At 44.9% G+C, this 72,089-nt stretch overlaps 3 protein-coding genes across 3 annotated transcripts; all 3 read left to right on the top strand.

Annotated features, from left to right (window-relative positions):
• The first annotated feature begins 4,826 nt into the window (after positions 1-4,826).
• Positions 4,827-5,756, top strand: LOC136660079 (olfactory receptor 5G9-like). Its single transcript, XM_066637088.1, has one exon. The coding sequence runs from the start codon at positions 4,827-4,829 to the stop codon at positions 5,754-5,756; it is 930 nt and encodes a 309-aa protein (XP_066493185.1).
• A 4,280-nt stretch (positions 5,757-10,036) lies between these two features.
• On the top strand, positions 10,037-10,981 carry LOC136644346 (olfactory receptor 5G9-like). The gene has a single exon (XM_066620146.1). It carries the CDS (start codon positions 10,037-10,039, stop codon positions 10,979-10,981), a length of 945 nt encoding a protein of 314 aa, XP_066476243.1.
• Positions 10,982-46,313: 35,332 nt separating this feature from the next.
• LRRC55 (leucine rich repeat containing 55) lies at positions 46,314-50,578 on the top strand. The gene is made up of 2 exons (XM_066611312.1): positions 46,314-46,983; positions 50,343-50,578. The coding sequence occupies exons 1-2, from the start codon at positions 46,314-46,316 to the stop codon at positions 50,576-50,578; spliced, it is 906 nt and encodes a 301-aa protein (XP_066467409.1).
• Positions 50,579-72,089: the final 21,511 nt, after the last annotated feature.

The raw sequence follows: 72,089 nt of genomic DNA, 5'->3' as shown, positions 1-72,089 counted from the left end.
CTAGTACCTGTTTTGGGATACTTCATTCCCTTCTATTTTCTGTTTGTGTTACATCCCAGGGTTGAAAACGAGTCAGTGATTTGGACTCTAGTCATGAAAATGTGTGATTTTTGCTGACTTGGAGACTCATGAGTTGTATGCAAGGAAGACTCTGAAAAAGACTAGAGTCAGGGACCCCCTGACTCAACTCTTGTCCCCATACATGCTGACTCGAGTCTGCCTGTGTCTGGGTGTGCTTGCTTACTGTTTTCGCGGCATGAAAAACCTCGTGGGCCAGCATTCCAACCAGGCAAGCAGCAGGGAGTGCCAGCCACAAGGCAAGGAAGGGTTAATGTCTCTTTCCCAGCCGTGTGGGAGGGGGGAGACAGGAGCGGACTTTTTGCTGTCTCTGATAGGAAGGAAGAAGCTGATTTACATTGGACAAAGGATGGGCATTCTCATATTGTCTTTGGTTGAGGGAGAGCAGGAGGAGCAGTCAAGGGTGTTCTTACCTGATTTGCTGCAGAAGCCCAGGGAGGAGGAGAAAAGGGGAAAGGGGGGAGGTTTGTAGCATCAATCACATTTTCCACCGCATGTCAGGCTGCTGTAAACTGAGCTCCATTTTTACTTGGGAGGGGGAAGCCTCATTGAATGACCAGCTACAGTGGGACTACTTCCAAGCAGAGTTGCCAAGGATTGGGTCATCTTGGAAAGCCTTGCAGCTGCTGCTTGTGACCCTCCTCCTTCTTGCCGCTTCCGTCCCTGCTCTCTAGCAGTCTGTCCCACCCCCTCCTGCCTTGTTTACAGATAGGCAGGGACATCAGGGGAGTGTTTACCATGAACTCCTGCACACACACACACACACACACATCCAGCAGCAGTCCCATTTTTTCAGCAAGACATGGCAGGCTTTTTAAAGGGGAAGCAACTCAACTCAAGTCTTTTAGAGTAACTAAAGAGTGACATGATGACTTGGAAAGTGCCCCCATTATGACTCATTTTCAAGTTGGGTTGGGGGGGTGACTTGGCAACTCAACTCGAATCAAGTTTCACTGGGTTTTCCCATCCCTGTTACATCCTCACCAGATTGCTGAAGACACAGCTTCAGAATAAGATAATATGATAGAATGCCATTAGCACCATGAAGAAAAAACTATTTTGGCATAAGTTAAAATAAAGTCTGCTCCATCAGATGCATATCTACAGTCCATTTTGTCAGACGTATGAAGTGAAATCTTCAGTGGGCAGATATAAACAGTGGACCCTTGGTATCCATGGGGGATCCATTCCAGTATCCCCCGCGGATACCAATTTCTGCAGATAGTGGTATCCATGGAAAGCCTTAAAGTATCTCCTGGACATGACCAGAAGCGCCTTCTGGTCACATCCTGGAGGGTAAGTTAGGCCCTCCAGCGTGGGTTAGCACCCATGCTGAGTCAAATCCATGGGTGCTGAACCCATGGATAAGGAGGGTGTGCTGTATACACATATGGGGAGCCAAAAATGAACTGCGGCAGGATATGATCTCCAAACTGACCAGAGGAGAGTAAGGGAAGGGGGAGAGGATCCCGGCACAAGTTACTGCCACCAGGAACCACTTCCCACCCCCAATTCCTCCTCCCACCCTTCCGCACCCCACCACCAGTTCCTCTTTTAGCTCCCTATTAGAGCTCCTGGAGCCAGACCTTCCTTCCCATCTGGTTGCTCACACTATATATTATGTTCTATATATTATGTTCTATGGCCTACTCTGTCCCCAAGAGCAGCCTCAGTGATCACTCAGGCCCAAAGTACACTTCAAAAAACTCTAATGAGGTCATAGAAGCTCCATAGCGTGCAATGGAAAACCAGCACGTGGCGGTTTAGAACCCATTCACCTCTGGTGCATTTCCTGCCAAAAATTACTTCCCATCATCTTCCCATCCCCTCCCCGGGGAAAGAAAAATATCTTTTCATCTGCAGGGAGAAAAGGAGCTTCAGGGGGGTGGAAGTAGCATCTTTGGGAACGGGCAGATATTCTAGCATCAAGAAAGCTTTTTTTTCCATTTGGCATAGTGAATCTATAACCTGGAGCTGAGACTCCACAGGCCCCAACCACTCAAGCCTGTTCAATACAATGGGTCGCAGTGCTCTTCACATCTTACTGAATTGTGGCCCAGGCCTGCTCTTTGCATCCGTTGCACGATCCCCATTTGCCTACATTCAAAGCAACGTTAGTTTCAAAAGACCATCTTCCAGTGACATTTCAGTGGAATTTATCCCCCCCCCCCCGCCAGGCACAGAACTCCTTGTCATTGCCACCTGAGGCTTGATTTATTTCCAAGGACTAAATCCCCAGTGCCAAACTCTCACGACAAAGTCTCTTGTAAATAGCGCAGCCTCCGAGAAAATCAGACACTCGCATCAGACAGTAGTACTGATGTGAGTACAGTGCAGCAGTACTCGGCAATCTAAAGTGTCCTTCAGCCATCTCCTTCAGCCATCCTTGGACTTCTCACTTAAAACTACACCTATGGCAGAGAATTGGGCAAATAATAGAGACTCCGCTTCATGCGCAGCCCCACCGACACACCAGAACTAATCAGAGACAAGAGTTTCAAAACTATTAGAAGAGGAAAAACTTCTTGCTAACGAGGCAAGAAAATGGGTAAGTGAGAGAGCACGTCTTTTTTTTTTTCCTCTTTCTTTAAAGTGCATTTCATCACAGATGGCTAGATTCCTCTTCCCAAGCCACCTGCTTCCAGTGTGCTCATCTCCAGGCATTCCCAGCTCCCAGGTCCATCCCATCCACAGGGCCAATTGAATAGGTCATTCAGACAGCAGATGGGTGGGGGCAGTGCCGTAGCCAGTGATCATGTAGCCCAGTGCTGAGCTCAAAATGATGCCCCAAAAGTGAAGTCACATCCAGGGTTTTTTAAAAAAGTGAAATTGAGAGAAAAATCTGCCCCCCAGCAGCTCGCTGCCCACTTGCTCTGCCACCTCACCCCAGGCTCCCCCCATCTTAACACCTTGTTGGTTCTCTGCTGTATCATAATAACACCTCATTTGCTTTCAGAACAATCAGTCGCATTGGTCAGTTTTGAGTTAAGAAAATCCAGTTTTTGTTACAGTTGTGCTTTTATTTTCTGTTTATTTGGCTATAACTTATGAAAGAATAGAGATATTTTGACATGGTTTGTTTCATTGCACTCTGCTTTAAATTCCACATTGAATAGTATATATCATAATAGTATTATTCAAAAATACCAGGGTTTTCACAATTTAGGCCACTAGTGTCAAGCTCAGGTTGTTGCCCCCGTAAAGCTTGTTGCCTGGCACAATTGCTACTCCCTGCACCCCCGGAGCTATGCCACTGGGTGGAGGCACCCACCTCTGTCCTCCTGCTTGCCTCCACTGCTCCTCCCTCTCCTTCTACTCCCTGGACTGGAAAAGGAAGAAGGGAACAGAGAGGAAGACAAAAAGTAGAGCGGAGGAGAGCGCTGGGCTAGAATATTGGAACATGGGAGAGGCAGTGAGGTCAACATTTGGCATGTGATCTCAGGTGTCAAGAGGCCAGCCCTGCCTGCTCCTTTCATCCCTCCCTTCCCAAATTGGTTTAACAGGAAGAGAAAGATAAAATATCTTTGCTCTTGTCTGCCCGCCCCTACATTTCTGCCCTGCCTTTCAGCTCTTGATACTGCTGGAGGAAGACGTAGCAAAAAGAAAAATAATGCTTATGAAGCACCAAGAAGGCAAGGGAAGATGATTTGGAGCCTGCCCCTTCTCTGCACTTATGGAGATTACTGCAAGCAGGCTCCCAACTCTTCCCCTCTACTGTTTGGAATGAGCATCAGCTAGGGATCCTGGCTTCCCAGCATCCCCTGCACATGTTCATTTCAAACAGAAGAGACCTGGACTAAGGAGGCTGTATGGCAGCATAAAAGGAAGAGGCAATGGAAGTGCACCTGCTCTTTCCCCCCACACCTAACATAGGAGGGGTGCAAGCAGGTACATATGAGCAGAGGTGGAAAAGGGCAGTGGATTCAGTTGGTGCACAGTCAGATGCCACCCCTGTAAGGTATCAACAGAACAGAATTTCTTCTTCTTGTTTGTGACTTAGTACTACAGAGAAGTCACCAGTGTTATAGTTTAAATTTGAGGAAAATCGCCACCTGACATGGGAAGAGTTCTTGTACTTTCATATGTAAATACATGTAGCCTGCCCAGCATGGAGAGCAGAATGGCTGTTAGGTAAATACTGGAAAAGGCTCTGAGGGAAAACCCCTCAAATTCATGCTAGCAGTACCAGAATGACTTGCCCCAAAGAGACATTTCAGTCCAAATTTATCCACTTTCCAGACTGACATAGCTGTGCAATGGGATGTGTGCTGCACCCTGCAGTTGGGGGGCACTCACAGAGGCCTCCTCAAAATAAGGGAATGTTTGTTTCCTTAAACAGGAACGGCATTGCCCTTATGTCGGTACTGGAAAGTGGATTGGATTGCACCCTTCAACTGTCAACATGTCATGATGACTACTTTGTATGATCCCACTGTCTTTTTCCCCCCCCACACATACACACTTTTCAGTGACATGATGGCAGAAAATTACTCTCCAAATTCAGCTCTAAAATGTTCTCCCTACATTGCTCACAAAATCTTGCAATGCAGGTTCATCGCTGCACTTTCTCTGAGCACTCTTCTGGAATTTCAAGCCAATGGCTATGAAAGCTCTTCTGTGAGAAGCTCCACTTTCCTAATAGAGGGGAGCTGGAACATTCCCTTTCCCCAGATCCTAATGGGCCATAAAGAGTAAAGAGAGAATATATCTTTTTTTTTTCCTGTTGCACAGTACAAGAAGTTGTGGTCATGAAGAATCATACCACAGTGTATGAATTCATTTTTGCTGGATTCACGGACTCGTCAAACCTGCAGATCCCCCTCTTCACATTCTTCCTGGTAGTATACACTCTCACACTCACTGGAAATCTGGGGATGATCCTTTTAATCAGAATTAGCTCACAGCTCCACACCCCTATGTACTTCTTCCTGACCAACCTGTCCTTTGTGGATGCCTGCTATTCTACTGTTGTCACACCCAAGATGCTGAAGGACTTGGTGGGGAGGAGAAAGGTAATTTCTTGGACTGCGTGTGCTGTACAGATGTGGTTTTTTTGTCTTTTTTTAGCCACAGAGTCTTTTCTATTGGCTGCAATGGCCTATGATCGCTATGTGGCCATTTCCAATCCTCTACTCTATCCAGTAATTATGTCCCATAGAGTCTGTGTCCAGCTGATAATCGCCCCATACCTTCTAGGAGTGCTGAATGCCATGACACACACAACCTTGTCTTTCCAACTAACCTTCTGTAACTCCAACGTGATCAACCATTTCTTCTGTGACATCCCTGCAGTCATTGAACTCTCCTGTTCAAATACGCAGCTGAACAAAAGAATTCTGTTTGGTCTGTCTTGCACCTTTGGCATAGTGACCACCTCTATCATCATCATCTCCTACATCTACATTGTCATAGCCATCCTGAGAATTAGCTCCACAGCAGGCAGGCGCAAAGCATTCTCTACCTGCTCAACCCATCTCACAGTTGTGTCTCTCTTCTACGGGACTCTCTTCTTCATCTATGTGCGGCCCAGCTCCAGCTCCTCAATAGACGAGGACAAGATGGTCTCCATGTTCTACACCGTGATCATCCCCTTGTTGAACCCCTTAATCTACAGCCTGAGAAATAAAGAGGTGAAAGATGCAGTACGGAGACTGATCAGAGGGAAAAACTTTATATAGGACAAAAATTTATTTATGAATGTTCCCTTATGGAAAGTAAGTTATTAACCAATCTCTGGTAAAAGAAAGAATAAATCCTAAAATGAAGAAAGGTGTGGCTCAGGCTTATTAAACATTTGAATGGACTTTATTTAACCAAATTAAGATAGCCAAGATAACTCAATTGCTACCAGAACTCTTCTTTATGACCAAGCATTCTGGTAACCTGTGTTGTGCACACAATAGTTTATTGATGGCCCAATCCTATGGGCCAGTTACGACAGCGGAAGTCACCTTCTACTATCATAAATGCAGTGGGGCCACAGCACATGGCCTGCCACACTGCAAGGTGATTTGGAGCCACCACTGAAGCCGGTCAGCAGCTTCACCCAACATTGCACCATGCACCCAACATTGGTAGGGGTGGCCCCCAGTTCCAGATAAATTGGTGGAGGGGGCAATTCATGAGTGGAAAGGGGAGGTTTGGGGCAGGGAGGAAGAGGACAGGGGAAGGGACTGGGCTGGAGGGGTAGATCTCAGAGGCAAAAGCACACATTCAATCCTATCTGCCATTTTCCCTCCCACTGCACCCCTTCCTCTCTTCAGACATAAGCCAGCTACATAGCTGGCATAGCTGGCATGGGTCCAAAGAGACCGACAGGTGGCCAGAAAGTCTATCCAGAGGTAAGTAAGAAAGGTTTTACATTTCACTTAAATTGGTGGGAGACATGTTTGGGCAGTAAGGCTGCAATCTAATACACACTTTCCTGGGAGTAAGCCCCATTGAACACAGTAGGACTTACTTTAGAGTAGATGTGCATAGGCTTTATATTGTAACTTTGTTCCAAGGACTCCTTTCAGCTGGCCAGTATTTCCATATGAACTTGGTAGGCAACTTGGTAGAAAGTCTTACACAAATCTGTAAGTGCACAGCCAGGGTTCATCAATATGTACGTTTTGCATGTAAAAATTAAATACATTCTTCCTCCACAATCTGTACATTTACTATACAGATTTTCACTTATACGCACCACGTCCATTAAGACCATATTTCTTTATCCATGCCAAAATTTTTGGTTATACACTCTGGGAAGTGGCTGTGTGGGATGCACTGCCTAATGGGAGCACATCCCCACACTCAGTTTCGTACTCACTTTCAAGGCTAGGGCTTGAACCCAAGTCTCTCCTGATTACATTCTGTCCATTTTTGTATTGGCAACCTTCAGTCTCGAAAGACTATGGTATCGCGCTCTGAAAGGTGGTTCTGGCACAGCTCATGAAATAGAATCTAACAGCTTGTTGATGAATATGCCTAGGCAACAAGGAAAGGTTTTGTTGTACTTTATCAGCAGTCTGGCAAGGTGAGGTTCATGTACCACTAACTCAGATAAGACAGCCCACCTATCAATTTCATACCATTCAAATGAACAATTCAAAAGAGTGATACACATCACATAAATCTGATTGTAGCAAACAAAAAAGCTACACAATAATGAAAAACCCTCATTCTAGGACTGCCATCTAGTGGGCTTTAGACTGTCCAGAAATAGATCTTGTTTCTACATGCACTTTTAAAATGTAATGTTAGAACACAGGCCCACCTGAAACATAATCTAACCTGAATGTTTAGCATTTAATCCCAGAGGTTAGAGGTAGGCTGTGGTTACATTCTTAAACATGCTTACTAAGAGGTGTGCCTCACTGAATACAATGATACTTCTGGGGGGACACGGACAGATTTTGGATTGTGCTTTAAAAAGATTTAGGATTGTGCTTTAAATATACATTGCACATACATTCTGTACACACACACACACACAGAGAGAGAGAGAGAGAGAGAGAGAGAGAGAGAGAGAGAGAGAGAGAGAGAAGCCCAAAATTGAGAGGGTGTGGGCAGGTCTTTAGCTCTTAGACCCCACCGCAGTTTCTAGCTCAATGGCACACACTCACCTATGCACCATTAATTTGCATGCGTGTTCTGTTTGACCCTGTATCACAATAATTTAATAAAGAGAACTCCTATCATCGGGGCAGGCAAAAGGAGAGGGCTGTTCCATTCATCTCTGCTTGTCATCTTCCCAGAAACATTTGTCCGAATGCCATTGGAGACAGAATGCTGGACTAGATGGGCTGTTGGTATCATTCAGCAGAGATCTTCTTATATTCTTATTCTATCACATGTTCCAATGCTACAGACTGGCATTGAAAATGGTCCCACACCTTCCCTCTATGAACATTTTGGTTTCCTAGAATTTCAAAACTCACCAGAAAGAATCACTCATAAAATGGGAAAGAGAGGGCGGGAGGAAGTATGCGTGCGTGCGTGTGTGTGTGTGTGTGTCGCAAATGCTAACTAACGTTCCCACACTGACATAGCTGTGCCAATGAGGCATGTGCTGCATCCTGCAGTTGGATTGCAATCATGGAGGACTCCTCAAGGTAAGGGAATATTTGTTCCCTTACCTCAGATCTGGAAAGTTTGTTTAGGATTGCACTCTGTGTGCGTTTCTTGTCTACCTTCCCCTAAAAACCTGGAACCCAGGCAGGACCATCATAATAATGATCTCAACATTAAAATTAAATATGACACATTTAAACTGAAATTCCCCCCAAAAGAGTGAGTGACAAAGAGAGAGCTGCTTCCTGTTCTTTGGAAGGGATTAAAGACTGGGCAGCTGAAGGCCTCAAAGGGGATCAGTGTCAAAGGAAAATGAAACTTCCCAGACTTCCCAAGTCCAGATTTGTCCAATCTAGATAAGGAATGCTAATGGTGTTCCAAGGCAGATTCTTGTTTTGCAAGGACAGCAAATGAAACAGATACACTGTCCCATGGCTGAAACACCTCCAGTGAAAACACTTTTCAGTGCAATTAATTTCCATACCCAGGGGAACAAAAGATAAGTGCAACAGTCTCCAAACCCCAAGCTCAACAGCTCTTTGTCTGTGGTGCAACATTGGAGGTATTAAAGAACTGTCATCTTGGAGACTGAGGCATCCCAAGAACAAGGAGGTCCAGCAGGTAAATTCACTCATCCTTCCCATCAATATACTGTAGGTTGCAGTAGAAGAAAGAAGTGAAAGATGAAGCAACAGGGATTCAGTGGCAGGATGCGGGCTTGGCCCATCCATGAATCACTTCAGGGGGCAGATTAGTGAGAAATGCCTTTCTCCACTGCTTTTTCTCCTTCTGCTCTCTGGATCCAGAAAGGACTAGGAGAAAAGAATGTAGAGGGGAGGAGAGTTACACTCTAGACCCCTTCTCTCCTCTTCTCCACACTTCCACTCCATCTATGGAGCAGGATGAAGAGGACCAGTGGAAGTTGTCCTGGGTGCACCACCATGTAGGGGGGCAATATTTGGCACACCTCCTCAAGCACCAGGAGGCTGTGGGCCAGCCCTGGTCAAAATGCTAAAGAGATCAAGACATGTATGGGACAAGCATGTCAGAATATGTCAAAGAGAGGTGGCTACTGAATCATATGAAGATGGAGGAATATTTCCTTTTTGCTTCAAATTGCACTATGTGGATTGTCTGAGAAGACATGTTTTCTTTTTTTCTCAAACCGGAATGTATTCATTTCCGCCTCATTCCATCCACTCTTGATCTTTCTTTCTTTTCACTGCTCCTAACGTAGTTTTGAGCCTGCATTTCTGAAAAGGGCAGAAACAAATGAATTGGGCTGCAATCCTCAAAACACATACCAGAGAGTAAGTCTGAGCAAGCACATATAGGATTGCGCTGTTAAGCAACCAACAGGGGGGTGCAAAGAGAAACCATGCTTAAAGGGAAGCTGAAAGCATTTTGATTTTAAGTATCTTAGGTTTAAGAACATAAGAAGGGTCCCACTGGATCAGGCCAAAGGCCCCTCTAGCCTCCTGTATCTCACAGTGACCCTCTAAATCCTTCAGCTGCACATAAGACAACAGACACAACATGTATCCTGGTACCCTCCTCTGCATCTGGCATTCTGAGGTAACCCACTTCTAAAATCAGGAGGTTGCATATACCTATCATGACTTGTAACCCATGATGGACTTTTCCTCCAGAAAAGAGGCAAGGAGTTCCACAGACTAATTACACACTGGGTAAAGAAATATTTTCTTCCGTCTGTCCTCTTGCAACTCTCGCAACCTGGATGCTTTAAGAAGCTCTTTAGAAAGGAAAAATACTGAAAAGATTCCACAGCTGGAAAACAAAGCCAGAAACATTCATAGGATCAGTATTTTGTGAGTGACATTCTCCACACCACCAGCACAATAATGGAACTTTTCTACTTCTTTTCTACCCAGAAAGAGAAGAAATGACAAAAGAAAATCACACGGTCACCTATGAATTCATTCTTCTAGGATTCACGGGCTCTCCAGAGCTACAGCTCACTCTCTTCATATTTTTCCTAATAGTCTATCTTATTACCATAATGGGAAATCTTGGGATGATCCTGTTAATCAGGTTTGACTCCCGACTCCACACCCCTATGTACTTTTTTCTCAGCAACCTGTCCTTTGTGGACCTCTGCTATTCTTCTGTGGTCACCCCCAAGATGTTGATGGATTTTGTCGTGGAAAGCAAGACTATTTCCTTGGCGGGGTGTGCAGCACAAATGTGGTTTTTTGGTCTCTTTTTGGGTGTTGAATGTTACCTCTTGGCCTCAATGGCATATGATCGCTATGTGGCCATTTCAAACCCACTGCTGTATACAGTCATTATGTCAAGGAACGTACGTGCTCAGCTGTTGGCTGGCCCCTATTTTGTAGGGCTCTTAAATGCTATTACACATACAAGTTTAACTTTCCAGTTAACCTTCTGCACGTCCGAGATCAATCACTTCTTCTGTGACATTCCTGCCGTGATCGCACTCTCCTGCTCCGACACACGAATCAACAAGGTTGTGCTTTTTGTGATGTCCTGCACACTTGGAACTGTCAGCAGCTCTGTGGTTATTGTTTCCTACATCTACATCCTTGCAGCCATCCTGAGGATCCGCTCGGCTGAGGGTCGTCGCAAGACTTTCTCCACCTGCTCCTCCCATCTCACTGCTGTTTCCACCTTCTTTGGCACCCTCTTCTTTATATATGTGCGACCCAACTCCAGCTTCTCCGTAGATGAGGGTAAGACAGTCTCCATGTTCTACACAGTGGTGATCCCCATGCTGAACCCCTTGATCTACAGTGTCAGGAACAAGGAAGTGAAAGATGCTGTGTGGAGAGTAATCCAGAGAAAGGGGCTTCTTTCTATGAGACAGTAAGACAAGTGTAATCCTGTGCCTGCCTACTTGGGATTAAACTCCATGTAATTCAATGGGACTTACTTCTGAGCAGACATACATATGCATGCACTGCATGTATTTCATGGGATTACCTTATAACCCAGCTCCTCAGGTTAACCCTGCCTAGGCTGCTATCTCACCTCGTCTGATCTCAGAAGCTAAGCAGAGTCAGGCCTGGTTAGTACTTGGATGGGAGACCATCTGGGAATACCAGGTGCTGTAGGCTTATACCATAGTCTTTCGAGACTGAAGGTTGCCAACCAACCACTTCAATTTTTGTGCAAAAAATGAGTACTTTCAACATCCTGTGTTTGAGGCATGACCCCTATCAAGATTTCCACAAAGGAGGCATATCGAAAGTCTGTAATATGATGCAGTGTGACAGTTCCTGGGTTAAAGAGGTTTTGTGCAGTTTTACCTAATTCCTTTTCCTAGGTCTTTTTTTTTCAGTTTTAAAAATGTATTGTATGCATCCTTCTGTGCTGTGTTCAGCATTAAGTGGATTAGTACAAGCAACACTTAAAGATGTGGTCTCATAAATCCTTTTAAGTTTTTGCACATTAAATGGGAAGGCTGTTCCACATTTATGAAACCTATCACAGCTGAAAGAAACCCACCATGGCTTTATGAAGCGAACCCTCAAAAATGGAAAAGACTTGGCTAAAATGGATGGTGACGATGTTCTATGATCATCAGAGAAACAAAGGAGGCTATTCAGAGACAGTGTGATCATTTGGATGCAGAGGGAGAACTATCGATATAAGAATAATAGATATCATTGCTAACCGCTAATCTGCTAACTGGGCAAAGAGGTACTTTTTCAAGCAGGGGGAAAGTAGGGTGTCTCTTCACCCCAGCAGGGTGTCTTTTCCAGTGGTTGTTGCTGGTGGTACTTCTGTATTTCTGTTTTAGATTGCGAGCCCTTTGGGGACAAGGAACCATTTGATTTATTTTACTTTGTAAACTGCTTTGTGAACTGCTCATATTGAAAAGTGGTATATACATATTCTTGATAGTATTAACAATAATACTCAGTGCATCCCTACTGGATTGTCTGAATAAGAAGAATCATGGAGGGGGGAATTAGAAACTGATTCTTTTGGTTACATTTTTAGCTCTGCACATGATGCAGTGATGTGGACATCTTTACGGTGGATTCAATAGGATCACAGCACATACTACACGCAACCACATCCCTCTTTTCTCTCCTTTTTGTATTTTAAATCAAATGCCACCTCAGTGGAGAAAAAGTGAGAAAGGTGCTTCTTAACACTTTGCCTTTGCACCTTCTTTCCATTCAAAATCATGCCCATGCCCCAAGCTGCTTTTTTATCCTGAAGAGAAAATGATATATGTACATGTGGCTGTGGGGTGTAAATGAGCTTGGGGTATGGAAAGCAGCTTGGGAACACAAGTACAATTGTGAGCAAACAAAGGGCAGGAAGGGAAAGGGTTAAGCAGTCACTTCTCCATGTTGTCTCTCTGCTCCTGACAGCAGCTCCCAAGAAGCAAGGGAAGAGGGTAAGGAAGAGGATTGCCACTGTGCCTGCTTCCCTGAAGAATTTGTGCAGAAGGCAGCAATCTGCTTCCCTACCTCCTCACCTTGCTCCTTCCTCACTCAGTCCCTTAAATCCAGAAGTGTGGAACATGCTAGCGATAGGTGACTGGACTGCTGCCTTCCATGCAGCTACTTGGGGGGAGGGGGCGGTTGCATGGCAGAACATTTGCACCTGCTTCAAGTGGTGCCTGTGTTCAGGCCAGGCCTTTCTTTGGTCTGTGCTGCCTGCAGCCTCTAATGTAGTGGAGAGGAGAATCTGTGACCAAGGAAAGAAAGGGGCGGCAAAGTTAGCAGACGTGGGACGGCAAAGGTCTCCAGGACCAAGTCTGAAGGGAAAGAGATGAATGAGATGGACAGCCAGTCCTACCTAACTCCCCATGTGCCAATGCAGCCACATCAATAGGGTGTTTCAGCACAGTGAAGGCCTCATCAAGAAATGGGAACATTTGTTGTAGCCTTGCCACCCTACACCAGCTATATAACTGAAGCTAGTCTGAGCAGATCCAGGAAGGTGGATTGAGGCCGGGAAGGAGGAAAAGATATCGGCAATGCTGCCACTGATACCACCCTTCCTCCCTGTCTTGGTCTCCTCCTCATTCCTCCCCCTCCCCACCCTATAGCAGCTGCAAGAGATGCAGTGTTGGTCATTTCATCAGCTCTCCCATTTTCAACTGGAAGCAGTTGGAAAGAAGTTGCAGCCATGTTGGCTTCTCATCTCCCACCAAAATGGCAGCCTTACACCCAGGGTCAGGTAGGAGAGGCTGGAGGAGTGCAGCATCACGGTAACTTATCGTTGATTCCAGTTGGTTAGGCGTGTGGCAGCAGCAGGGGCATGTGTTCCCTGAGGTTTAGAGGACTGAACAGCTGCCTGTGGCAAAATTGCAGAAGATGCACGTAACTATTTTTCATTCAGTTCCTTGTGTAGTTGCCAAATAAACAAGTGAAAGCAAAAACAAGGTGAGACATGAGAACGTGTTTTTAAAACACATGCTGGCAAAGAGCTATGCTGACAGTTTTCCAAATCACCTCATTTGGCATAAAACAAAACCAAAAAGATGTGAATGATACAGACATTTCAGTGGGAAATAGATCAGCCACACAGTCTCTAGCCCCACTGCCACCCTGAAGGATGTGCCTGCCCCGTTTGTTCTTCACCTGGTTCCTACCCAAACGTACCTGGAGGAGCTCATCAAGTCCACACTCCAACCCTCTTTTAGCATGTCCCAATTAGTGTTTCAGCTGAGATGTTGGCAGAGGGACATTGCACAGATTTGTGCTTTGTGTTCGAAACTCCAACACAGTCCCCTACCCAGGCTTCCCTGAGCTGAGTTCAGGGTTCCCTTGGGGCTAAACTCAGTGGTAGAGCTTGTTCTTTGCATGAAGAAGGTCCCGGGTTCACTCTCCAGCACCTCCAGGTTGGGCTGGAAAAGATCCCTGCCTAAAATCCTGGGGAACAGCTGCCAATTAGTGGAGGCAACACTTAACCACAGGGCCACCCCTAGTCTTCGTGTGTATTAGAAAACGGCATCCCTTCCTCCCCCCCCCCGGAAGTGACATTCCACCAGCAGTCCTTCTCCTTCCAATGTGAATGGCACCCCCTTACAGGTGAGGATCTTGTGCCATGCACCACTTGCACAACCATTTTGGGTGGACCTGCTTAACTAAATGCCCCAGTAGAAGGCACCTTCCTTTGTTCTTATTGCCATAGTTATGGGGTGTCCCAAAGTTTATTTGGGATGTAAAATTGAGTTCCTTATTCAGGCTGCTCACATACTTCTGTTCAAATAAGGAATTAGGAACTACCCTCAGCCTTCTTATGGTGTAAGAGGTAAGGAGGCTGAGAGCCAGCATGTGGGAGGTTGCCAAGCAAAAGGCTGTAAGAGGACTCAGAATAGGAAGAGCATGGCAAGGAAGGGGTAAGAGAGGAGGTAGTACTTTAGCAGGTCAGAAGCCTAGAGAAAATGAATGAAGTGACATCAGGGTGACTTTGAACACTTGGTGGATAGCAAAGTTCCTGGGGTTGGTGTCAGAGGGAATCCAGAGCAGGGGCTTCAGAGTCAAGTGTGGCTGACAGAAAAATGATGAAGGGTCTAGGCTTAGTAGGGGAGAGCTATACAAGGGTGGGAATGATGAGGGACTGCAGTTGGCTGATGACAAACCTAAATAAAATATGTGCAACTCTTGGCAACTTTTCAGGCAAGAGTAAATAAAATAGAGTGGATTAAAAGGCCTGTCACTGATAGGATAGAAGGATGCAGCCCAGTAAAAGACAAGACTCTACAGACCCAATATATTGGGAAGTGGATAACTACAGGTCAGCAAGGCAAGAAAAGCACTAGTTAAAATCAAAGAGTCATTTATTATTGAGATAAAAATTAAACAGAGTACCACAATTCATTCCAATTCATTCCTCTCTGGTGACTTTCCAATACATGTTAATACAATCAAATTCCTTGACAGCTGATGGCTATCAATAGCAGCAACTTTAAAAGAGCAGCAAGACTCTTTTTAAGTGTCTGACGTCGCAAATGTGACTGAAAGACACAACCCTTCAGCTCGTCCTCCGTACAATATGGGAAGACACTCTTCTGCCTTTAAACTGGCACATTCTACATGTGCTTGCTGTTCACAGACACATACAGCAGGTGGCAGTAGTGCACTACAACAGATGAAGCTCACAGACATGCCATCCCTTGATGCCTCAGTCCTGGCAACATTGTTACTCACATGAGTGCCTGACTGCTGTCAGCCTGTCAAGTCCTGTATCAGAGGACAACTGATGCGAATCGCTCTAGGCCTGGGCACTGACAAACAAGTCTGTATTGTGAGCATCTCTTGGTGAACTCAGAATTAAAATAAACAGCCAACTACCCCAAGTGCACACAAATGTTCTAGGGAGGCCTTTGAAGAAGCTGCCTTTTTAAACCAAATATGCTGTCATTCATTTCTTTCCTCCTGTTTTGCTGGTTAGTTGGTTTGATTTTGCATACAGATCTCTCCCCCCGGAACTGACATCTGCTCTTTAATAAGGCCAAGCGATGCCACCCACCAGCTTCCATGGAAACATCCCACTGAGCATCATACAGAAGTAGGCTACAGTGGGCAAATGGCAGCCTGGCAACCCGAGGCCAAGCTGGTGATGCTCTCTGTCAGTATGACAAGAGCCAGCTCTTCCTCCAGCTACTGTGCTATCTATCTCCAAATGTCACCACGAAGTAGAGCTCACTGCAGTCAGCTTTGGGATTTTAGAACATATTGTCAGGTATGTCATTGAACAGAATAGTACAAAACTACTTCCTGGAAGCTTCCCTTGGTCTTATCCATGGGCAGCCCATGATGGGCCTTTGATGAAGCTGAGCCGTTCTGATACAGGAACCCTTTGGTTGCAGTAATAGTAGAAGTATGGGACAAAATGAATATTAGCTGATATCCACTTATAACATCTTTTAAGTTTAACAAGAAGTTTTTTGGTGGCAAATAGTAGAACTGAGCAAAGTAACGAGTAACAAGAGATATTGCAGAGGGGTGTCAAACTTGTTTCATATAGCAGGCCAAATAGCATTCAGGATGCCTGATGAGGGCTGGAAGTAATGTCTTTAAGCAGGAAGTGGTGTCATTAAGTGGGTCATGACCAGAATAAAGCACATTTTTCCTCACTTAGGAACTCATTAGTTGCACATAACAGAAGAGAAAATACACAAATCTGATTCTTATTTTCAAGATATATGAGAGCCCATATTATCATGGGGGCTGCCCTTTCAGCAGTGACACTTCAAGCTCAGCAGCTGAGAGCAGCTGACTGTTGTGCTGGGAGATCCCATGGGCCAGATAAAGCCCTTCCACAGCCCACACCTGGCCTGCAGGCCTTATGTTTGACACCCCAGTTGTAGAGGATGATCACTGTTGAACCTGGGAATGTGGAAATGAAGCTGAAGAGTTAGAATTGCCCCTGGTTTCAACACCTGCAGTTCATGAACTGTATCACACAAGCAAAAGCAAACTCAGAATCCAATTTACTGATACCAAAATTTTATACACACACATACACACACAGGTATCTCAAAAAATGTACAGGTTGTGCCTCGTTATCCAGTGGGGTTCTGTTCTGAAACCCCCAGTGGATACTAAATCAGTGGAAAAAATAGCTTTAAAGAGCCACTTCTGGGTTTATTGCTCCTCTGTTGCTCCTAATGGAATAATTTCATTCCATTAGATTCCATTATTCACCCTGTCTAGTGGCTGAATGCAGTATAGCATCTATACCTATACATTCTGGGGTGAGATTGGAGGAGCAAGAAACCTGGAAGTGGGTCTGTAAAGCTATCTTTAACCCCATGAAATTTGCAACTGGTGTGATTTAACAGGGCAAAGGTAGGAAATTGGATTTTGGTGCTTTTTTCCCCTTGTTACAAGGCATTTAAATGTGGACCCTGGTATCAATGGTGAATCAAATAAGTGGATACCAAATCAGTAGATACTGAGGCACCACCTGTACAAACATTTCAGTGAGCTCTAACTCATACAGACATACTTGTAGAAAACTTCAACACTCAAACATTTAAGGGGAGCAACTGAAAAGATGTGTGGAACCATCCCAGTACACACATGTATGCATAAGAACATAAGAACAGCCCCACTGGATCAGGCCATAGGCCCATCTAAGTCCAGCTTCCTGTATCTCACAGCAGCCCACCAAATGCCCCAGGGAGCACACCAGATAACAAGAGACCTCATCCTGGTGCCCTCCCTTGCATCTGGCATTCTGACATAACCCATTTCTAAAATCAGGAGGTTGCGCATACACATCATGGCTTGTACCCCGTAATGGATTTTTCCTATAGAAACTTGTCCAATCCCCTTTTTAAGGCGTCTAGGCTAGACGCCAGCACCACATCCTGTGGCAAGGAGTTCCACAGACCGACCACATGCTGAGTAAAGAAATATTTTCTTTTGTCTGTCCTAACCCGCCCAACACTCAATTTTAGTGAATGTCCCCTGGTTCTGGTATTATGTGAGAGTGTAAAGAGCATCTCCCTATCCACTCTGTCCATCCCCTGCATAATTTTGTATGTCTCAATCATGTCCCCCCTCAGGCGTCTCTTTTCTAGGCTGAAGAGGCCCAAACGCCGTAGCCTTTCCTCATAAGGAAAGTGCCCCAGCCCCGTAATCATCTTAGTCGCTCTCTTTCGCACCTTTTCCATTTCCACTATGTCTTTTTTGAGATGCGGCGACCAGAACTGGACACAATACTCCAGGTGCGGCCTCACCATAGATTTGTACAACGGCATTATAATATTAGCTGTTTTGTTCTCCATACCCTTCCTAATGATCCCAAGCATAGAATTGGCCTTCTTCACTGCCGCCGCACATTGGGTCAACACTTTCATCGACCTGTCCACCACCACCCCAAGATCTCTCTCCTGATCTGTCACAGACAGCTCAGAACCCATCAGCCTATATCTAAAGTTTTGTTTTTTTGCCCCAATGTTCATGACTTTACACTTACTGACATTGAAGCGCATCTGCCATTTTGCTGCCCATTCTGCCAGTCTGGAGAGATCTTTCTGGATCTCCTCACAATGCAGATCCCTTAGTCAATGATGTCATCAGTGTATCGATATCAATGGGGAACATTTCGAGCACTTGGTCTAATTCATTAACTAAGTAATAAGTTAACTGAGTTGAGCAACTGTTTCTGTGTACACCATATGCAGTATAAGTGTGAATTATGATATATGTGTCAATTAAAGCATAATACAGTGATTAAGAACATAACAACCCAACTGGATCAGGCCGCATAGGCCCATCTAGTCCAGCTTCCTTCTCACAGTGACTGACCATATGCCCCAGGGAGCACACAAAACAACAGGTGACCCACATCCTGGTGCCATCCCTTGCATCTGGCATTCTGCGGTAATCCACTTCTAAAATCAGGAGGTTGCACATATAGCTTGTAACCTGTGATTGACTTTTCCTCCAGAAATTTGTCCAATCCCCTTTTAAAGGTATCTAGGCCAGATGCCATCACCACATCCTGTGGCAAGGAGTTCCACAGACTAACTACACGCTGAGTAAAGGAATATTTTATTTTGTCTGTCCTAACTCTCCCAACACTCAATTTTAGTTGATGTCCTCTGGTTCTGGTGTTATGTGAGAGGGAAAAAGCATCTCTCTATCCACTCTATCAATTCCCTGCATAATTTTGTATGTCTCAATCATGTCCCCCCATAGGCACCTTTTTTCTAGACCAGGAGTGTCCAAAGTTTTTGGCAGGAGGGCCACATCAGCTCTTTGACACTGTCAGGGGCCGGGGGGGGGGGAAGAGTTAATTTACATTTAAAATTTGAATAAATGTCCATAAGTTTACATAAATGAATATATTAAAGATGAACTTATATGAATGCATGAAGGTCTTGTGATAGCTCAAGGCCTATAAAAGGCCTTTCGCAAAGCAAGCCTGGCCTTTCCTTTGCTGCCACTGCAGTGGAGGGAGCCCTCATCCCACAGCTCACACGAGAGGTCAAACAGTCGCTCTCAAGCTGAGATCAGTTGCGTCGGGCCAGAATGGGCTCCAACAAACCTCCGGCGGGCCAGAGGCTCATTGGAGACTGGGGGTTCCCTGAGGGCCGCATTGAGAGGCCTCGAGGGCCGCAAGTGGCTCCAGGGCCGGGGTTTGGGCACCCCTGTTCTAGAATGAAGAGCCCCAAATGCTGTAGCATTTCCTCATAAGGCAGGTGCCCCAGTTCAGTAAACCAGTCACTCTTTTTTGCACCTTTTCTATTTCCATGCTATCCCTTCTGAGATGTGGTGACCAGAACTGGACGCAGTACTCCATGTATGGCCGTACCATTGATTTGCACAACAGCATTATATTAGCCGTTTTATTCTCAATACCTTTTCTAATGAACCCAAGCATAGAATTAGACTTCTTCACCACCGCTGCACATTGGGTCGACACTTTCATCGAGTTGTCCACCAGCACCCCAAGATCCCTCTCCTGATTTGTCACAGACAGCTCATAACCCATTAGCCTAAATGTGAAGTTTTTATTTTTTTGCCCCAATGTGCATTACATTACATTTATTTACATTGAAACAAATCTGCTATTTTGCTGCCCATTCTCACAGTTTGGAGAGATCTGAATCTCTTCAAATCTCTTCAAATCTCAAATCTCTTTACAATCTCTTCTCAGAAAAGTTTGGTATTGTCTGCAAACTTGGCCACCTCACTGCTTAATCCTGTCTCCAGCTCATTTATGAATATGTTGAAAAGCACTGGTCCCAGGACAGATCCTTGGGGCACACCAATTTTCACCTCCCTCCACTGTGAGAATTACCCATTGACACCCACTCTCTGCTTCCTGATTCTCAAGCAGTTCCTAATCCATGAGAGAACCTGCCTTCTAATTCCCTGGGTGTGGAGTTTCCTCAGCAGACTTTGGTGAGGGACCGTGTTGAATGCCTTCTGAAAGTCCAGATAAATAATGTCCACGGGTTCTCCCGCATCCACATGCCTGTTGACCTTTTCAAAGAATTCTAAAAGTTTTGTGAGGCAAGACTTACCTTTAATGCCAATAAAGGTTTATGAAATGAATGACTTACCCTTAGAGAAGCTATGTTGATTCTCTCTCAGCAAGGCTTGTTCATCTTGTTTGTTTGTTTGTTTGTTTGTTCCCAAACTGTGGGTAGGGATCCACTGGTGGATCACAACCTGATTTTTGGTGGGTTGCCAAAGGGTGATGAAAAGATCAGATCATTAATTTGCTGAAGTTCTGAGGCTGTTCAAAAATCAGATACTATGGCTGCTAATTACCCCACAAAGAGCTCAGCTCCTGCAGTTTGCAAGCATATGTAAATATAGCGAGATAAATGTCTGTGGGTCTTTTTTCTGGTTATTATTACTTATAAATAAATAAAATATTTCTTTCTCGATCTCCTTTTTAAAAGTCTGGTAAACCTAGATGAATCCCAATAGAGTATCATTGTAAAATGTGGGTCCCGGTGCTAAAAAGTTTGGGAACCACTGGTATAATATATAAAGCATGTGTACATTTTCTTGAGATACCCTGTTTTACACACACACACACACACACACACAGAGAGAGAGAGAGAGAGAGAGAGAGAGAGAGAGAGAGAGAGAGATTGTGAAGAAGTATTATCTAAATGTTGTTCTATATTATAAATAAGGATTTGTACAAAGATGACAGTGTGAAATCATAATGGGAGTGGTTCTAAAATAACTGAAACAGAATGGAATACAATATTTCAGAGCAAGACTGTATACTCCAGTGTTTCTCAAACTGTGGGTTGGGACACACTAGGTGGGTCACAAGTCAATTTCAGGTGGGTTCACATTCATTTCAATATTTTATTTTTAATATATTAGACTTGATGTCAGCATGGTCTATGACTGCATTTGGGGAATATTACAGAGCTGTACTTTTAACAGGCTACCAGGTACATGCTTTCAACAATGATAGTAAATGGGACTTACTCCTGGGTAAGTGTGGGTAGGATTGCAGCCTAGGATTGTTAAAAATTGTCCTGCTTGATGATGTCACTTCCAGTCATGACATCACTTCCGGTGGGCCTTGACAGATTCTCATTTTTAAAAGTGGGTCCCAGTACTAAATGTGAGAGAGTCACTGGTATACTCTATTTATATTAATTTAAAGGATAATTCTTATTCTGGCAACATATTTTGTTACCTTTAATGACAGAACATTACCTTTGATGAAAGAATCTTATGCTGGAAATGTGGTTTGAATGTAGCCAATTCTAGGCAAATGTGATGGATATGTCCAGTAATGCAATCATTTTGGAGCCAAGCAAAAAGAGAATGACAAATTATGAGCTGCCAATGGACCCAAAGGTGATGTTTGGGTGCATGGATTAGTAGATGCAAATGTGCTAAAGATCCATTGGGCTTTAAATGCAATTTACTGACAGCAGCTAAGAAGTTTAGGGAAACTATGGTTGTGAAAGTCTGGAAGGTAGCTCAAAGGATGAAACTGACAGCCCAATCCTATTCAGCTCTGGTGAAGTGGGGCCACATGGCCCACGCCATACCCAGTGCTGAAATTGGGCAGGCCAGAGGTCTCCTATGGGTGGATGGTAAGGGAACAACCCACGTGTTGAGGGCCAGCCTGCTTAATAGGCTAGTCCAGTGGTATTCAAACTGGGGTGTCACAACGCCCCAGCCTGAGAGTCCTGGTCCCCTTCCCCTTAAGGGGTGGGGGCAGCCAGGAGGCAGGGAGGAGTCAGTGATCCCCAGGATTGCACAGCTCAAGGGTGCTGCAGGGGCTTGGTGCACTTGCCCAAGCCCCCTGCAGCCCCCTGGGGGTGCGGGGAGCCCTGTGTGACCTTCGGCAGGGCTCCCTGGGCCAGAGAAGATGACAGCGGAGCAAACCCAATCTGCTTCCCGTTTTGCAAAGGCGGAGCGCGATCGCTCCACTCTCACTTTCCCTGACCTGCAGGCACTCGGGCCCAGCTCCCCGCAGCCAGGGGCAGCTGCTGCAGGGACTGGAGGGTGCACCCCAGTCCCTGCAGCCCGGTCAAAAGGGGAAGTGGGGCAATCGCGCACCGCTTCCGGTTTAGCGGTGCGGGGCGCGATAGATCCGCTGTCACCTTCCCTGACCCGTGGAGCCCTGCCAAAGGTCACACAGGGCTTCCCGCACCCCTAGGGGGCTGCAGGGGGCTTGGGCAAGTGCACCAAGCCCCTGCAGCCCCCCCTGAGCAGCACGATCCTGGGGATCGCGCCGCCGCCTCCCTCCCGCCCCTGCAAAGACTTACTGCAGGATTCAAACTCCCTGTGAGTTTGAAAACCGCAGGGCTAGTCAGACCTGTACCGTCTAAATCACTGGCGCAAGTCCAAGAAGCCCCATGGAGGGCTTTCAGGCTCAGGAAGGGAATTAGGATACACCAGAGACCTTCTCCATCATTCCCACACCCCTACTGGGCCTGAACCGCCACCATCTCCGCCCTCCCCCACCCTCCCTGCTTCTATTTCACCCTCCCCCTGCCCCTTCATCACCCAATGGAGAACTCACCTGCCCCAGTGACCATTCCACTGGCTTCAGTGCCAGTGGGCCAGCGCTTCTTACTCCTAAGTCATCACAAATGTGCTTTACCGCATGTTTGCAATGGCTAGCAACAGGGCAGCAATCAGATTAGGATTGGGTTGTCAGTCTGTAAAGCTAAGAGATAGTTGACACATGAGGGTGAAATTTATGATACAATGGCATCCACATGTAGATTATTGGAAAAGCAAATATAATATAGTTTTGAATGGACATAGATGTTTCTTGGCTTAATTTTATTTTTTGCATAGCTCTAATTTTTTCTAAAAATTGTTGAATATTTCCTATATTCTCATTTTGTGTTTTGCATAATAAAAAACTGTCAGGAATATAAGTAATACTTCAGTAATCAGGAATACTTTCAGTCCAATGTCAGTGATCAGTATCTGTAATATTTTCATATACATGTTCACTGGAACGTGTATATGGTTTGCTGTCAGCAGTTTTATGGGTTCACATTTGCATTCTTAAAAATCTGCAAAGAGGGTTTTTGATTCTCACACAGAACAGGTTTTGTTTTTTTTTAAGTACCAGTTAGCAAGCGAAAATGGAAATGGAAGCACAAAGAGTGTGTTTTTCTAGCTGATGAATTATAATCACATTGTTTAGAAATGCTTTGAAACACCTCTGAGTTTATTCTTTGACTTGTTATCTCAGGAGTGATTCACACCACCATTTCATTTTGGTGTCCATGGGTTACATTATTCATTTGCATGTGCCAGCCCAATCCAGAGCACCAGTGCCAGGATCACTCATGCTGCCAATATTGGCGTCAGTTGGGCTTCGTCTTTTGATGCTTCCTGTTTTGATGCTGCATGTTGATGATAGCTGATAGCCTCAGATTCCTTAAAAGCTCATATGAGGCAATGACTGGAGTGCAATTGCTCTCAATATGCACATTTTGTCCACACAGATTATCTAGGGAAGGCGCTATCATTAGGCTAACTAGGAAGCCATCTTGGGCTCAGACCTCAGAGGGGTGCAACCCTGATGTTTGAGGGGCACAGTTTTATACAGATTCATTTTTTTTAAACCCTGTAAAAATGTAACTGACAATTTAATTTTAAATATAAAATTAAGATAGAGTCAAATTAATCAAGGCAAAGGAAACGCATGAATGCGTCTCTGGCCCTATACATTTTGCAAAAAAGAGTGGGGGGAAAAACTGAAGAAACACAGAGGTTGGGTTAACATGTGCAAGTGTGTCTGGTCCCTGGAATGTCATTCCAAGCCCCTGAGATGTGAACCTTCCCCTATGGGGGGGAAAGCAGAAAGGGGCAGGGCAATACACACTCTAATTTGAAACAGGAAATGAAAATGGACTATAGAAGACTATGGTATCTGGCGCTGTCCTTGCATATACTCTTATTACCTGGCAGTTGTGCAGTAAGAAATCGAATAGAAGAGCTGTTGCCACCTTCCTGGGCTCTAAGTTCAGCAACTAGAGTTGGAACTTCTTCCTAAGCAAAGACATTCCCCCCCCCCCAAGGAATGTCCTCCTTTTTATCTCTTAGAGCAGGGGTCTCCAAACCCTGGCCCGGGGGCCAGATGCAGCCCGCAGCGAGCCTCTATTCGGCCCACAGCCAGCTTCTAATCCTGAGAGCCTCTGGCCCAGCTTACCAAACACAACCAGAGTTGTGCTTGTGGGGTGGGGGAATGGGGGTCCATTGAAGAGTGTGCTTTATTTCTTGGGCTGTGTTCATGCTTGGAGAAGTCCTGGACATTTGAGCCTGTTCATTTATTCATTCAAGTTCCTTCTCTAATGTATTTATTTAAATTTTATATTTAATTTTTTTTTCTGGCCCTCGACACTGTGCCAGATATTTGATGCAGCCCTTTGGCCCAAAAGTTTAGAGACCCCTGTCTTAGAGTCCAATCGTATCCAACTTTCTAGTACTGATGCAGCCATGCTAACAGGATGTGTTATGCAGCCTGAGTTGGAGGGTGGGGGACAATCACAGAGGCCTCCTCTAGGTAAGGAAATATTTGTTCCCTTACCTCAGGGCTGCACTGTGGCTGCATTGGCACCGGAAAGTTGGATAGGAATAGGCACTTAGGGCGCACTCCTATCTTGCTCTGGAATAGGCAAGTCCAGAGGCTTATGCTGTATCCAGTGCGAGATAGTGCACCACAGTGGCTCAAACGTAGGTAAGGGGAAACTCTTCCTCTTACCCCCAGGTAAACCACTGCAGCCCCTATGGGTCTCCTCAGAATTGCACCACCTCCTGAGATGGCACAAGTCCGGGGAGAGCGGAGTGGCTCGGGGAACAGGGCTGGGATCCGGCAGAACTGCTGGGTCCCAGCCCCACCTTGCGCAGGCCCAGGAGGGTCACAAACATGACAAAAGGCACATTTGTACCTCCTTGTGAGTCAGTTAGGCCAGTGCGCAGAGGCTGAATTCAGGAGGAGGCGGGAAGCAGGAGTTCCAGGGCAGGGGGAGGGTTGGTGGTGGGAGGCCTCAGGGCGGACGGGCAAGCAGGTGGGGAGCAGTAGGCAGGGTGGAACCCAGAGTTATGCCAGATCCCAACCCGTTCCCTGAGCAGCACAGAGTGGCTTCAAGTTGCTCCGCTCTCCTCAGACTTGCGCCACCTCAGGATTGTGTCCTTAGTTAGCTCCCCCCTCCTAAATTTTCTCCACATGATGTTTCTGCAGGTCAGTTGACCAGGGGACGTTCCTACAAGTCAGGAACCACTTGGCTGAGGGGCAGACCAATCCTTCCTATGTGCCAATGCAGCTGTGTCACAGGGTGCGCACTGCTTCCTGCAGGGGAGTTTCAAGCTGTGAAGTCCTCCTCAAGGTAAGGGAAAATTTTACAGTCTACTTGGTCTACTGTGTCTACTTGGACCTGTCTGTGTGGACCCAGAAACACAGATCAAGGCTGGGAAGGGGGATAGAATATTGGCAATGCAATTGCTGCCATTACTACCCCCTTCCTGGCCTTGATCAACCCTCCTGGTTCCTCCTGGCCTATCCCCTTACCTTCTGCACTGATATACCTGTACCTGGCTCATTGGAAGGCCACTAGCACATGAACCCAGCCATTTGCTGATTGTGGCCACCATCAGCCAAACTATACTGTATGTCGTGTCATGTTTTGTGACAGCCATAAAGAACCTTACTCTGCCAGAACATTAGTTCCCTCCTACCAGCTATCTCCCTCCCACCCACCACCCACACTGACATATCAGCACCAGGGCTTGTAGACAGACCACTGGCCTACTACTGCAGCCACTTGCCACTTGCAGTGGTGGCCCAGTTGCATAAAATGGCATGTCACATCTTACAACAGTCATAAAGAACTGTACGCTGCCAGAATGCTTGTTCTGGCAGAGCAAGGCCCTCATAGGATTGAGCCATCCAATGATGTGCCTGCAGGTCAGCTGCTCACATAGTAGTGTCACAATGCCTTTCTTTTTGGGTCTCTTCCAACCCTACAGTCTTGCCAGATGGTTATCTCTCATATTTGGCAAGTACATATAGTTAAAGACTCCCCCATATTGGGATAAACTCAGAGGCGCTTCATGTGAGACATTTTGTTCTCAGGAACAGATTTGTGCATATCACATGAGTTACAGGGAAAGCCCACATAGAGAAACAGTGGTTTTTCCTATCAACATTCCTGCAGACTTTCCTTGATCAGTGCTCATGTTTATTTTTAAGGTAAGAACAGACCACCTTTAGTAACTGCATGTTATTTTGTTCTTAGTAATCCATTTTCAAGTACAAAATGTCTGATCGGAAGCAGCCTCGACATGCAATCTGCCAACATATATTTCTGCCCAGTTACAGCACAGTGATGGAAATCCTCCCAGAGGCATATCGTCAACATCCAAACTGATAGGCTCAACAAACTAACATAAATCCACATATATACAAGACAGCTTTTCTGCTAGGAATACAGAAATAACTTTCCAGCAGTGATCCATCTGTCAAACTAACTCAGAACTGACAACCCAACACAATTATGTACATGGACACAACAAATGACTACACACTACAGATTCAGAGATGACAGCACAACAACACACATGCATGGATGTCTGCGTAACACATTAGCATAAACCCAGTGCTCTAGCACAGGGCTGCCCAAACCCTGGCCCTGGGGCCACTTCGGCCCTTGAGGCCTCTCAATGCAGCCCTCAGGGAGCCCCCAGTCTCCAATGAGCCTCTGGCCCTCCGGAGATTTGTTGGAGCCCACACTGGCCCGACGCAACTGCTCTCCGCGACTTTTTCACCTCTCGCTTGAGCTGTGGGATTAGGGCTCCCTCCACTGCTTGTTGTTTCACGTCTGTGATGCAGTAACTGTAGCAAAAGAAAGGCCAGCCTTACTTTGTGCAAGGGCTTTTATAGGCCTTGAGCTATTGCAAGACCTTCATTCATTCATATAAGTTCATCTTTAATATATTAATTTATGTAAATGTATTCAAATTTTAAATATAAATTAATTCTTTTTTTCCCCAGCCCCCGACACAGTGTCAGAGAGATGATGTGGCCCTCCTGCCAAAAACTTTGGACACCCCTGCTCTAGCACAATCCACGACTCCTTAAAATTACAATACATCCACCCTTTTCATTCTAAAGGGATTCTAAAACTAGAATCAACACATGGATGGGGATCAGGATTGCCCAGGGAACCCAAGCCTATGCCCAACAAGCTATACACACATAGGTCTAGGCTATGCACTAAGGAATGATGAGTACGCAGAGGTTGGAGGTGAGGCCTGGCCTGCCATGCATTGACTCTGAACCAGGGCTGTAGCTAGAGGGGGGCCAGGGTGGGCCTGCTCTGAGCATGCATTGACTCTGAAGATCTGAACAGGGTGAATATAACCCAGTATCCAGCCAGGTCACCCTAATACAGCAACATGAATGAAGCAGAGTATATCATAAATCTGAAAGATTAATCTGAAAAATTATGTTAGCAACAATTCTTTTGTTAAGTCATCGGTTTTCTGTTGATTTCTGTAAGGGGATACCTATTCTACAACCTTAAATCAGTCTAACCTGGTCTACTCAGAAGTAAGCCTAACCTGGTCTACTCAGAAGTAAGTCCTATTTTGTTCAATGGGCTTACTCTCAGGAAAGTGTGGTTAGGATTGCAGCCTTAATGTTTGCTGTGGAATTGTCACTCATCATGCACTTACTTTCTATGGAACACCTGCATGGCGTCATCAGCAACATGGTTCTCCTGTATTTTTCCTGAACTACTTCATTCCTTTTGGGAGCTCAGGACAGCCACCTTTTTTTGAAACACAGTTTCTCAGAGGCTGCTCTTTCATCTTTTTAAGACTTGTGATCTTGATATGTGCAGTGACATATCTAGAGGTGGAGTCCTGTTGCCACCCCACTTTACCTTCATAGCTGGGTGCATAGTCACCGATATTTTTCTAGTGCCATTTTAACAGCATGTTTATTTTAATGTCTTAAAACTAGCACTATAATTCATTTTCAGTACTGTTATTTGAAACACGAAAGTACTCATATAATACAGTCAGGTTTCATCATATGCACAGTTAACACGTGCAATTTCAAGTACAGGTGAGCGTCACTTAGCGATATTCCAACCAGCAACAGCCCACATATACAGTGGCCACTGCTGGTCCCTGTTCACTCCCCCAGACTCCAAAGCCAAGGGGAACTATGCTTCCCTTGCCTCCGGAGGCTTTTCTAAGCCTCACAGAGGCAGTTTCCAGGAAACCAGAAGTCGCATGTTTTCGCCAAAGTGAGCATTCCAAGCCTCATAGAGGCAGTATGCAGATGCGCACTGCCTCTGTGAGGCTCGGAAAGGCCTCTGAAGGCGAGGGGAGCATGGCTCCCCTCGCCTTCGGAGGCTTTACATAATGTCAAACCTCGTTTGACAACAGGGGTGCCGATCCACATCCGTGTCGTTAAGCATGACTGTATAAGCGCTTGACAAAAAAAAACCCCAACAGTTTAAACCAGTCTTGGGACCCACTTGGTGGGTTGTGAGCCAATCTTAGGTGGGTTCCCATTCATTTCAAAATTTTATTTTTAATGTATTAGACTTGATGCTACCATGGTATGTGACTGCATTTGGGAAAATGTTACAGACCTGTTATTTTTAACAAGCTACTATGTATGTTCTTTTAACAATGATAGTTAATGGGACTTACTCCTGGGTGAGTGTGGATAGGATTGCAGTCTAGGATTGTTAAAAATTTTTCCCGCTTGATGATGTCACTTCCGGTCATGACATCACTTCTGGTGGGTCCTGACAGATTCTCATTCTAAAAAGTGGGTCCCGGTGCTGAAAGTGTGAGAAACACTGGTTTAAACTGTTCAGGCAATTCCACTGGCCCTCCCACTCACTGATTATATGCCCTGATTGAGCATAAGATAGAACAAGGAATCTGCTATCCCCTCTGTCTCAGTTTCCACATGCCTCTCATAGTTTGATTTCAATTATTAAAGAGACAGTATGTATTTTTTCACATTTAAAGTAGTTTCAACTATATTTACACATTAACTTCCAGGGATGAGAACTCAAGTCAGGTGACTCAAGTCCAAGTTGCAAACTTGTGCAGACTCAAGTGCATGCAGGCTTGAGTCTGTATGTGTCTGGTGTGCTTGCTTACTTTTTTTGTGACATGAAAGACCTCCTGGGGCCATCATTTAGACCAAGTGAGCAACAGAGAAGTTCCAGCTTGGTGGCAGGAAAGGGTTAATGTTTTGCTTTTGCATTGCACAGGAAGGGGGGAGGTGGGAGTGGGCTCTCGTCTCTGAAGGAACCAGTGATCATTGGATGAAGGATGGGCAGTCTCATTTTTTTATTTGGATAAGGTAGGTCAGAAGGAGGAGCCCAAGCAGGTTCTTGCCTTAGAACTGACTAGAGAAGCTCAAGGAGGGGGAGGGGGAGGGAAGCTGGGGGGAGGCGGTTTGTAGTGATCACGCTTTCCAAATACTTGGCTCCTTTTGGCTCTGTTGTTACCTGGGAGGAGAAAGCCTCATTGAACAACTGTTGCAAATGCTACTACTTCAGAGTAGAACTGCAAAGGATTGGGTCATACTGGAAAGTTTCCCAGCTACTGCACGTGACCCTCCTCCCTCTTGCCACTTCTGTCCCCACTCTCTCACAGTACATTCACCCCTCCCATCTTGTTTACAGGGGAGGGAGTCAGCAGGGGCGTGGTTAAAGAGAACTCCAATCCACACATACACCCCAGCAGCAGCTCTGTTTTTTCTGCAGAGCTCCATCTGCCTTTTTAAAAAGAAAGACTTGTGACTCAAGTCTTTTCAAATTGCCAAAATGCTCTGGGTGACTCGGAAAGTCTGCCAGAAGACTCATTTTTGAGTCAAGTTGCAGGGGGCAGAGACCCGCGACTCGACTCAAGTCAAGCTGTGCTGGAATTGCCCATCCTTGCTGATTTCAGAACCTAACCTTCATGTATTATTATTAACAGTATTTATATACCGCTTTTCAACTGAAAGTTCACAAAGTGGTTTACAGAGAAAAATCAAATAACTAAATGGCTCCCTGTCCCCAAAAGGGCTCACAATCTAAAAAGATGCAAATGAATACCAGCAGACAGCCACTAGAACAGACAGTGCTGGGGTGAGGTGGGCCAGTTACTCTCCCCCTGCTAAAAAAAAGGAGCACCCACTTGAAAAAGTGCCTCTTACCCAATTAGCAGGGGATGACATGAATGCAATGCTAAAGTGAAATTGTGTGAATATTTTTTTTAAGGACATGCAATTACTGGGATTAAGGAAATTAGTAGGTAGATATAGGACAGGAGGAAACCATTTCAGAACACAGTTATCAGTGGAAGAGCAAGAGGGAGTACAAAAAGCACTAAGTCTTGCAAGGAGCCTCACTTCAGTGTGCAAGGGGTCCCTCCCTTTTGGAGCCATTCTGGGTGGGGGGAGCAAAATGGAGGTGTATGCCTGGAATGGCTCTGAAGAGGAGGAGAATGGGCCCTTGCACAATGTGATGAGGCTCCCTACAAGACTTAGTACTTTGCACCCCCTCTAGCTATGCCACTGACATTATATATGCCCAGCAATGTTGGCAGTCTTAAGACAAGGGGAACAGACACCATTATAAGCACTGAACATTCTATTTGTTTTAACTTCCAAACCCTCCATCCAATAGTTCTGAAATTTGGTATGAAGTAATTAGATCACACTCTCTACTACCTCTCCAAAAGTTGTGCAGATCTGTCAAGAAGTGTAAAAGACACTGCAGTTTAAAATATTGCATGAATCCTGAGGACTTCAAAAAATGTGTGGCATTTTTCATCATGGGAAACCCATTCCCTTTGGATTTATGTCCCTCAAATTGTTTTCAAAAATTTGGATTTGATTAGTGATACGTTCTTTTGCTATGTTGAAGAATATCCATCAAAGAACTTTTTGAGTTGTCATTGTTATCGACCGGGGACTGTATTAGCAACATACTGTACATCATGCATGTCTGCTTGATGGGCTGATTATGTTTAGAACTTTTCTTTGCCCTCAACAAACATGATTGCCACCTGAGAAATAAGAGCAGACTGAGTTTAAAGTTCCTTTTGTTCATAAAATCAACACTGTTTGTTCCATCATTCTGAAATATGATGTGGATCAACCATAGAGGTAATGATCCACCACCTCCCAATTCACAGAGAAATTAACAAGATAGAGCACCTTCAAACCTGGCTACACTTTTGTTTCCCCAAAATGAAACTCCTGCTCCAATTTTCCTGAAATTTGACCTTGAGTATGTGTGATTCAAGCTCCCCCAGCTCCCAATGTTTGGTGCAGAGCCATTACTAAACGGCTGTGTTCCAGTGCTTTGAATACTTCAATACTGTTTCTCTGCTTCATTGGGAATAATGGGGCATGTTCTCAATCCCCAGAGCAGAGCAGGAAGATTGCCAGAACCAAGGAAGAGGCAGCACATGCTATTATGGGCAGCAGTAGAGGCATGTTTACTCAGAACTAAGTCCCAGAGTATTGCTAATGGACCTTATTCCAGATAAGAGTGCATGGGGTTGCAGCATACTTTCTTGAGAGTAAGCTCCTAGGTTGACTTCTCTGTAAGCCCATGTGTTTGCAGTTAGCTTTCATTGCACTTCTGCCTTCTACAGCATTGTTGAAAGACACAGGAGCTCTGCCAGAAAGAGAATTGGCAACAAGTGAAACTTTCCCCCAGCTCAGCCATGCCATGGTAGGGGAAAGCACTGCTGGTTGAATGTCTGCCTTCCATACAGTGGCTAAAAGGCACAGGAGCACTTTCAGAAGAAGTGTCTTAAGTTCGAAATTTGTTGTCTTTGAATGTCTGTCTGCCGCACCATTGTTGAAAGGTACAGTAGCTCTGTGAGTAAAACAATTGTGACAAAGAGCAACACTTTCCTTCACAATGGGTGTTGTCAGCATTCTGGAGATTATGTAACTGGAAACTGCAAAAGAGAACTATATAAATGCTCAGTGCTACACTCGTAGTAACATAACAGACAGATGAGGAAGGCATCTCAGGTTATTTGGCAGTGTTAGCTATCTCGCAAGGTTGTTGTAGTAATTGCAGAAATTAAATATTTAAACATCCCCAAAAGGTGCTGAGGAGTGGTGGAGACTGCGATCAAGTTTCTTCTTGAGAAATTCAGGAGGATTGAATGGAAGGTTCAGCTTTTCCAAGTGACAGCGTGTTCAGGGCTTATAATGGTAGAATGCTGTTTTTCTACCTGTCTATAGTTGCTATGTAAAAGACGCAGAAACTCCTTCAGAAACATTGGGCTGTGACTGAGAATGATACCTAGGTTCTATTTTTTAATTATTTGTTTGCCTTGATTTCAATTATTGTGTCGTGGCTGGGCTCAGCTGTTTTCGTAACTTGCTTTGCATAAATTCTGAGTTCTCTTAATGACTTCCTTTATTTTAAACAAAGAGAAAGGCAGACTTGGTTCACTTTTGTGATCAGTCTATTCTATATAAATTTTTTGTTCTTTTCGTGTTCCCTAAATTTGAAAAATGTGACTAGACTCACTTCACAAGTAACAGCCTAAACTCCAAGGATGTGCAATAAAATAGAGAGCACAGAGCAAGGAGGAGTTGGAAGCTGGCAATCTTTCTTTCAGACTGAACACCCTTTCATTGTCATTAGTCTAAATCAGGGCTTTCCAGACCCTGTCCTGTGGGCCAGATCCAACACCCTGCCTTTTCCCTCCCCCACATGAATGGTATCTTCTGTTCCATGGGAGAGCTTCCCCGCCACCGATCTCTCCCAGACTAAGCTCTGGCCCACTGCTTTTGGGTTCCGTCGTCCCAGCAGCCACCGCACCTGGGCAGGTGCAGTGCAGTGTTTCTGGGCAGGTGCAGTGGGCAGGGGTAGTTGGGGGAGATCGGTGGCAGGGAAGGATGAAACCCCCATGGAACGGTAAGCGCCAGTAGCACCAGGGACACCTTTCCCATTGCACAGCAGTCTCCCGTTTGGAGACCACTGGTCTAAACAGAAGGAGAAGACAGGTTTGCCAGTGAAGTGAGAGCAACTGTTGCTCCTGTGAAATGTCTTCCTGGACATATACTATGTTAGTAGATGACATTTTGGGAAGCACGGAGACTTGTATAGATGCATCGGGCACATTCATCAGGTGCATCTCTTCCAAGTAATTAGGGAGGCTTCACCTGTTGAATTTCTGATTGGACACATTCCTCCCCAGTCCAGTGCCAAGCTGACAAACCAAAGCAAAGAAACTTCAGGAGGTCTAATTGGTGAAGGCAGCATAATATTTAATAAAACTGTACAAAATTTTTACTGTTTACATGGTCAGGAAATTACGATGACCAACTTAATTTCCAATTTCCCATTTTTTTTAGGGGGGGGAGCATGATGAAGAATAGTAAGCACTTTAATACTTATTTATCTTAAACTGAAGGGTTTCTTTTAAAAACTTGAATTGATTAATAGTTGCAACTATTGGGAGTGTAGCAATGCAGCTCTTTAAACTGATGCCTGCTTACCTGTCTCAGACCCCCTCCCAAGAAGCCAAACCTGTAGCAACCATCAGTACAGTGTAACAGAGAGGGGGGGGGGATGAGGAAAGTAGAAGACAGGGAAAGCATGAACTTAGGGGAAAGCTTAAAAAAAATAAAAACTAACTGCTCTGCTGAGTTGGCAGCTCTGCTAAATGTCAAGGTTGTTTCTTGGCAAACTAACAAAGCATCTAGCTAGCTAACCACAGACACCTGCAAGAGATGAACATTAGAAGAAGGCACACATTTTAATCAGAAAAGCATCCTTGAACAAGTCAAAGTGAGACAAGGCTACTCCCTCTTTGAAAGAAAGGAGGGCGAAAGAAGATGAAAGGGAAAAGTGGAAAGTACCAGGGAAACTTTTGCCTTTGAAGGCTCTCTGTTTGAATTGCAACTGAAATAGATAAAGATGCTAGGCAATGAGCAGATATGCCTCATTTTGCCAGAAGTAAACATGTCTTAGCAAGGACAGTCTGCTTGTGTCCACTTTAAAAATTGTTATGCTTCCATGCTTTCAAAGGAAAAGGCACATACAGGCAAAATAGTCTTTGTATTGTAAGTGTAACCCACATATGGGGACATAGTAGTCATTCGAAGTAAGTCTTAAGGACCCAAAAGTTTGCTTGATTTTAGAAAAGTCTTAAGAACAGACTAAAGCTTTAACATTGCAGGAAGGCTTCACACGTGTTCAAATGTTAGGATTAACACAAGGGAAAGGTATGCAGAGATAAGGGAAAGGTATGCACAAGGGAAAGATAACACAAGGGAAAGGTATGCAGAGATAAGATAAGATAAGGTGCCAGTCAAAGTACATTGTGTCATCTCTTTTAATGATGTTACCCGTCAAACAATCTGTATAATTGGAAGGTTCAGCACTGGGTCAACACTGGGTCAATACTGGATAAAATGATACTATAGCACCCCCTGCTGGCATTTGAAAACTTTGTAATTCAATATGTTTAATTGTTTAATTTCACCTTTTTTGGAAACCTGTAACTTGAAACTCACCTATGAGGTGTCTCTAAGGTTATCTACAGCCTATTAAGAGTTTGCCCCACCTATGATGTGGATTTTCAGCAAATAGGAAGTCTAGATTTCAGACAAAGAGCCGAGAATCTAAAAAGTGTCCCACGCCCCTGAAAAGGGCCTTCTGGATTTGAGCTGAGTCTCCCAGAGGCCACAGACATGTCTTGCTGAAACAATAAACAGCCTTCATAGCCTTCCACCTCTCAGTGTCTTGCTTATTTGGTCTCAGCGGCACTGGACAGACCCACCCCTATCTACCAACTGGTGCTGCCCTTTGGGGCAGGGTACCACAAAACCACATCAAAGGGCAGATCTTTGCTGCCTAAAGGCTGCAATTCTGTCACTTTAAGATTTTCTGTAACATTTTGAATCTGCCATTTTAAGATTTACGTTGCAATTTCAGGAACAGAAACTACCGGCAGGTGGGGGGGGGGAGAGAAGGAAAAGCAAGATTTACAACTATGCACTGCCCACCCACTATGTCCCATTCGCTTGTGTGAACAGAACATAATAGAATATTCACACACAACAAGTGCTGTTCTCCAAAACATGAACGTTGCCGTTCTGGATGTTGCTTGAAGTGGGAAAGCAGATAATTGACATTTATGGGTGAAAATAGATGCTCAGCAGCCATGAGTTTCTCCACTGCAATACAGTTTCTCTGCTGCAAAACAACAGGGGAGTGGTTTGCAAGTGAGAAGTGGTGGGTAAGAGGAGAGACTTCCACCTTCCCCACACACCACTTTTCCTCTGCCTTCCCTGTCCTTCCTTAAACTGGAGGTTCCAGTTGCATGTTTCCAGTATCAAGTGGGGGAAAGTAGCTGGAGGGTGGAGGAGAAACGCAACAGATGCGGTACAGGTAAGACTAATCACATATGCTGCTTCTCCCCTGTAAATAAGCCCCTCCCCTTTGCCATACAGAAGTGGCAGCTTCATTTCCTAGATCAGGGGTGCTCTATAGGTGGATCGCGATCTACTGGTAGATTGCGAGGCAAAATGAGTAGATCGCGGAGCCCTGTCTCTCCAAACTGTTAATATGTCAGTTTCGTCTAGTGACTAGAGGAAACTGACATATTTACCTGACACTAAACTTACACTGAAACTGACACTTTAGCTGCTCTTCAGGCATGCAGCAACAAAACTGACGAAACTGACTAGACTCTAGTCAGTTTCATCAGTTTTGTGGTGGTGCATGCCAGAAGAGCAGGAGCTAAAGTGGGTGGCAGCGGGAGGGGGAGCTGAGGGGGAGCTGAGGCACTTCCTGGGGCTCCGTAGCAGAAGGGGGAGGGGCAGGAGTTTGAGATGGAGTCGCTCTGATGGCGGTTGCCGCGGGAGGCCCTGAGTGACCCTCCCCTTCCCTTCCAGTCAGATCCGGCCCAACCCAGCCCAGCCATGCCCGGCCCAGCCGCCCCTGTAGGAGCCCAGAGGTAAGTGCTGTGGCTGCTGCCGCTCTCAGTCGGGGCTGACAGGTGAGACGACCCCCCTGGCCCCCCTGCCGCTGCAGGAGGAGGGCCAGTGGGAGCAGTGTCTCCCCCGCCTGCCGCCTGCACACGCAGCCCCTCTCCATGGAAACGGGGAAGCCCCCCGCCCCTTCGGAGGAGGACCTGTGACACCTCCCTCTCCCTGCTGGTCTCGGGGCGCAGCCACAGAGAGTTTGGGGGGGCAGGGAGTGGGGAGCTCCTCCCCCCGTAGTGCAGCAAGGCTGGGCATGTGCCTCTTGGGGGGACCTGTGGCTGCCCCCAGTATGTGGGGTGGGGAGAGAGGAGAGGCCTCCTGTGTGCTTCCTGAAGCATCTGGTGGGCCACTGTGGGGCACAGGAAGCTGGACTTGGTGGGCCTCCTCTGACCTGGTCCAGCAGGGGCTCCATACATCAAAGGGGGTGTCTGTCAGACGCTTCCTACCCCCCTGGTAGATCTCCAGGCCTTGCTGGGTTTCAAAGTAGCTCTCGAGCCAAAAAAGTGTGAGCACCCCTGTCCTAGATGTTCCCATACTTTGAGGAAGCCTCTGTGACTGCCTCCCCACCACAGGATGCAGTGCATATCCCACTGCACCAGCACTGGAAAATTTGATAGGATTGGGCCCTCTGTCATCTACAATTAGAGTTCTGTTGTCCAGAGACCAGATTTTGGGTAACGTTTTGATGCATATCTCTCTCCCCCCCTGTGAGGTCAAAGGAGCAATGCAGGAATTGGTTTTTTTGGCATATCTGTGAGCAAAGACCGACCTCTTGCTTGTTAGAAACTCGGGTCTTCCTTTCTGTGGAGAGCTAAGCATCAATCTGCAAAGTGATCTTGCAGGCATAAAATGGAACAGGGATGTTACTCTCATGGACCTCTCCAGACAGTGCCTAGAGCAGGCAATGTGCACAGTTGCAGACTAATTTGAACTTGGAAATATAGAGTTGAAGGTGTCGTTATGAAGGTAATAATAATAAAACATAATAAACTATAGAGTCTAAATAGTTTTAGGATTCATAAATAGTATTAGTAAATTAGTAAATTGTTTTATTATTATTACCCTAATCCAGTGGTTCCCAAACTGTGGGGCAGGAGCCACTGGTGGGTTGCGACCTGATTTTTGGTGGGTTGCAAAAGGGTGATGAAAATATTCATATCTAATTGCTTAAGCCTTGAAGCTATTCAAACATCAGACACTGTGTAGCTGCTAACTGTCCCGCAAGAAGCTAAGTTCCTGCAGTTTGCAAGCACGTGTAAATATACAGAGATAAATGTTTGTGTGTCTTTCTTTCTGGTTATTATTACTTAAATAAATAAATAAATAAAATTATTTCTTTCTCGGTCTCCTTGTTTAAATGTCTGGTAAACCTAGATGGGTCCCGATAGAGTGTTTTTAAAAAGTGGGTCCTGATGCTAAAGCTTTTGGGAACCACTGCCCTAATTTATTCGCTTTAGACGTAAATGTGACCCACCATCAACTTGCAGGCATGGCCTATGCGGAAGAAGGTTGCCAACCCCTGTCCTAGACCAAAGCTTGGTGCATCACATCTGCTTTCTCCTTATAGCGTAAACAACACCTGATTCCCCCAGATTTCTCGTCCCATGTAAAAGAGCTGGATTCCAGGCTGCCTGCCTTGCCTCATTCCACCTTCCTTACTCTGTGGCTCAAACTGCTCTCCTACCATTACCCTTGAGTGCTTGTTCTTAGTCTCTCACTTCTCCTTGGCCCCATACGTCTGTCTGAAAAGGACCCTTGGGCTTCAGAGGCGCTTAGCTGGTGCCAGCGCAGTTTTGTTTCCAGGCTATCATAAAACTGCTGGTCCATGAAGGGTAATGGCAGGTATGGAAAGAAAGGGGAAAGGAAAGGAAGATGTGTGGAGTAAAGGAGTAATGATACTACTGGAGGATAAATGTCTATGAGACAGGGAGCTGCTGTTCTGGAAGATCAATCCAGTGTTTGGATTATGACAGTATTACCAGAAACTCATTCAGTTAATTAGCACTCAGTTTTCAGAGTGCTTCTTTCAGAAATGAAAGAAGAACATTTACAAAGGCCTTATGATATTCAGTGTCCTTGTACCAAACAAAAGGATCGCACATTTCCTCAAAACTACAAATGAGGGTTGTGTATTCCAAAGGCATTTAAATAAACTTAATTTGTTTAGACATGCTTCATATTAATTTGCCATTCCTTAATGTCTGGCTCAATATTCAGTTTCTAGTGCTCTGGAAGACAAGCATTCAAGCAGTTCTTGAATGTATCTGACCATTTATCGTTCTTCTTGTCCTATTCCTATCTCTAGCAAAACCTCCGCTAACTGGGAATGTCGAATCTTTTAAAGTGGCAGTTATCAGAGGTAATGCAAATGTCCCTGTTCAACCCAGCATTCCTCCTGGTAGCTGTTGTTGGTGTGTCCCCTATGTTGTGTTTCTTTTACGATTCGGAATCCTTTGGTAACAGGAAACCCTTTTTTCTTATGCTATTTAAACTGCTTTGGGAACATTTTTGTTGAAAAGTGTTATTTCAAAATAAATAAGAGCGCAATCCTATCCTGCACTGGAACAGGCAAGCCAGGAGGTTTGTGCTGTATCCAGTGCAGGATAGTGGCCATAAGCAGCTCAGCCAGAGGCAAAGGGAAACATTTCCCCTTGGCTCCGGGTAAGGGCTGCTGGCCCCTATGGGTCTCCTCGGACTTCCACCACCTCAAGAGGTGGCACAAGTCTGAGGAGAGTAGAGCAGCTTGAAGCCACTTTGTTCTCCCAGGGAACGGGGGTTGGGATCCAGCATAACTGCCAGATTCCAGCCCCGCCTCCCAGTACCCACTTGCCCACCCCTGGGGCCGCCCACTGCCTGCCCTCCCCCCACCCAGGAACACCTCCCTCCCGTCTTCCCCCTGCCTACATTTGTCCTTGTGTCAGCCCAGTTGGGCCTATGCTAGTGTCCAAGAGGACGCTGGCACAGAGGCTTATGTCAGCCTCCGCAGGCTGGTGCTTCTCAGCATGCCGGCCCAGCTTCGTCTTGAGAAGGTGCAAACGTGCCTTAAAGCATGTTTGCGACCCTCCTGGGCTGGCACAAGGGACTTGCCCAAAGACGCATTTGGATTGCACCCTAAGTTACTTTGAAGCAGAATTTGCATTTCTTTTTTGAAGCACAATACTCATGGCTTGATCTCATCTGATCTCAGAAGCTAAGCAGGGTCAGGCCTGGTTAATACTTAGATGGGAGACCGCCTGGGAATACCGGGTGCTGTAGGCTTATACCATAGTCTTTCGAGACTGAAGGTTGCCATCCACAACCACTCATGGCTCTGGACAGAGCAAGCACAGGTCATATAACATGAAGCTCCCCTGAGGCAGAGAAGATTGGCTACAAACAAGCAGGAGCAAGCTATGGTCTTAATGTCCTGCTTCTGGTCTTGCCAGGGGCATATAAGAACATAAGAAGAACCAAGAGCCCATCTAGTCCAGCTTCTTGTATCTCAGGGTGGTGCACCAGAATACTCTGGGAGCACACAAGACAGCAAGATATCTATCCTATGCCACCCCCTCGCATCTGGCATTCAGAGATGGGCTACCTCAAAAACAAAGAGCTTGTATACAGTCATCAAGACTTGTAATCTGTTATGAACCTTTCCTCTGTAAATCTGGACAATTCCCAGGTACCATCACAGCACCCTGTGGCAAGGAGTTCCACATATTAATTATGCACTGAGTAAAGAAATATTTCCTTTTATCTACTCTAACTCTTCAACCAGTCAGTTTTAGCAATGTCCCCTGGTTCTGGTGTTGTGCAAGAGGGAAAAGAACTTCCCTCTATTCACTCTATCCATCCCATGCGTAATTTCATATGTCTCAATCATGCCCCCCTTCAGGCGCCTTCTTTCTCAATTGAGGAGCCCCAAATATTGCAGCCTTTGCTTGAAGCGAAGTTCCCCAACCAGCAAATCATTTTGGTCTCTCTCTTCTGAATCTTTTCCAGTTTCACTATAATCTTTTTGAGATGCGACAACCAGAACTGGACATAATACTCCAGATGCTATCAAATTGAACAATGGCAAAATAAGATTACCTGTTTTATTCTCAATTCCTCTTTTAACAAGTACGAGCTTTGAATTTATCTTCTTCATAGCCACCACATACTGAGTCAACAATTTTATTGAACTATCCACCACTACTCCAAGATCTCTGTCCATCACAGACAGCTCAGATCTCATCAGTGTGTATGTGAAGTTTGGATTTCTTGCCCAACTATGCATCACTATACACTTACTTACATTGAAGTGCAACTACCATTTTGCTGCCTATTCCCCCACTTTAGAGAGATCCTGCTGGAGCCTTTCACAATCAATTCTAGATTTCATAACTCAGAAAAGTTTAGTGTCATCCACAAATTTAGGCTTATCCCCAACTCCATTTATGATCAAATTGAAAAGCACTAGTTCTAAGACCAGATTGCTGGAACACACCACTTTTCATCTCTCTCTACTGTGAAAATAGAGCTTCTACACCCACTCTCTGTTTCCTGATCTTCATCCATAAGAGAACCTGCCTAACCCATAAGAGGACCTGCCTCTTATTTCCTGAATGCTGAGTTTTCTTAGGAGCATTTGGTGAGGAATACCTTCTGAAAGTTCAGATGAGAGAGAGAGAGAGAGAGAGAAAGAGAGAGAGAGATGGATTCACCCATATCCACATGTCTCTTGACCTCTTCTAAGAATTCTAAAAAAAATTGTGAGGCTCCAAGGTTTTATCCCTGATTAGACCATCCATCATCTTACTAGGACAGATGTTAGGCTGACTGGACTGTGGTTTCCTGAGTCTCCTCTCCCTTCTTCTTCTTTAAAGACTGGCATTTTAATTTAAAAAAAAAATGAAGAGAAGTGTATTTCACTAGTAGTAGTAGTAGTAACTTTATTGTCATTGTGCTACAGCACAATGAAATTTATGCACCTTTGAGATACAAGCATAAATGTATACTACAATTCCAACAATCGCACTCTACACACTCACCCACACATTCTATACAACATGCATCATAATATAAAAACAGTATAACAGACCATAATGCCCAGGAACATGGTAACAACTATATCACCTTATTCAACGTAATTATGGCTGTGGGATAAAAACTGTTCAGGAATCATGTGGTGCGTGCTCTGATAGTTCTGTATCGTCTACCCGAAGGCAACAGTTCAAAGAACTTATGAACCGGATGGAAGGGGGTCTCTCAGAATACCATGTGACTTCTGCAGACAGCGAGATGTATAGATGTCCTCCAAAGCTGGTAGATGAAGGTTGATGATGTGCTGCACAATCTTAATAATTCTTTGCAGAGCTTTTTTGTCCCTTGCAGAGCAATTTCCGTACCACACCAAGATATCATAGGTTAGGACACTCTCAATGGTGGAACGATAGTAAGACACAAGCAGCTGCTGTGACAAATTTAACTTCCCAAGCTTCCTCAGAAAATATATACGCTTTTGTGCCTTTTTTATCAACATGCTGGTGTTAATAGTCCATGAGAGGTCCTCTGTGATGTAAATACCTAGGAATTCGAAATTAGAAACCCTCTCCACCTCCTCACCATTTATGTATAATGGTGTGTGTACATCCCTTTTTCTGGAAGTCAATTATAAGTTCTTTAGTTTTTTTGATGTTAAGTGAGAGATTATTTTCTTTGCACCACAATAACAACTCCTGTACCTCCTTCCTATAAGCCAGGGGTGCCCAAACCCCGGCCCTGGGGCCACTTGCGGCCCTCGAGGACTCCCAATGCGGCCCTCAAGCAGCCCCCAGTCTCCAATGAGCCTCTGGCCCTCCAGACACTTGCTGGAGCCCACACTGGCCTGACGCAACTGCTCTCAGCGTGAGGGTGACTGTTTGACCTCTCATGTGAGCTGTGGGATGAGGGCTCCCTCCACTCTTTGCTGTTTCACATCTATGATGTAGTAGTGGCAGCAAAGGAAAGGCCGGCCTTGATTTGTGCAAGGCCTTTTATAGGCCTTGAGCTATTGCAAGACCTTCATTCATTCATATAAGTTGATCTTTAACATATTCATTTATGTAAATTTATGTAAATTTATTCAAATTTTAAATGTAAATTAATTCTTTTTTTCCCTGCCCCCTGGCACAGTGTCAGAGAGATAATGTGGCCCTCCTGCCAAAAACTTTGGACACCCCTGCTATAAGCAGACTCATCATTCCCACTAACAAGCCCCACCACTGTAGTATCGTCTGCAAATTTTATAATTTCATTGGTGTTATGTGATGGGGTACAATCATGTGTATACAGGGAATAGAGGAAGGGGTTCAGCACAGAGCCTTGGGGAGCTCCTGTATTTAATATCAGAGTGGAAGAATGATAAGAGCCCATCCTAATTGACTGTGGCCTATTTGTCAAAAAGTCCTTTATCCACAGACAAATGTCTTGCTGTATGCCCAAACTAGTCATTTTATAAAACAGCCTGCTAGGTAGAATGGTGCTAGGTAGAATGCTAGGTAGAAACAAGAAGAGAAGTGTATTTCAGGTCAGATACTGTACATGTATCCATGGAGCTATGTGTAAAGACATCGTGTGGCCACTGTAAGAACAGCATATGGGACTTGCTGGACCATTGGCTGGATTCAGCAGGGCTCTTCTTATGTAGCACAAATACCCTGGTTATAATTTTTTAAGGGTATAGTTCTCACTCACTGCAGGCCAGACGAGTGGAAAAAGCTATCAGGGATATCTGGGAACATCTAGCAGGCTTAGCTCAAGTCTTTTTACCTAGTGAGATTTTGAAATTAGCACAAGCAGAAAGTTGTGCAACTGAAGGAGGAAGTCTGGAGCCATTTACCTACTACTGTGCCCGTTGAAGGTTATCTGTCAAATGGTACATCTGCATTTCTGAAGTCCATTTCATGCGGGAGATTCCTTTACAGCCTAGTGGGATTGTGACATGAGATCCAATTAATATCTACTCCAGGGAGAGCTCCATACGTAAACCACAAAAGCCAACCTCTCTCCTGGGTGTTTGCACCATCTGTCTCTCCACCAGATGCCAGCAAGACAGGAATGAGAAAATAGACATGAAACAATCCCTAATAGGTGCCAATCCCCCCACAGGGAAAGAAGAAAAATAACCCCCAAGTGGGAGATGATAAATAACTAATCAAAAGCTCCCTGTGGCAGGCCACCAAGAGACTGGAGAGGAGAAAAGGGCACCAAGATGGCTGTTGGGCAGTGCGTCTGCTCTCTCAGGCTCCTGGCAAGGGGAGGAGCTGCTCTCTAGCCAAGGCTGTACCCTGTTAAGGCTGTCATTTGTAGTAAGATGCAAGGGATTTCCTCCTGGCCATAGATTTGTACCTCCTACTGAGAATCGCCAGCAGCAAAAAGAAGCTGCCTCTCTGACATATCTTATTTGTTTCGAATCTATTTTTTTCCATTTGTGTGTGTGTGTCCCTGTTTGCCTCATCCTTTCTGCCCATGCCTGTCTCTCAGATCTCCAGACGCCCCCCTGTCTGCCTGCTTCCCCCCTCCCCCAGGATGTGTGTCCTCACTATCTCTGGGATCCCGTGGGTGGGCTTTTTTTATGCCATCATTTGCTTCATCCTTTTTTTCCCTCCACTCAGTGGGGTCTGCAGCCAGCTCTCCTGTTGCTCAGAGATGAGGAGGCAGTTGCTAAGAGACAGTGAAACGTCAGTACCTGGCCCTCAAGGAAAAAGGGAGAGGAGGGAAGAGGAGGAGGAAGAGAAGGGGCCAGGAGGTGGGGAAAGACCTGGCTGAAATGACACACACACACACACACACACACACACAAAACAGCAGCTGCAATTTGGCAAGGGTCTGAAATTCCCTCAGTTTCTCTGCCTTCTGTAGGTGCAGATGAAGAGAAGGCGAGAGGCACCGTGGAAGCGGAAGGAACAGTCACTGTCATGAAGAAGAGGAACTCCTAATGGATTAAGTCAGCACCAGAGCTGAGCTACAAAAATCCACTGCTCAGAGTAAGTATCTCCTTTGAACAGGAAAAAAAAGACATAATATAACGGGGAGAAATGAAGAGGGGATGCCTGCTTGCTGTGTGTCTCTGAGAAAAGTACAATTTTGGTGTGCTGTGTCTTGCATGCAGGGTGTGTCTAGTGGATGAGGATGGACAATGCATTTGAAGGATGGGTGTGCTCTGGTGTCAGAAGAGAGGGCAGCTGGTGCAAGGACATGGAGAGGGTGAGTGGTAAGGGCATGTAGGATGTGACCTCTCCAGGGCATCTGGAGCAGAGCTTTTGCTTGCTGGTTGTTCAGGGATAACAGGAGACAAAGCAAAAGAGAGAGAAGAAGCGTGCGACCCTGTGAGAGGCAAGGGTTATGCAGGAAGGAGAAAGCAACGGAAGGAGAAGGACATCTGCAGAAAAAGGCAGGCGTGGAAATGGGTTTAAGGTCCAAAATGTGCATCCTTAGAGCTCAGCAGTAATGGCGAGGGCTATAGGAGCAATTCCAAAACACAGGGCTAACTCTCCAGCAGAATAAAACCTAAGTTTCGTGTTTGGGTGAAGGCCCCAAACTGCTTTACAACTACAGGTGCTGGAAGAAGACCAGAGGTGCTTGAGCAGGCTGTTACGGCTGGGCGGTGCCCTTCCGTTGGGCCTGGAATAGTCAGAGCTAATGTAGGTCATTCTGGCTGAGGCATGTTGGCAAAGCTGCATTGGACACCATGGCTAGAAAAGTAGGAGTTAGATGCAGAAGTGAAATCTGCGAGGCCTTTCCTTTCGCTAGCTGAATGCTGAAGTTGGTACTTAATTTGCCCCTTAGATCATTATCATAAATTCAGACCTTGGTCCAATGGACATTGCCCAAGGTCACTTTTTCATTTCTTCTCTGCATGTAGGTTCATGACTGCGAAGGAAGCAGTACATGAGCACAACTGTGCAGAGAACCCAGAATGATGATATAGTTAAGGGGTTCGGTTCCAGATCAGAAATGAGGGACTTCCGGTGTGGTTTACAAAGAATGCAAAGGAAGCTGAAGATGAACTAGACTATAGAATGATGTCAGGTTGAATGCACAAAGAATAGGACAATGGGGGGGAAACTCATTCCAGCAGGGTTTGGGCAAACATGAAAGAGAGCTGATCAATGATATATTTGCTGAGTTTTTGATTCCTGTTACATTTTTTGGGCAGGTTACCCAGTAGGAAACCTGTTGCTGCCTGCTAGGAAAGAAGATCAGGTTTAAAGGAAACCTCTTTAACATCACACCTCTTGTCTATGAATTCCAAGCCCTTTGGTTGCACTGGTATCCTGTAGACATTATCATTCTTTCCCATATATGGCTTCCAAGTCAGCAGTTCAAAGGAACACCACAGTTCCATGGATCCAATTCTGCAGGACTCAGTGACCCTTTGACAGTTCCAAAGTACAGAACATTCTCTTCAACTGAGTGATGACTGCTAATCTTTCTCCCAGACAACAGATACCATGGACTCCTACATTCCTCGGGAGCCTTAGTTCCTCCTGACCTTCCTAACAGGGCCTCAGCTACTCCAGCTCAGCAGTACATTGTCAAGACGCAACTTGCTGGGAAAGAGGGGGGGTCACAGAACCCTGCAAACTTATGTTTCAGATTCAACACTCCTTTCTAAAGGCACCTCACTAATTCCACAAGAAGATCCTTTCGGTTCTCCAGAACTCTAGGTGGATTTATTGGCCAGCAAAATGTATCGGCCTGATTATATTTTGCTAGTGTGACAAGAACCTCTGTGAGAGGCATGAGCAGGCCAATGCCTCTAACAGACAACACAAGCTTTAAAAGAAAAAACAGGAACACTTTGTCTCTTAACTCAAAGGCAGGAGATCTAAGTATTAACAAACCCTGGACAAAAGCCTCCATCTTTATTTATGTATTTTTCTTTTGACAATTCCTTTTTCAGTATCTCAGTGGGCCAAGACAGTTACATGCATGCAGATGCAGGTAGATCTTTCTCTTCTACTTCACCCTCCTCCAGGGGAAAAGTTATACAGGCAGCTAAACAGATGACTAAAGACCTGCAGCTTCTGACCCTTTCAGAGTTCTGTTATGGTCCAGCCTTCTTCTACAGGTGCCTCAAGATCAGGACAAACTGGAGTTCTAGGTCCTTCCTTCCTCCTAGCCAGAATGTAGCAGGCTTTCTGCATTCGTGATTCCCATTTGCCAAGCTCTCCGGAAGTCTTGTCCTCCCTGTGCCATGTAGCTTCAGGCTGGCTAAAATGAGTGTAGACTGTGTCCCACTGGGAGGAGAGCAGTTTGCACCCCATTGCTACCCTGCCATGATACTGAGCCCCTTCCTTGTAGCAGTGCTGGTGGTTTTTGCCGGTGCCGTCACAGGCTGCCCTGTCCTGTGCACGTGTCGCAGCCAAGTAGTGGATTGCAGTGGGCTTCGGCTCTTTTCAGTGCCACCAGATCTTCCCCTGGACACGAGAAACCTAAGCTTAGCACACAACCGCATCACAGCCATCCCTCCTGGATACCTGACCTGCTATTCTGAGCTGAGGGTGTTAGACTTAAGGAACAACTCCCTCATTGAGTTACCTGCTGGACTCTTTTTGACATCCAAGCGCCTGTCCCACTTGGACTTGAGCTACAACAACTTGACTCAAGTAGTTGCGGATATGTTCCATGAAGCCTACAGTCTGGTGCAGATTGACTTGAGCCACAACCCCTGGCTGAGAAAGGTGCACCCTCAAGCTTTCCGAGGCTTGGCCCAGCTACGTGACCTGGATCTCAGCTATGGGGGCCTGACTTTCCTCAGCCTTGAAGCCCTGGAGGGTCTCACAGGTCTGGTGACTCTTCAGATTGGAGGTAATCCCTGGGTGTGTGGCTGCACCATGGAGCCACTGCTGAAATGGTTGAGAAACAGGATCCAGAGATGCATGTCAGGTAGGTGAAACCGAGCAATGCTCACAGGGGGTGACTTTCTGTAGTCTCAACAAGCACACAGTCAAAGAAAATCATCAGATTTCAGTACATACTTCATCTCTAGTTGCAACTATCTAATTTTAAAAAATGAGATTGAGAATATGTTACACTTGGTTAAAGCCACGTGTCATTCACTTTCTTCCTTTTTGATTGGTCTTTCTAAACTGCCATAAGAAGTGCTTTTCTCGAAGTGCAGGTCAGGATAAGGACAATCTCCAGGGTGTTGACAAGATCATCTAGAACCCAGGAGTGGAATAACTGAATGGATGTGAAAGAGCATGCGGGAGAGAAGGAACATCTGCTGAACAGGGTTGAAGCAAGTGGCAGAACAGAATGAGGGTGGTTTCAAAGAAACAGGAGTGGTGTTGTAAAACCATGTGGCAACTCTAGCCACATGGAGAGCCAGTCATCCTTAACCTCTGGTCACGCTGATACTTCACATCTGCAGATCTCCAAGAACATAGTAATGGTCACTTCAGCATGGGGCTGGAGGTTACAGACAATTGTCCCTTTCGGCAGTTAAAGCTGCCACCTGATAGTGAGTTTTTAAGGGATAACTAGCCATTTGAAAAACCCCTGGGGGGAAATGGTGGTGGTCATGCTCATTTCATCACATTTTAAGCAGCTACTGTGAACCATCAGGTGCCACACAGAGAATTTTTAGCTACATCATCACACTGCAAATGATCCTGTGACACCACTCAAGAGCTTCTTATCCCATTCGCTGTCAGAGCTGGGTGAAAATGCGGTGTGCCTGTACAAGCTGGACTGGTGAGGTGCTGTCATGCTACTCAGCTCTGTGTCCTTGTAGTGACAGATCCCCAGCCTGTGTAGGGAATCATAAATCAGCATCCCCCTCTTACTCTCTATTGATTTTTTTTGACATTTGTTCTTTCCTGACCTTCTTGCTTATCTCACAAGCAGCAAACTAAAGGCCTGGGGACAGGAAATCCTGCTTGTGTGGAGCCAGCAGAAGGCAGTCCTGCTATAACAATCACCCTCATCTCCTTAGAGCATCCTTAGAGTACTGATTCTGTGTATATTTTCCAAACATCTCTTTGATTGATGCATTGCAGACAATGAAGGGGAAGGATACCATCCATCTCCAGTTTTGGCTGCATTTTCTCAGCTGAAATGTAAGACTTTTAGATTTGATTTGGTGATTTGGTGCCCTTCTCCAAACACTTGCACCACAGAGTTGTGTCTAGTCACTGATACCTTCTAATTAAAATGCACCATGACCATACAACCAGATTATCTGTCTTGTAGATCTGCCTCCATTTTGCTGGGATACCAAGATAAAACTTACCAGTGAGTTCCCATTAGTATTGTTTCTATGTAATACTAACAATTTTTACCATGTGGTGGGCTCTGTACAGATCACAGGGTATACTTGGAAGCAGTACATTAACACATTGAAGCCATTGCCTGATACAGCTTTTCCTGGACTGCAGGTACTTTGAACTACAGATGAGGGTTGTAGGTGTGAATGCAAAAGTTACTATATCAGTGAGAATATTCACTTTTAATCCTTCTCTGCATGTATGAATTGGCTCCTTCCTATAGTCCAGGGGTGCTCAAACCCCGGCCCAGGGGCCACTTGCGGCCCTCAGGGACTCCCAATGCAGCCCGCGGGAAGCCCCAGTCTCCAATGAGACTCTGGCCCTCTGGAGACTTGCTGGAGCCCATGCTTGCCCGACACAAGTGCTCTTAGCACGAGGGTGACTGTTCAACCTTTCACATGAGCTGTGGGATGAAGGGCTCCCTCCACTACTTGCTGTTTCACATTTGTGATGCAGCAGTGGCAGCAAAGGAAAGACGGACCTTGCTTTGTGCAAGGCCTTTTGTAGACCTTGAGCTATTGCAAGACCTTCATTCAGTCATAGAAGTTCCATCTCTAATATATTAATGTATGTAAATTTATTCAAATTTGAAATGTAAATTAATTCTTTCCCCCCCCCCCCGGCTCCCAACACAGTGTCAGAGAGATGATGTGGCCCTCCTGCCAAAAAGTTTGGACACCCCTGCTATAGTCTATATTGCAATTAAGAAAGGCAATTGGGCAGCAGTCAGAGATGGATGATCAGTAATGGAGATGGAACAGAAAAGAAAAATGACAATGAAAGAGTCGTTAAAGTGAGCCTGGGGTCATTCAGGAAGAGCCTTCCTTAAAAAAAAAAAAAAAAGATTCTAGTGGTGCCTTTCCCACAAAAGATCTCTGGTATTGAAGAAGTGGGTCTGGAGGAACCACTGAATGAGCAGACTGGTCCAGTAGATAGAAAGTTAGAAAGGGATCTGCAATGTCTATGTCTGTTGAAGTAATAGCAGACAAACCACTGTATCTTGGCCTCAGTTCTCCAACTGTGGAATGCACTTTTGAAGGCAAATGTAAAGACCGGAAAGACGTTTTGCTGGTTGACAGTGATAATAACCCTAGTCAAGGAGGAGTGGAAGTGATTTCAGTGTAGAGTACAGTGTGGCTGTTGCAGACATAATGAGCAACCTAAGAGAAATTATAGAAATGAGCCTACTAGAAGACAAAAGTGTCTGCTTGCCTGTATTAAATATGCTCATTTCCAGACATTAAGGACCCACATCTGATTATTGCTTGCATGTCCCATAGCCCAGGGGTGTTCAAACTTTTTGGCAGGAGGGCCACATCATCTATCTGACACTGTGTCAGGAGCCAGGAAAATAAAAGAATTGATTTACATTTCAAATTTGAATAAATTTACATAAATTAATACATTAGAGATGGAACTTATATGAATGAATGAAGGTCTTGCAATAGCCTGTGTCCTATAAAAGGCCTTGCGCAAAGCAAGACTGGCCTTTCCTTTGCTGCCACTGCTGCATCACAGACATGAAACAGCAAGCAGTGGAGGGAGCCCTTGTCCCACAGCTCGCATGAGAGGTCGAACAGTTGGCCGTCACGCTGAGAGCAGTTGCGTTGGGCCAGCACAGGCTCCAGCAAGTCTCTGGAGGGCAAGAGCTCATTGGAGACTGGGGGCTCTCAGAGGGCCTTATTGGGAGTCCTCGAGGGCTGCAAGTGGCCCCAGGGCCAGGGTTTGGGCACCCCTGCCATAGCCTATAACTAAAACAATTGGTGGTCACCATGTGTCATGAAAATGTTATAAAATGAATGGAAATAGTTTTTTGTTTTGTTTTGCCTTTGCTTCATTTGTAGTATCCACTCCACTCCAGCATTCCTGATGAAGTCTGAGAGGACTGGGGAGGGACAGGAATTCTCCCTTCTTTCAAAAGTTTGCTGTGTGTAATCTGTACACTTACATTGTGATCCCAACTGGTTCTTGTTGCAGATACTCAGTTGGCCGAGTGTCGGGAGCCACCGGAAGTGGAGGGAGCCCCTTTGTTCTCCTTGACAGAGGAGAGCTTCAAGGCCTGCCACCTGACCTTAACACTGGATGATTACCTTTTCATTGCCTTTGTGGGCTTTGTGGTCTCCATTGCTTCGGTTGCCACCAACTTTTTGCTGGGCATCACTGCCAACTGTTGCCACCGCTGGAGCAAGGCGAGTGAGGATGAGGAGATGTAGTCACATGGCCTGATCCTGCCTGCTCCTGCATTGCCCACTGTCAGCGGGGGAGCCAAGGGCTATCAAGTTCAGGGTATGGAAAGTCACTTGTCTTTTCCCTGCACCGCTATTTTCTTGAGCCTCCCACCTACCAACCCCTGTACAGCAGCACCAGACTGCCACTCACAAGTCTTTCTACCATGGGCAGGGGACAGGGCCAGCAAGGGTAGGGAGATTGAAGCGTGCCTTGTACAATCCTCTTTGCACTGGAAACAGCCAGCAGTGAGCCATGTCTGGAATAATGATGATGTGAACGTACTGGATAGTTCAGACCATTCTTCATTCATTGACTTCCTCTTTGCTCGTTGCCTACACATATGTGCGTGCACACATACATTCACACATGCACGCACACACAGGCCTTTTCCCATGCACTTGTAGCATGTTTATTAGACAATACTTTGAATTCATAGCTGTAACACACATACATACACCACCCATACTTGCAAGTTCCTATCACACCATGGAAAAAAATCAAAATTTTCCTCCTGGGGGAATGGAAACCTTCCTCATCATCCCATCCCATTATTGCATATATGGGGAAACAATTGGGATAGTTGACGTTTGGGAGGGTGGAAAGGCTAAATTTTGAACTACTCCAGAAAGTTCTAGAAACCCAGTCTTGATATTTTAACATACAGTGCTTGCAACTCTGTCAAAATCGCCTAGATTTTGAAGACAAAAATGAGGGGCAGATAAGCCTCCTCCAACCCAAAGTATTTCTCAGTTGTTAATCTTTTGGCACAGATGTTGCTACAATTTACACAAGTATCTGCTTTTTTATGACTAGCTCCTTGCTAGACGCATGGCTTGGGGGGGAGGGGTTGTGGTCTGTCAGGGTGCTGCTCTCAGAAAAATCCCAGTACGTAGATGGCACACAGAGAATCCTTATAGCACGGGAGGAAGCAAGTCCCATTGTAGGTGTGTCACTCAGACAGGAACCAGAGCACCATGTTAAAGTTGGGCCAGGACAGCAGATCAGGACTGACAATATTTGAAGATATGCTGGGGTAGGTGCGACCAGGTATCAATTCGCTGTGGAGGCAGGAAGTGCCAACTCAGCTGCAAGTACAACTTGCTAGAGATAAGTGTTTAATGGGAATAACATTTTAAAATGTTGTCCGACAAGAATATTGCTGACAAGAATATTGCTGAGACATCACACAATATAGTGAAGAATTCACAGTATTGTTTTTCTTCAGGACCCCTCTGCCATCTACACTACAAAATTGTATCAGTTTTCTACCCATTTACTATAAGTGTGATGACTTCCTCCAAGGAATCCTGGGAATTATAGCCCCTGAGGGATTTAGGTCTCTAGTGGAGAGATAAGGCACTTCTTTTGTATGCTTCAGGGAATGCAGCATTCCCGGGTATTTTGCTTTTTGTCTTGTGCAAAACTGCAGCAGCAGGTGGTGCTGTAAGTCAGGACTGAAATTCTCATGGCAGGACACCAGGAGTAAGAGGCTAGGTGGAGACAGGAAGTACATAGTTTGGGTGGAGTCTCTCTGTTTCCTTTAGTCGCAAACAATGGACAAAAGTGAGGAAAGTCTTTTTTCACTGAAAAGAAGGGAGAGTGATTGGCAGATGGCAATTCCATCTGGTTCTTATGCCCCAATTACTCTCTGAGTATAAAACCCATCGCAAGAACATCTCATTTATCTTGATCCTCACAACCCCGAGCCATGAGTAAAGAGGAAAATTTACATGGGCAAAATGGGGCAATCCATTTCTCCAGACCATAAAGGAAGCCAAGACAGGGGCAGAAACTGCATCTCACATTAGAGTCAGACCATGACATTAGGCAGTCGTCCATTTGAACAGTTAACTCCTAGAAATAGGTCTGAAGATTGGATGGACATTCCAAGGACATTCATTGCCTACATCATTTCTGCATCCAGCCCCACCATCATAATGCTCTTAACGATGACATTGGACATGAGGATTCAAAGCCTGGCTGGCAGATTAACCTTTAAGCCCATAGCCAATGTTCCCGAGCAGGGGAACCACCTCATAAAGCCTATAATAACTATCTCCTAGAGATTTCTGTGTGCGCTGATTATAGTTAATGTATTTTGAAACCTGTAATGTTTTTAGTTTTGCATTGAAATAGGACCAAACAAGATACTGAATGCTGTGCGGGGGTGGGGGGGCTGAGGACAGGGAGGGGACGGAGGACCCCTTCCACTGTTCCCCCTCACCAGAATCAGAAAGATAGCAGGTAAAATGGACCTTAAGGGCAGAGCCCTTTCAGAATGCAATCATGTCAGTACCCTTCTTTTCCTACCATGCTGCAATTTTTTCCCAAACGCTCCATGGGAAGATGGAGATGGAGTCCCAGCCCACTGGGAACTGACGCATATGCCATCCAGGGTTGATCCAACCAGGGGGAAGTGAGGCAGCCAGCCTCAGGCGGAAGATTTCAGAGGCACCTTTAGGATACATGGCCTCAGGCACCAAAATGCCTTGGGCCCACTATCATACATCCAGGAAATGTAACAATGCTTTTTCATTCTGGCCTCTGAAAAATCATTTTAATGCTGATCTTACTGAAGAGTGACTGGGGGAAAAATAACACTGTGAGGTTCGGGGACTTGTATCAAATGATCCTAAAACTTTGTTTTTATGTGGCTTTCAGAAGTGTCCAAACACTGGTTAATACAATATAGGCCATCATTTGCAAGGTAGAATCATATCATGTTATTGTCCCCAAGACCCTCATGAATTACCTATGTATGTGTTAGTCCTCATGAACTGCAGAACATCACTTCAAGGTATAATGAAGGGATGCCAGGCCCAGTGCAGTCTTTATCTGTATTACTGTATATCAAAGTGGCTGCCACCCCAAATGCCATGCCAAGCAAGCAGGACTTTCAGTATAGGGGCAGAGCAATATCCTTATTTGTGTCCATAGAGAGCCATGGCTAGCTGCAGCTTTCCATTTTGGTATCAGAAATGTGGGCTGTGTTTGTTATTCTAGTCTTTTTTTATCTCTATGGCTATATTAGAATCAGCTCTAGTCCAAAGAGTTCATGCCATTCCAGTGAAAGGATTCTTTGGAGATCTTTTTAATAGTGAAAAAGAGCATACTTCTACCCTGGAAAGTGACATATACAGTAGCATAATATCTAATGCTTTATAGACAGAGAGAGAGAATTACATCTGCTGGCCAATGATTATGAGGTTGTGTTATTCCTTCTTGTTTTGCACAGGTAGATTTCATCCATTCCTAAGCAAGAAGTGTTTGATTCTAAATCTGTCTCACCTAAACTCTCATTAATAACAAGGATCATTTATACATCAGGATGCAATCATATGTCTTTTAGGCTCTATCCTTATCTTTGATTGTGTTGGCATTGTTGGTACCTATTCAAAAGGGAGTGATACGGTTTACAAAAAGAGAAGAAAATTCTGCTCTGGTTCTGCTTTGAGGAACAACTACCAAAATGAAGTTTTAAGAACATAAATGGAATAGATCAACTCAGAGTTGATCATGTGGTGAGTGTTATCATGTGGTCGTGTGATAGTTCACGACATGCCCAATGTGCAAGACAACTCACATTTATTGCACCATGGAGCAATAAATGTGGGTGGTTCTGAGCTGGGCAGGTGTTGCACACAGCCATCTCAGCACATGCCAAATTTGGCACAGATCTTCTCACCTTCCAGTTCAATCCAGTGAATTGTCCCAGATACAATGCAGGAACCAACACCAATCACAACCCTCTGCAGTGCAGCTGACACAGAACAATCAAGCAGACAGTGTCCAACTGACCTGCAACTTTGTGGTGATACAGACATACTGTGAAATTACAATTCCTGGGAAAAAAACCTAATTGGATACCTGTACTCTGATTCCAGAGGCTGAAAACTACTTCTTACATTACATTATTTAAAGTTGTGAGTGCCTTCTTACATGTCAAGTCTATGGAGGAGAAAATGTAGCCTATGATGACAAAACAACAAATAGCTCTGTGAGTATAAAAGAAGACAAAGAGAACAAGCTTTGCTGTTTCCTCTGACCTAGTTGCATATTTGTCCTTCAATCATTTTAGACATTTTATGTATGCCTTCAGATTTAGGAAACAATGGCAAAAGGATGTTTGTGACTTTAAAATATCCAACGAAAAGCAGCAGCTGAGCATTTAGGGCTCCTGGTCAGATGAAAACGAAACTCTTCCACTTATAAACTGAGCACATTTGCCAGAGCACTTCTGTAAGGTATGTTTCATGAATGTGATGCTGTGAATGAAATCACAAGTCCCATGTCCACTGCATAGCTATATGGGGTATGTGTGAGTTGCTTAAAATGTGCCTGTCTGTGCACATTTAAGTGAGCACACAACTGTTAGTGCACAGTCAAGTGCCACTGATTCTCTTGTGGTATGGTAAGAGAGAATGTGCTGTGCCATCTCCTGTGCCATACTTCTCAAGGCTGAAGAAGCTAGAGCAGACAACCTTCAGCATGGCTCATTCACACATGTAGACTCCACTTACGTGGTAGTCATCAAGTGAAGAGCATGTACCTATGACCTACCAGACCTTAGTACCACTAAGGAAATTTGCTCTGGTTCCACTGCTGTAGTTGCAGTGATTGTGAAAGACTTTGGGCTGGTCTGTGCACTCACTTTCTATGATTAGCTGGGTGTTATTTAGGTAATCACTGGTGGTTCCTGAAGACAGCTAATCTGCATTTTGCAACCTTGTGTATCACTTGCAACACTTGCCCCTTCAACTCCAGATATTTCACCTTTTCCTTTTGAAATATGTGATGGTGTTGTTTTGGGACTTCAGTTGCCAAATTGATTTTTCTCCCCCCAAAATGTTTTGGAATTGGGTGTCTGTTCCATGAACTTTAGTGCTGCAAGGAGTCTGCTCTCTGGATCCCGATGCATATTCTTCCAGGCTCTTCTAACCTTTGAAATTAGTTCTAAGGATTTTCAGTGAAGTCATTGGAGCTGTACAAATGAGAGAGAGGCATCTGTTATCTGAAGATAAGGATAGCTGGGTTGCTTGTTCATTGGAGTCATATAGGGAGTAGTCATGGTGCCTTTTATAGAGCTTAAGCAGACTTGTTAAGATTTAATTCAAATGTGCCCTTTGGAATGAAAAAAAATGTTAATATTCAGCTTTTAATATGAAACCCACTTTTAATATGAAACCCAGCTTTAGGTGCATAAATCTAGGCACCAGTAAAAGGGCTGATAAGAACTTCATAGCCCAGAAACTGACTATTGCCATTGGAATTAGAATTTTGTGAAATTCAGGATGTCTCAAAAATTTATTTATCCACATAAAAAAGTTCTTTATCCACATTTGGCAACTGTAAATTAGGGAAAGTTGTCAAAAACATGGGTAAATGTTTTTGCTAGAGTACTTGTTTTTACTCTATGAAGCTCTGTGGATCTGTAATTGGTCTGGTTGCTTCACAGAGCCCTGTTGGTGAGACATAATTAAATACCCCCTTAAAATTTGAAGCATCTTGCAATGAGACAATCTGTGGCAAAGGATGGGGAAGTAAACATCTAGAAGTCTAAAGAGAAGCCACATGTGAAGATTTGAAAAGTATGGAAAGAGTTTTTGTAGTAGAAAAGTTTTGTTTTGGTTTTTTTAACAATACAGTTATTTTTAAAGGCTGTAAACCTTATGGCAGTAAGACCCATGGGTCACAATATGATTTGAGCCATAGAAAGCACAAGGGGACATTTAAGACGCAACATGTAATGGCAGGAAGAAAATGCTACACATGCACACACAATTTTAAACAGTCTCTTTCAAGACATTTTTCTTCATGCTCCAACACTGAAATTACCCCTGCTGGTGAAATGACACCTGAAAAGATATGATGGGAGGGAGGGAGCCCAGGCTGGGTAAGGGTTCATTATACACCCACATGTGCATGCTGTTCTCAGTATGCCTCTAAATCACCCCATCCCACAACACAGGAAACTAGCATGGCAGATCATGCAGCCGTAACACTTAGTTTAGCCTTCAGCTGGCAGACTGAAAGAGAACATTTTAAAAACGCAAATGATTACTCTCATAGTTAAAATCTCTGAGTATACTGACCATAAAATTCAAAAACAACTAATGTTTGATGAATTTAAAAAAAATCATCAAACAACATTAGTTGTTTTCAAATTTTACGGCTAGTGTACCCAGAGATTTTAACTATGAGTGCGATTGCACAAGGGGCTATGACCATCCGAGAACCTATACAAATAATGACTTGTTTTGACTTGTCAAACAAGCCAAACAACCTGGTGAAAGTGAGGGTGATGAGCTGATGCCTGGCAGCAAAACTTGAAAAGAGGTCAATATAATCATCCAATATGCAACAAGTCCACACTTGCAAGGGGCCATCACTCAGTGATAGAGCAGGACCTACTTTGCATACAGACCGTTCCTGCTTCATTTCCTGGCATTTGCAGGTAGACTTGGGCAAGACTATCTCCTGAAACCAAGGAAAGCTGCTGCTAGCCGGTGCAGACTACACTGAGCTAGAAGAACCAATGGCCTGATTCAGGGTAAGGCAGTTTCATATGATCATCTTAACCACCCATGAAAGGTTTCTTGTTTGTGTTACACAGGCAGAAGTAAGCTATGCAAGCATTTTTATTTAATTTTTTTGGTACATCCAGGCTGGATTCTTCCATTAAGATGTATGAGAACCTTTGTACACAAGAGCTCCATATGTACATCCTAATGCACAGAGGACTCTGAACTGGAGCAGTTAATTTCATTTTCAGATCATTTTGGCTGGTCATTTTTTTTTTTTTTACGGGATTCTTTTGTTAAATTTTAGCTCTTGAAGTCAAAACTGTAAATTGTCCCAAGTCACCCCAAAAATAAATAAGTAAAATAAAAAATAAAAATAAAGTGTAGGACTGACAATCAACTTTCTTTTCCCCAGTCAAATACGTATATTTCTAAATGTATAAGCGAAAATTTCAGAGTATGGCTTGGATGGCTGTCAACAATTAAATCCAAAAACAGATAGCATTCTAAGATGAATTACAGAGTATTTTTAAAATTCATTCTAAAAATATTTTTTTGTTTTTATTGTGCTTCCTCTGAGTATCTTGAGTCATCCCTTCCTACTCTCTGCCCCTCTACATTAACCTATTTTTTATGGCTCTGCTCCATAAGTGGTCACATAAATTAATGTGGCTTGAAACATGTAAATGTTTTCCAAAATGAATCCATTTCTCTTATGTTGTCTGCTAATAAATAAGAGATTTGCCTTAGCTCCATACAGACATTTGGTCTATGGCAGGGCTCGGCCCTGGCCCCTGCCCCCTAAGGGGCGGAGGCAGCCTGGAGACAGGGAGGAGGCAGCGGCGCGATCCCCAGGATTGTGCCACTCAGCCTCCCGGGGGTGCGGGGAGCCCAGTGCGACCTGCAGTAGGGCTCCCCGCAGCAGTGAAAGTACATGCAGAGTGATCGCGCCCCACCTCCACTTTTTGGAGGATTGCACCTGGGGATCGTGCCGCTGCCTTCCCACAATCCCTGCTGCCTCCCCCCTCCCGCCCACGCAGGAACTTAGTGGCTCTCAAACTCTCCCAGAGAGTTTGAGAACCACTGGTCTATGGAAATCCATACATGTAGAGAGGGGAGGAGGAAGGATCATGCCCACTGACCCATTCTATGAGTGTTTGAAGAGGGGGGGCTATATGCATTCATTCCATGTAGACTATGAAAGCACAATCTGTGTCTTACCAAAAAAAAAAAAAGAGGCGATATATTGTGCATATAGAGCTGGCAAGTGTTGGACTCGGTGCACAAAGGCCCCATTCAATGGGGTCTTAAACACATGGAGGTCAGGGCTAATTAGGGCACAGGGCCAGTGAATTCTACTCTCCATGCATATAGGACCCCCCAAGCTTCTCTTTTTATTCCGAAGCAACCATTCCATTTTGTGATCACTACAGATGAATTTATATTTGGGTATGACTGGATGTTTAATAGTCCATATGGCTGATAGTCTCACCTATTGTAGCTATTGTAATCAAATCATCTGTACTATAAATGTCTGTGCTCTAATAATTCATAGAAATTAAATCAGAAAAGACATTTTGATCTGAAGCTTTAAGTGAGAAGGACAAACTTAGCATTCTCTTCCCTCCATGTTTCCCTTTCACAATAGAAAACAGCAAGAACACAAAAAGTGGAAATTTAATAGTCTGTTTTCTGCTTATTCAGATGGCCTTATGTTTGTCATTCTTGACAGAAAGAATTGTCTCCACACAGTGACTTTTCTCTGTCATGCTCGGGCCCTGTAATAAACTTTCATTAAGCTTTCTCTCCTCTGCATTGTCAAGTTACATTTTATTCAACTGCAAAAAACAAAAGAAACAAGAAGCTTTATGTCGGAACAACATTTAAAACATGCTGAAGTATTAAAACCACGTGGGGGTACCTTCACAATAAACCTTCATTGCTTGAGAGTGACTTGGAAAGGTTACCACATGGAGAGTTTTCCTCTCAGAAATTTATAAACTCACCCTGTATCTTTCAGTCCAAAGCCACTTTGCTGGTTTCTCATCTGTTTCCCATGACAGGGATGGGAATAAAAAAAGAAAGCAAAAATATGAAAAAAGTCAAAATATACTTCATGTTTGAAACATGACATAAAACATTCAACTGGAAATAAAACAAGTTGAAACATAGTATTTCAAAATGCAACCGCTTTCATAGTACTATGAAAAATTCAAGAGAAAAATACACCAAGGATAGCATCTCAACTAGCACATCTGTTGTCAGCTCAAACCTGACAGAAGGAGCATTCTGCTTGCACCAGGCATCCTTGCCTGAGTAGAAGTCTCCTTCCATTCGGAGAGGGAGCTCCCAACAGCAGATGCTACCACAAGCAATCAGAGATTGGGAGTAAGGGGATGAACAGGGGCATTAGTAATGGATGAAGGATTTTCCCAGTGTCGCCTGCTCTCCAGTAAGACCACAGGAAACATCAGTCCACAAGGTACTGTCAGGCAAGTGGTGGAAAAATTGTGAAGAAATGCTGTATCCCACTGTGGTTGGACTAGTGAACTCAGTGGAACTGTCATGGTTCTACGAGCATTTTGTGCCATGATGGCGGGCTGGGGTGGAGGGCGAGGGGAAGGCAAGCACCTTTGTATGTAGATTTTATACATGTGAACTTTTGTAACTGTTACATTTTTTTCATAAATGTATATTAACAATAAAAAGTGACTAGTTTAAAGAGGTGCAGGTGTTCTTGAATGTATACAAGATAAAAAGAAAGATTTGTAAATATCATGACTGAGATTATGAAAATCACTCATGTTTAAGATAGAAGTGCACAACTTGCAACCCACCAAGCCAAATATTGCCCACCACCCATGGATTGTGATTGTGCAGCCATTTTTTGCAGTGACAAGTAAAAAGCAAACACAGAACATTCCTCAAGCTCTTGGTGAGCTGCCATGCACAAGAGGTTGGACTTGATCAGCTTGGTGGATCAAACATTGTGAAAGCCTGCTTTAAGAGTGTGATGGAGCACTTCTGTGCTGTCGTAACTCTTAGTCCCACCTTCCAAACTGTTGTTCTGACAAGTCTTCTCCAGATGGCTACTGTGTTCTCCATCCAGCCTCTTCTTGCCCATGTCCCACTAGTCCTGTATGTGCATCCTATGTTTGCAAAATTCGTAAGAGTGTTCATGTGTATAAGAGGACTATTCTACTTGTAGTTTATCATTTTTTGTGTATTGTGTCAAGGCTTTTGGGCTAAAGGACAATAAAGAATTATCTCTTACTAGACTGCAGGACCAAATGGTGGCTTTCATGGGTGATTGAGCCATCACAGGTTCAAGAACACAGATAGAACATTAATGTCATTTCACCTCACCTCAAAACACAACAGTCAAAAGAGTTCACATGATCAGCATGATGAAAAAATCAAGTGATTGAGAAGTAAAGTGATGTGCATCAATGCATGGTATGAAGAACCAACCCACTATGTGTGGACATCACACAAAATGGTGTTTGGCATCTGCATGAGAATGGAACGTCAGGGTCAATCCATGCAAGTGTGTGTGTGTCTGCCTATCCAACCTGAGTGCATATAACATTATGCATGATGCCTGTATGTGTGCATGCAGTCGTTTGGGCACACTCAGTGCCTTTGTCTTCTGTAAGCAAGAGGATGTTCAAAGAAGCAAATGCCTACAGGGAATGGACAGATTTTTCCTTACTGTACATGTGTCTTCCTGCTCACACAAGGTCCCAACAGTCAACCGGAAAGAAAAGTCCTCCTGCAGCTATAAAGGGAAAAAACAAAAGCCATATGTAGTCTGGAGAAGGAATTAGGAGTGTTTTCTCTGGTCCTTTCTCCTAATCACACTTCCTGTTATTGCTATAACGGAGTCACAATCACAGCCAACCTAGAAAGGAACTGGATGGATTAAACAGATAGTGCTGTCATGGCACAGAAAATCAGCCTCCAAAACTCTGCAGAAGCTGATCTGAAAACTTCATCAGCTTCAACCAAGATGTTAATTTTGGGGTTCCTTGTCTCTTTCCTTACTATTTCCTCAATTAAAAAGTAGGAGGAAAGCAAGAAAGGGGTGTAGAAATTATAAAAATTGCTGTTGGCAAACTTTAGGAAAGATCATGTCACAAGATAGTGCCTTACTTCCCCACCCCTTATTCTCTGATAACTCAGCGCTCTTCTGAATGTAGCCACCACATGAGGTCAGATTTATATTTCACCATATTTTAAATAGGTGAATTTTAAAAAATAAAATGTGTTGGAACAAAAACCTGACCATGCGGTTATGCCTTTGCAAAAAACCTTGACCATGGAAGAAAAGAAAAATCATTAAGATCTCTTCCTGCCAGAAAAAAAAAAAAAGTTGAACATAAGAACATAAGAACAGCCTCACTGGATCAGGCCATAGGCCCATCTAGTCCAGCTTCCTGTATCTCACAGCGGCCCACCAAAGGCCCCAGGGAACACACCAGATAACAAGAGACCTGCATCCTGGTGCCCTCCCTTGCACTGGCATTCTGACATAGCCCATTTCTAAAATCAGGAGGTTGCACATACACATCATGGCTTGTACCCCATAATGGATTTTTCCTCCAGAAACTTGTCCAATCCCCTTTTAAAGGCGTCCAGGCCAGTCACCATCACCACATCCTGTGGCAAAGAATTCCACAGACCAACCACACGCTGAGTAAAGAAATATTTTCTTTTGTCTGTCCTAACCCTCCCAACACTCAATTCTAGTGGATGTCCCCTGGTTCTGGTGTTATGTGAGAGTGTAAAGAGCATCTCTCTATCCACTGACCTTGTTTGTCCCTGCATGTGACTGCAAACTAATTTAACTCCATAGGTTGATAAAGATTTGTTCTTGATGTCACATATAATGAAATAATCCATTTGTTTCAATACCAGCACTGTAAAAAGAGCTGCATATTTTAAAGTGATCATGCATCAATAAAGCACGAACGCTGTTTCACTTCAGGTATCGATTCACATTGCATACTACATGTCACCTACTTCTCACTTAACCCTCACCCCCAAAAATGAGTTCAGGGGTTGGGCTGGGCATGCGTGCCAAATGTCATTCTGAAGGTTGAATGGAAATATCATCATGAGCATACTGTATGTCAAACAAGCAAATTAGAATTATTAAAAATATTTATATACTGCTTTTCAACAGAAAGTAGTTCACATAGCAAATTAATCAATAAATGATTCCTTTTCTAGGCTCACAATCTTAAAAAAAAAAAAAAAGATGCAGAAGAGACACCAGCAACAGCCACTGGAAAAGGCACCATGGGGGGTGGGGCAATTAAGCAAAGGCCTTATTTTGTTCAGCCAACAACTCATCATAATTACCATGTTGGGCATTTTTTTTTAACTGCTCCATGATGCCACTCATTCATGATTCTGATAGGCACACCTGCAATATAAAGAAAATATGCAACACTTATTGGGCAGATGGTGCTTCCTGGTTTTTCACTTAGTTGCCACACTATTTTGGCAGCCAAAATGTAACCTATTCAAATACGATTCTGATTGTAGAATGAATAAATAAATGTGTGTTGGGGGGGGGGGAATCTGGTCCCATCCTAGGCACATTAATGAGCCCATGAGCATACACGTGTACACACATGGCTTGTTTTGCTAGCATTCTAATGAACCAGGCCAGAGGCAGATACTGCTGCCACAGTACTGACATCCCCCCTCTACATTAAGAACATAAGAACATAAGAACAGCCCCACTGGATCAGGCCATAGGCCCATCTAGTCCAGCTTCCTGTATCTCACAGCGGCCCACAAAATGCCCCAGGGAGCACACCAGATAACAAGAGACCTCGTCCTGGTGCTCTCCCCTACATCTGGCATTCTGACTTAACCCATTCCTAAAATCAGGAGGTTGCGCATACACATCATGGCTTGTACCCCATAATGGATTTTTCCTCCAGAAACTCGTCCAATCCCCTTTTAAAGGCGTCTAGGCTAGACGCCAGCACCACATCCTGTGGCAAGGAGTTCCACAGACTGACCACGCGCTGAGTAAAGAAATATTTTCTTTTGTCTGTCCTAACCCGCCCAACACTCAATTTTAGTGGATGTCCCCTGGTTCTGGTATTATGTGAGAGTGTAAAGAGCATCTCCCTATCCACTCTGTCCATCCCCTGCATAATTTTGTATGTCTCAATCATGTCCCCCCTCAAGCGTCTCTTTTCTAGGCTGAAGAGGCCCAAACGCCGTAGCCTTTCCTCATAAGGAAGGTGCCCCAGCCCCGTAATCAGCTTAGTCGCTCTCTTTTGCACCTTCTCCATTTCCACTATGTCTTTTTTGAGATGCGGCGACCAGAACTGGACACAATACTCCAGGTGTGGCCTTACCATCGATTTGTACAACGGCATTATAATATTAGCCGTTTTGTTCTCAATACCCTTCCTAATGATCCCAAGCATAGAATTGGCCTTCTTCACTGCCGCCGCACATTGGGTCGACACTTTCATCGACCTGTCCACCACCACCCCAAGATCTCTCTCCTGATCTGTCACAGACAGCTCAGAACCCATCAGCCTATATCTAAAGTTTTGATTTTTTGCCCCAATGTGCATGACTTTACACTTACTGACATTGAAGCGCATCTGCCATTTTGCTGCCCATTCTGCCAGTCTGGAGAGATCCTTCTGGAGCTCCTCACAATCACTTCTGGTCTTTACCACTCGGAAAAGTTTGGTGTCGTCTGCAAACTTAGCCACTTCACTGCTCAACCCTGTCTCCAGGTCATTTATGAAGAGGTTGAAAAGCACCGGTCCCAGGACAGATCCTTGGGGCACACCGCTTTTCACCTCTCTCCATTGTGAAAATTGCCCATTGACACCCACTCTCTGCTTCCTGGCCTCCAACCAGTTCTCAATCCACGAGAGGACCTGTCCTCTAATTCCCTGACTGTGGAGTTTTTTCAGTAGCCTTTGGTGAGGGACCGTGTCAAATGCCTTCTGAAAGTCCAGATATATAATGTCCACGGGTTCTCCCACATCCACATGCCTGTTGACCTTTTCAAAGAATTCTATAAGGTTCGTGAGGCAAGACTTACCCTTACAGAAGCCATGCTGACTCTCCCTCAGCAAGGCCTGTTCGTCTATGTGTTTTGAGATCCTATCTTTGATGAGGCATTCCACCATCTTACCCGGTATGGATGTTAGGCTGACCGGCCTATAGTTTCCCGGGTCCCCCCTCTTTCCCTTTTTAAAAATAGGCGTGACATTTGCTATCCTCCAATCTTCTGGTACCGTGGCTGTTTTGAGGGACAAGTTGCATACCTTAGTCAAGAGATCTGCAACTTCATTCTTCAATTCCTTAATAACCCTTGGGTGTATGCCATCAGGGCCCGGTGACTTATTGATCTTTAATTTATCAATGAGGTCTGAAACATCTTCTCTTTTAACCTCTATCTGACTTAACTCCTCGGTCAGGAGGGGCCGTTCGGGCAGCGGTATCTGCCCGAGGTCTTCTGCCGTGAAGACAGATGCAAAGAACTCATTTAATTTCTCTGTCATCTCTAAGTCTCCTTTTATCTCCCCTTTCCCTCCCTCACCATCCAGAGGGCCAACCGCTTCTCTGGCGGGTTTCCTGCTTCTAACATATTTGAAGAAGCTTTTATTATTCCCCTTAATGTTGCTGGCCATGCGTTCCTCATAGTCTCGCTTGGCCTCCCCTATCACCTTCTTACATTTCTTTTGCCACAGTTTATGTTCCTTTTTATTCTCTCTATACATTCATTTTATGCACATTTTAATGTCTGAAAAGGGGTTGAATTGCTCAAGGATTCCAAGGTACATCACTGAAATTACTGTTTCTCCTAATTGAGCACATGCTACTTATCAAAATGTGGCAGGCAGACCATGTTTCACAGTTCACAAGAGTTTCACACTAGACAGCCACTGAGGCGTGGTGGTCAGAGTGCCAAACTGAGACCAAGAAGACCTGGGTTCAAATTGCACTCTGCCATGAAGCACACTGGGTGATCTTGGGCCAGTCACTCTGTCTCCCAGCTAATCTATCTTACAGGATTGTTAGGAGGATGACATGAGTGGGTCATCCATCCCACATGGGTGGGAATCACATGAAGGAAGGGCAGGATAAAAACAAAATAATCAATAAAATAATCAATAAAAACACTGAAGTTTTTAGCATAGTCCCCAAGTTTTTGAAACACTATCATCTGCACAAAGCCAAAGAACATTTTGTAGTCTCCAGTAAGTCACAAATTCTAATCAGCTTTGGGTTTACATTTGTGACCTGCTGGAGAAAATGCCCAGACTCCAGAATCAGACCAAGACCTTCTAGCACCTGAGGTGACCTACCAAATGCTGCCCTCCCTGACCTACCCACCTTAGCTCCTTTCATGCCTTGGATTGGGAAAAGAAAAAAAAGAGGGCGAGGGAGCAAAAGAGGACCTGAGGAAGAGAGTGCTTCTGCTCCACCCCCTCTTCCTTTCCAGTTCAGGGAATGAAAGGAGAAGAGGGAAGAACAGTGTAGGTGGACAGGCATGGGCACCCCTTTCAAAACTGCTACCAAAGGAGACCTCATCAGTCCACATTGTGCATGAGCAAGAGTGGTCTCCCTGCCCCTGCTATCATAGGCACAACTCACCTGCCTCTTCACCACCCTCATTTTCTCTCTCTTGCTTCCCCCTTCCTGGGTGCAGTGCTCCCCAGTTGCCACTATTGCTCCTCTCCTTCCTGAAGAGAAAGAAAGTGGTGAGGCCAAGCAGTGAGGTCCCACCACATTTTTCCATTCCAGAAGGAGCTGAAAAGTTGGGCTGGCTACTTCAGCAGTGGCAGGGAGGCTCCTGCCTTCCTCATCAGACATTCCCACCAAAGCCTTCAAGGACATTTTGCAGGCTTTGAAAGGCATGTTCAGTGAGGAGGGGCTACCAGTTCTCTTCCCATCTAGCATCCTTTTGAAAAGCACAGCTGCTCTTCTTCTCATCCTGTCCCTTTTAATGCCTGCAGGGGCAGCATTTGACCTCACTCCAAATGTTCACAAAGCCTCACTCCGGGTGTTCACAAAGACTTTGGACTGCCCCAGTCCATAACCCTAAACAATTACATTAGGGCAATAATGGTAGCAGTTCTGGATTTGGACTTAGACCTGGAAGATCCAAGTTCAGAAATCTCCACTCAGCCACGAAGCTTCCTGGATAACCTTGGGCTAGTCACTATCTCCCAGCCTCACCTACCTCACAGGGTTGTTGTGAGGATCCACGTACACCCCTCTGAGTTCCTTGGAGAAAGGGTGGTATAAAAATGTGAAAAATAAATGATATAAATCAGGGGTGCTCACACTTTTTTGGCTCGAGAGCTACTTTGAAACCCAGCAAGGCCCGGAGATCTACCAGGGGGGAAGGAAGCGTCTGACAGACACCCCGTTTAATGTATGGAGCCCCTGCTGGAGTCTAGTCAGTTTCGTCAGTTTTGTTGCTGCATGCCTGAAGAGCAGCTAAAGTGTCAGTTTCAGTGTCAGTTTAGTGTCAGCTAAATATGTCAGTTTCGTCTAGTCACTAGACTGACATATTAACAGTTTGGAGAGACAGGGCTCCGCAATCTACTCATTTTGCCTCGCGATCTACCGGTAGATCGCAATCCACCTATTGAGCACCCCTGATATAAATAATGCTTAGAATACCCCAAACCTTGAAGTTTAGAAAAATTGTATGGATTTCTAGAAACTCAAAATAAGTTAATAAAAGCTATGCAATGTTTCTGTCTTTAAGTATTTAGAAAAGCTATTGGTTGCATAGATTTTAAAAGACAAAGGTTTTGCTGACTGTTGCGTTGAGCCTAACCAGCTGGTACTTCCCCACTAGCTAAGATTGTTCAGAATATAGTGCAACAGGCACTGGGGCTAGAAAAGGTGGGGTTGGGTGGAGAACAACTGGTTTCTATTTTAAAGTTTCCTTCTTCTCTTCTGGACTCCAGTCAGCATTTGAACATTAGCAGCAGTCAGGGGTCACTGCAAACATTGTGTTTTTGGAAGTCAAAAGGGCTGAGAGGTCAAACCGCAGCTGGCACTCATGTCCTGATGAAGGCTGCCTCACTAAGATTTGCCTTGCTCTGCTCCCCCCGCCCCCCAGGGAGCAACAGTATATGTTATCATCCCAGATGCTGTTTGCTGGCAACAGATCCATTCATTCACATCTCTGTTCATTCATCTGAATCAGACATTTCTGACGTTGGAGCTAAAGGCCAGATCTTGCCCATGAGCCTATGAAAGTAATATGAGAAAAGGCAAACAAAGGAGAAAATGGCTATTGTTACCTAGGTAATGTTGCCATTACCTGAAAATGGCACCTTACCTAGGGTGCTTCCTTTTGTAGCTTTATAATGCTGGACTAATTAGTCCTGAATCTCAAGCCAGCACTAGCTCTAAGCTAACCCGTTAGCATGGGGTCTGATAAATAAGCTAATGCAGTGTGCTAGTGAGAATGCTGAAGCAGGAAGAATCACATTTAACTGCCACCCCGGCCCCCGCTCAGTCATGAAGTCGTCTGGGCCAATCGCTAATCACCATCTCTCAGCTAGCCTACTTCACAAGGTTGTTGTGAGGACAAAATGAGAGGGAAAAGCTGTCCATACTGCCCTGAGCTCCTCAGAGGAAGAGTACTATATGGATCTGAAAAATAAAACAAATAAGGCCTACACTTTCTTTCTTTTTCCCCCCTCACTAACTGCAGTGAATGCTCTTAAGCCACCCCATATTCTTCCTCAAGAAACCAAGGCACTGAAACCAAAGGAATGCTGCAGTTGTCTGAATGTCTGTCCTCCCCAACTTGAGTTAATTAATTTAATTCAGAGATAATGGATCTTCTTCCAAGGCTACTCATACATATGGTAGTCATGGGTGTTAATTGGGGGGGAGGGGTAATAATGCTGACTTTCATATAGGGTTGTAGTAAAGATGAGAGCTATGAGCTTTGAAACTTTAAGAGGTGCTATATCATTATTATCAGCAACAGCATTGTGATTCTTGGGTTACACCCTATCTGTGGCAACACGCCTGCAGTAGCACAAAACCCTTGCCATAGGAAGTACCTTTTCCATGATGGACCTCCAGTTTCAGGAGCCGACTTCCCAAGACCCATGTTCCCAGCAGGTATGTTTGAAAGTAGCATAAAATACCAGCGAGGAAAATAGGTTCTGAACCCCTGAAGTAGGTCCAATCTTGCTGATTGTCCCGGGTTCAAAAGGCATTTGCCATTGCTCTCACACCTGCTGCTTTCAACTTGGAAGACCTCACACGTAACTGAAAGAGGAACTTCGGAATTACATTTGCATCCTTCTGGCTGTCACCTTATCCTGCTCACAGCCCTGGAGATATTTGTTCTTCCTGTTTGTCCATGTCATGGGCTTGATTGACTTAGTGCCGCTGACCACAGGCCATGTAGCATCGGCTCACGGATGCTGAATGAGACAGAGGTCTCTTCCCAAGGGAAGCATCAACAACTGAAGAGCTGACTGCAGAAGGTTCCTGTTGCAAGTCTGCCAATTACTTATCAGCCACACAGCTACTGTTCCTTCCTAAAGGGGGTTGGCATTGTCTCCTAAGCGGCTGCAGAGGGGTCTCACTTCTAATGCCAGGAATTGGGCAGAGGAGAGGTGCTAGTGGTGGGGGCAGGACTCACAGCATATCCAAAAGCTTGTCCTTGAATGTATTCAAAAGACTAACTTGCAAAGCAGTCGTGTATTTTAAGAGCCTCTGTAGTGGTTACTTCTTATATCTCATATATCGGGGCAGCCAAACTTGCTTAACATAAGAGCCACACACAATAAACTTCAGATGTTTGAGAGCTACAATATTTAAGAAGCATTTAAATTCTTAAATAAATTTACTCTGTACGAACATCAAACTTATGTTTTAATCCAGTGGACTCACAGTCTATACTGGTAAATTATAAAGTCTGAACATTTCTCATTTACCTTTCATATTAATTGTAATGCAAAAGGAGCTCAGCCAGCATATTTCCAAGAGCTGCACATTATATGTCAAAGAGCCACCTGTGGCTTGAGAGTCATGGTTTGGCCACTCCTGTCATATACATAGATGTAGGTGTTTCTGAAGATGAATCATGTGTGGTCTAAAATCCAGGGGAGGAGGTGTAATTCCCCCCCCCCACACTCTCCCTGACTATCACTGCATAGGCTTGCTGCTAGCAATCCCTGATACATCTGATGGTTTATAAACTCTTATAGACCTTGATGGTTTATAGACTCCTATAAATAGCATATAGGCAGACTGGGACACACTGGACATGATGCGATACATCATATCACCATCTACCCACTCTCCTGTCATACCAGAGACCTGAATACCTTCTTAACCTAATAAGGTCAGGCTGGATCACATTCTTGAAGAGAACCTTCTGTTAGTCTGAAAGAAACTTATTCAGCTGATGATTTCTAATGTTTATAAACTACATTTCTATTCAGTAATGACCAATATGATGAACAAGAAAATATCAAATAAAACACAATGATAAAACCAGATATACACTACAGCAGCAAATCCCTTAACAATCCATATCAGCCGATTAGGTCATCCTTCATTCTCCATCCACCCTCCCTGCAAAAAAAGCTGAGCTGAACAGAAAAGCCTGAGCTACATATCAAATGTTGTCAAGGAGAGCGATCAGGCAGGCCTCCTTTGAAAGTGAGTTCCACAACAGAGAAGGCCTTGCTGCAACACACACCATGGCAGTTCCCATAGATGTGAAACCTGAAGCAGAGCTTGCTCTGTGTAGACCTTGCAAGTAAGACCAGATCACTCAACATTTGATGTCAGAAATACTCCACAGGAACAAGGAAAGGGTTCCTTGGGAATCAACCGCACACAGACCAGGCAGGAAGACACAGTGATATCAGCTCAGGATAATTTATTAGCTGTACTCTGGCCAAGACAAATCTCCTGACCAGGGGAATTGCAGAATGTTCTGCCCTTTTGGTATAGAAAAATGCTCCAAATATACAGGAACTCAATGACAAATAGGAATCTCCATCGTTTCTGGACCAGCTTGGATGATAAACCCACAAACCCTCTCAAATGGGCATGCACATCCCACTGCCCCAATCTGCCTTTCAGGCATCTCATCACACAAGGGTAATTTGTCTGAACCACCCCTTAATGCATGGCTTAAATATTACTTTAAAGTAGAACTTCATGTTGAAAGTTAGTTTGGGTGATCTTCCTGTACCTCACTCCCCATGCTTAGGGCCATGATCTGGTCAGAGAATGCTTCTACGAGGGGTTGAGAAGGATGAATGAGGGCAGCCTCTCAGAGCCAGATGCTTAGACACTCTGAAAAGTAGTTTGGGGTTCAAAATGAAACCTCTGAGAATTGAGCTAATAAGCTTAGTAAGCCACTGACTGGCAGCTCCTCTAGGCAGGCTAATACTGGGAAGAGCTTAATAATCAGAGAGATTCATACAAATGTGTATCTGGTATGATCATAGCCAATACATTTCAGATGTATGAGTTTGCAAAAATCAAGTGTTTTCAAGCCCATGGATGTCTTAGGTACCCTGTAATAGTCCCCCCTCGGTCCACTTCCTCCCACAGGAGTAGTTCATCATCTCAGGGGTTTGGGATTGTCCCAGGGTCAAAAGGGAGGGAATGACGGGCACATTGCGATCAGATACTGCTCAGGATGGGCTTATCTGCAGTTTTGTTTATAGACACTTGGGGTTCCCTGAATACCTCTTCAAGTGCCCCTTTTAACCATCAGCCAGCCTGAATTCATGGGCTTTCTCACTATAGCCCATCTGAGGGAGTTCCTTATCTTTGCAGGTATGGACTTGGTTAGGGGACAGGAGGTCTGGTCTAGAGGGTAGAGCCTCCATTTGCCTGAAGATTAACATCCACAAGGTCGCCAGTTCGAGGCCACCGGCACCGTGCGACCTTGAAGCAGCTGGCAAGCTGCAGCTGAGCTGTTCCATCTGCTCGGAGCGTGGGAGGATGGAGGCCAGAATGTTAAACCAGATCGGAGTGTAACATCTTGAATGTGGTGGTTCTTGAAAGAGAGAACCTTCTTTCAATTTGTAAAAATCCCTGCGTGGATTTAATAAGCCTGCCTGTGTAAACCGCCTTGAATAAAGTCTTGAATAAAAGACCAAGAAAGGCGGTATATAAATACTGTATATTATTATTATTATTAGGGGACCTCCTGAATCCAGTTAAAGCACCCCAGGCTGGGATCAAAGTAGGACCGATGTGCTGAAAGGGCCTGGATGTCAGTTGGGGCCCCTGGCAGCAGGGACTAGCCAAGGCCAGGGAATAGTTGCTTTGCCTCCTCACTCCCAGTCATATCCCTTCCTCTTTCCATAGTGTCTGCTCTTGCTGCTCCTTCACTCCCCACCTCCCCTTCCTGGAGAACTTCACCTTCTTCCAAATTCTGGCTCTCCATCCTATCTTCCTTTGCTGTCTCTCAGTCCTTCTAGCCTTCTCCTTCAGCCCTCCTTTGATTTTCCCATTCTCTGCCTGTTTTTCCTGTTTGTTCCCTTGCCTTTTACCTCATCCACTCTCTTCATCCCATCCAAGGCTCCCTTCTCAGTTCTCTCCCATTCCCCCCTCCCTCCCTCCCTCCCTCCTGCTCCCCATCTGTCTCTCTTCCTGGCTTTAAAACTCCTGGCTTTCCCCAGGGCTTCCTATGGAGGCCAGAGGGGATCTTCTGTCTCTGCCAGCATCCATCCAAACCTGGCAGTGAGATCTTCACCAAGCAGCCAAAAGGAGAGATATGTTGTTTCTTTACATCCCAGGGCACAGCATAATGCTGCAGCCGCATGGGGCTCCATGTGCCCTATACTGAGAGTAATCTTCAACCCTTCCGTACAATGAAAAACTGACCCCAAAATTCTCTATGAAACTGAGTAAGTGTGCAATCAACTCCGCTCCATGCTGATCTGAGGAGATGGAAATGGTTCCTATC

Source organism: Tiliqua scincoides, chromosome 1, assembly GCF_035046505.1.
Source record: "Tiliqua scincoides isolate rTilSci1 chromosome 1, rTilSci1.hap2, whole genome shotgun sequence".
In the NCBI taxonomy this organism is placed as follows: Eukaryota; Metazoa; Chordata; class Lepidosauria; order Squamata; family Scincidae; genus Tiliqua; species Tiliqua scincoides.
The sequence above is the reverse complement of the archived record's forward strand: the minus strand, read 5'-3'. Positions and strand labels throughout refer to the sequence as shown.

What these genes read in the sequence shown, in the direction of transcription:
- LOC136660079 (XM_066637088.1), top strand. Translation starts at nt 4,827, where the DNA reads ATGAAGAATCATACCACAGTGTATGAATTCATTTTTGCTGGATTCACG.
- LOC136644346 (XM_066620146.1), top strand. Translation starts at nt 10,037, where the DNA reads ATGACAAAAGAAAATCACACGGTCACCTATGAATTCATTCTTCTAGGA.
- LRRC55 (XM_066611312.1), top strand. Translation starts at nt 46,314, where the DNA reads ATGAGTGTAGACTGTGTCCCACTGGGAGGAGAGCAGTTTGCACCCCAT. An exon ending in GATCCAGAGATGCATGTCAG is followed by an intron (nt 46,984 to 50,342) that starts GTAGGTGAAACC and finishes TTCTTGTTGCAG; the next exon opens with ATACTCAGTTGGCCGAGTGT.